The sequence below is a fragment of the Phyllobates terribilis genome, unplaced genomic scaffold, assembly GCF_046119375.1.
Source record: "Phyllobates terribilis strain yellow unplaced genomic scaffold, ASM4611937v1 Scaffold_7__3_contigs__length_470593459, whole genome shotgun sequence".
Classification (NCBI taxonomy): Eukaryota; Metazoa; Chordata; class Amphibia; order Anura; family Dendrobatidae; genus Phyllobates; species Phyllobates terribilis.
The window spans coordinates 412,719,511-412,791,599 of NW_027362767.1; the positions used below are offsets into that span (position 1 = coordinate 412,719,511).

At 46.2% G+C, this 72,089-nt stretch overlaps 3 protein-coding genes across 3 annotated transcripts; all 3 read left to right on the plus strand.

Moving 5' to 3' along the window:
• Positions 1 to 14,671: 14,671 nt before the first annotated feature.
• Positions 14,672 to 15,696, plus strand: LOC141155558 (olfactory receptor 1N1-like). The gene has a single exon (XM_073642427.1). It carries the CDS (start codon positions 14,672 to 14,674, stop codon positions 15,614 to 15,616), a length of 945 nt encoding a protein of 314 aa, XP_073498528.1. The 3' UTR covers positions 15,617 to 15,696.
• A 9,212-nt stretch (positions 15,697 to 24,908) lies between these two features.
• LOC141153290 (olfactory receptor 1N1-like) lies at positions 24,909 to 25,778 on the plus strand. The gene has a single exon (XM_073638004.1). The coding sequence runs from the start codon at positions 24,909 to 24,911 to the stop codon at positions 25,776 to 25,778; it is 870 nt and encodes a 289-aa protein (XP_073494105.1).
• A 26,119-nt stretch (positions 25,779 to 51,897) lies between these two features.
• Positions 51,898 to 52,833, plus strand: LOC141155559 (olfactory receptor 5B12-like). The gene has a single exon (XM_073642428.1). The coding sequence runs from the start codon at positions 51,898 to 51,900 to the stop codon at positions 52,831 to 52,833; it is 936 nt and encodes a 311-aa protein (XP_073498529.1).
• Positions 52,834 to 72,089: the final 19,256 nt, after the last annotated feature.

Here is a 72,089-nt window from a genome sequence, read left to right on the forward strand (position 1 = left end):
AACATTTAGATCCTCCACCGTACGGGCAACTGGCCTCTAGTGACCCTAGTGGACCTACGGAGCTGGCTGACTGGTCCTGAGCTACAGGGTATAGGAGCTGTCAAGGGTAAACTGGGCAGCCGTCTATGGACTCTTTGGCTCACTAGGGGTATGGCAGGCTCACTATAAGCAGAGGGTTGATTCTCCTGGTCTGCTTGTGTGGGGTCTTCTGCCTCCTGGACCGGCTGTTCTTCCAGCTCTACCTGTGTCTCCGTAGGCACTTGGGATGCTGGTTGGAGGAACGTGAGGACGGGTACCACAACAGCACCATTGACTTGAGTCCAAGACCGAGGGAAGTCTCCGAGCACAGTACTAACCATATCTTCCCTTTCCTCTACGGGTCGAGGGTCTTCTTGTTCCTCTTCAGGGTTCCGTAGCTGTTCGGGACACTTCTTCAGGTGATCCCGGGATACAATGGCTGTGGTTTCCCCTCCGTCTTTACTGATTGTACAGATCTTTGGGTTGTCGTGGCTTGAGGGCAGTACGGTGTACCGGTCCTTCTCCCACTGGTCGTCCAACTTGTGGAGCCGTCTTTTCCTCTTCAAGACCTGCTCTCCGGGCACCAGGGGAACAGCGGGAGCATACTGGTTGTAAGTTTTCTCTTGTCTTTCCCTAGCTTGACAGAGACTTCGCTCCACGCTCTCCTGTACTTTCCAGTACTGCTGCTGCCTCTCTGTGTCCCAGTCTGCTTCTGGTGAAGTGTCCTCGGGTGTCAGGACTCCCATCTCCAGATCAACAGGAAGCTTACCAGGTCTTGCCCTCATTGGGTAAGCCGGGGTACAGTTGGTGGAACCTACAGGGATGTGGTTGTATAGGTCCACCAGCTCAGGCAGCTTTTCAGGCCACAGACTACGTTCTTCCAGGGGCAATGTTTTCAGAAGATCTATCACCACCTGGTTCATTTTCTCACAAAGTCCATTAGTCTGCGGGTGATAGGGTGTTGTTCTAATCTTCCGGCAGCCATACAGGGTGCAGAACTCCTGGAAGACTTCCGCTTCAAAGGCAGGCCCATGGTCCGTCAGCACCTGCTCCGGGTATCCGTGCGGACGGCAGAAGTGCTGCTGGAAGGCTCTAGCTGCTGTTTGAGCCGTTAAGTCCTTGACGGGGACGACAACCAAGAACCGGGAGTAGTGATCCACGATGGTTAACGCGTAGACGTAGCCACTTCTGCTTGGGGTCAGTTTTACATGATCCAAGGCTACCAGTTCCAACGGCTGTCTGGTGATGATGGACTGCAGGGGAGTCTTCTGGCTGGCACGGTCCCTCCTTCTTAGGTTGCATGGGCCACAGTCTCTGCACCACCTCTCGATGGTTCCTCTCATGCCTACCCAATGGAACCGCCCGCGCAGCAGGAACTCCAGCTTCTTCCATCCGAAGTGCCCAGCTCCGTCGTGGTATGCCTCCATCACCATAGCTGCGTCTCTTCTTGGCACCACTACTTGCCAGATTAGTTCATGCGTCCGGGAGTTAACCATTCTGCGGCACAACTTCCCCTTGTAAAGGAACAGTCGACTCTTCTCGGCCCACAGTTGCTTGGCTTCCTCCGGAGCGTCTGGGTCAAGGCGTGCATCTGGCCGAGTCAGCATCTCCTTTACCAGTCGGACGGCAGGGTCACTGTCTTGCGTCTCCGCCCAGTTGTAATGAGGTAATGGGTTGAACGTAGCGGATTGCTTACTCCTTACACGGTGGGAATACTGGATAGTCCCATGACGGTGGAACGCGGGGAGTTCAACTTCTTCCAGTTCCTCTGAATCTTCCCCTACGTCCGGTAGGTTCGGCATCCTGGACAGGGCGTCCGCGTTGGTATTGGAGCGTCCTGCCCGGTATTTGATTGTAAACTCATAGTTGGACAAGCGGGCCATCCATCTCTGCTCTAGGGCACCGAGTCTTGCAGTGTCCAGGTGTGTCAACGGGTTGTTATCCGTGTACACGGTGAACCGGGAAGCAGCGAGGTAGTGCTTAAAACGTTCGGTGACTGCCCACACCACTGCCAGGAACTCTAGCTTAAATGAGCTGTAATTCTCAGGGTTTCTTTCGGTGGGTCGCAGTTTTCGGCTGGCGTAAGCAATTACCCGTTCCTTCCCCTGCTGGATCTGGGACAGTACGGCTCCTAGCCCGATGTTACTGGCGTCGGTGTAGAGGATAAAGGGCTGGCTATAATCAGGGTACGCCAGGATTTCATCCCCCGTGAGGGCCATCTTCAGCTGGCGGAAGGACTCTTCTTCCAGCTTCTCCCATCTGAAGGGTGGCTTCTGGTTCTTGGCCTTCCTGGACTGGCCTATCAGGAGGTCCTGCATAGGAGCTGCCTTTTTGGTGAAACCAGGAATGAACCTTCGGTAGTAGCCTACCAACCCGAGGAACTGCCTCACTTCCTTTACGCTGGAGGGGCTTGGCCATTCCTTAATTGCGGTGATCTTATCAGGGTCGGGAGCCACTCCGTCAGCACTCACCACGTGTCCCAGGTACTGCACCTTTGGCTTCAGGAGGTGACACTTGGAGGGTTTCACCTTTAGGCCGTAACTTGCCAGAGCTTCGAACACTTCCGCCAGGTGTTTCAGGTGGTCCTCGTAGGTTTTGGAATAGACGGTGACATCGTCCAGGTATAACAGGACCGTCTCAAAGTTTCGGTGTCCCAGACAGCATTCCATCAATCGCTGGAAGGTTCCTGGTGCGTTGCAGAGTCCGAACGGCATGCAGGTAAACTCGCTAAGTCCCATCGGGGTGGTGAATGCGGTCTTCTCCCGGTCCGCCTCTGCTACAGGAACCTGCCAGTACCCGCTAGTGAGATCCAAGGTGGAGAAGAAGTTAGCAGATTTTAAAGCAGCCAAAGACTCCTCTATTCTTGGTAAGGGTTACGCATCTTTGTGTGTGATACGGTTAATTTTCCGGTAATCTACACACATTCTCATGGTGTTGTCTTTCTTTTTGACCAAGACTAGTGGAGCTGCCCAGGGGCTACAGCTATCCCTGATTACCCCAGCCTCCTTCATGTCTCTAAGCATCCCCTTGGCGTGTTGGTAGTGTGCAGGGGGTACGGGTCGATACCTCTCTTTTATGGGAGGATGGTCTCCCGTGGGGATGTGGTGTTCTACCCCCTTGACTCGCCCGAAGTCTAACGGGTGTTTACTAAACACTCTCTCGTACTCTCGAACCACCCGGTAGACTCCCTGTTTCTGGTGGGAGGGAGTGGAGTCAGTACCCAAGTGTAGTTGCTGACACCAATCCTCCATTATTTTCGTAGAGCCGTTACCTTCCTCCGGGTGAGATGGAGGCAAGGGTTCCACAGACTGTATAGAATTTTGGTTGATAGTATATAATTTGGCTAGCGTAGCATACCGGGGCAGGTATACTTCCCTTTTCCCGATATTTATTATACGAACGGGCACCCTCCCATGGCGTACATCAACTACCCCCCGTGCTGTCAAAATGGTGGGCCTACTGTCTGAGTAGACTGGTTCTACCATGGCCTGGTAATCTCTACCTCTCAGACCAATAGCTGCCCGGCACCAAATCATCATTTCACTTTTCGGGGGCATGGCAATAGGGAAAGGGTCACACATTCTTACGCTACCAATCTCACCACCGGAGAGTTCCACCTGTTGCCGTCGCATCAGTGCCCGGATCTCTTTCTGGAGCACTCGCTGCTGGCCGGAGCTGGCGTTCTTGGCAACCTGCTGTAAAATGAAAATCACCTCTGCAAGACAATTTTCAATCACATTAGTTCCTAGAGTTATCTTTGGGTGACTCTCGCGCTTGTCAATGTCTACAATGATCAGTCCCTGTGCTGCCAGTTCGACTCTACCGAATTTAATGGTCATTTCTTTAAATCCGATCTGTGGCACGGGCTGACCATTACTGGCGATGATACTCAAGTCGTCGTCTGGATAGCGGGTTATATCCGAGTCATTCCAGTACTGCTTGAAGAGCACGTACGGGATGGTGGTGACCTGTGACCCGGTGTCCAGTAGGGCACTCATAGGGATGCCATCCAGTACCACAGGCAAGACTGGACGTCCTCCCACATATTTGTCGCGCCAGTTCGATGGGCCTGGTGATCTTTTTCCTGGGGGTTGGCCCTCTACCCCAGGTTGTGCCAGTTTAAAGGACAGTACCTTGCCATATGTCCGGGTTGATTGCAGCGGCGGCAGATAGGTTGTCCGTCCTCGTTGTACCGGTCGCTGGGTCTTCCTCTGGCCGGTGGGGTCCTCCTTGGTCGACGCCACGGGATGTCCTCCGGTCCGGATGCCAGCTGGATCTTCCCTGGAGTGGAAACCTGTAAAGACTGCACAGTTCGGGTTAGCGCAGCAACGCTTTTAGCTAGCTCTTGGACCTGATGGTGCAGGTCCGGAGCCGAGTCATTGTTCAAAGCCTGCGCGTCAGCTCCCACAGGCCCTACCGACAAGGGCGCCGCCTCCTGGTGGTAAGCGGTAGTAGGGCGCCTGTGGGTCACAACGCCACCCGGTGCCGGTTCTCGGAGCACCCGGATGGCTCTGTCCTTGAACTGTGCAAAGTCCAGATGAGGATCCTGTAAGGCTATGGCCCGCAACTGGGTTCGGTGGACATTGCAATTTAGTCCCTCTATAAATTGCTCGGTCAACAGCCTGTCCTCGTTTCCCACGATGTCAGGGTCGGTCTGCTTAATGGCTCTCAGGGCCTCTTGTAGGTTTAGTGCATAGTCCCTTATACTCTCATGTGCTCGTTGCTTGCACCCATAGAATCTAAGCTTAATCTCGGCTGAGGTGCGGGTATCAAAGGTGTCCCTCAGCCGGGTTAGTATCCCTGCGACAGTCCTCCTCCCAGGTGGCCAGGATTTTACCTCCCATTGGGCTGCCCCGGTTAGTTGGGCCACCAGGATGCTCACTTTTTGCTCTTCTGTGAGGGGGTACACCTGGAAGAGGCTATCCAGCTTTTCTTTAAAGTCATTCAGGGTATGTGACTCCCCTGAGTACTGGGGTAGCCAGGCCGCTCCCGGGATATAGGGCATGGTGAAAGGCATGACTGCAGCAGAGGTGGCGCTGGCGGGGGTTGAGGCAGTGAAGCTCTCCTCCGTATCCGACATCTTCCTCCCCCCTAGTGGACCGTGGCCTACCTTGCGATGATCCTCTTCCGTAGGCCGCGGCTCCGCAGTGGATCGTCAGGGTTGAGGACCTTCCGTCGCGCTCCTGTGACGTCGGCGTCTGCTGGGCTCCTTCCAGGACCTTACGCAACGTCCGGACGTGAGGCGGGGCTTCAGTTCTCGCGCGCTTTCGGAGTCCACGCCCCTCTTCTTCCCGCGCGGCGTCTTCAAGATGGCGTCCAACGGCGAGAAAACTCCACGGATGGCGGGAAGAAGGCAGAAGATGGCGCCGGATGGCGGGAAAACTTCGCGGATGGCGGGAAGAAGACAGAAGATGGCGCCGGATGGCGGGAATCTTCACCACTGGTAAGTTTGAACAGTCTTTTTCAGGCACGCAGTACCCGGTGGTTGCGGGCACGAGATCCTGCCGACTACGCCAAAAGTTGACGCACCCCTGGGCCTTCGTCGCGCGGCATCGCGCGCACGGGAGCTTACTCGGAGCCGGATCTGTTGAGGGTTGTAGTCTCGTGGCGGTGACCCGGTCCGTGCCCAGGGAGTCAAACTGAGCGGCGATGTATTAGCGGTAGATGTTTGACGACTACGCCACCCATTGAATGCAGCGAAGGATCTGCCGCTGCAGGGCAGACCGCTGAGGCCGGTGGTAGGATTGTGCAGCGTGATAGTATCACCCCCAACGGGAGGGGTATGGCCTCAGGGCAGCCGACGTGGATGATGGGGTAGCAGGAATCACTCAGAGACGATGCGGTGTAATTCAGGGTCTTTACTGGTGATAAAGATAGACCCTCCCGGAGTACTGGCTAGCGATCGGGGCCTGGTCAGTCCTTGAGCAGATGGGATCTCCCCTGGCCAGGCGGAGTTGTAGGCCTCCCAAACTGACTGTACTCTTCTGGCTACCTTGCTAGAGGCGGGTAAAGGTAGCCCACGTCCCTGAGTGTACCGTGTGGTGCTCACCCGTATGGCCGGTGACTCGGGGCCTTCTAGTGGCGTCCGCTCCACGACGGCGGTGCTGGTCCCACGCGTGTGACCGTGCCTTCGGGTTTCTTGGCCAGAGGACCTGAAATCCCCTGCCGGGCGGTTTCTGCTGCTGGGTAAAGATTAGTCCCCACAGCCTCGGACTCCGGGTCCGGTGATAGCTTCTCAGTCAGGGCGAGCTCTGCAGCTGCCAGCCCTGACTCCTTATAGCACTGCTCCCACAGAGCTCCTGATGTTCTTTTCCTAGATCTGCTTCTCTTCTCTGTCTTTACTTCTCTACTCTCTGTACTCTTTCTCCCTAACCCTGCCTCAGCCCCAGTTTTATATAGGGGAAGTTCTTCCCCTCCCAGGACTGGGCAGGAGGTGTAGCATGCATAGGATTCCTGACCAAGAGACCTCCCACCTGCTCTCAGACGTAATATCTCTATCACTGTGGCAACCAGACCCCTGGGGTGTCACACACACATACCCTAAATCTCCCTAGGGCACATTAAATGAGAACCCCCTCCATAGAAGGGAAGCCCTCCCTGCACCCAGCCTCTCATACTCCAGCGAGCGCACTTTTGTCAGGTCACCCAGGATGTTCCTAATCACCTCTTCCCGGGGGAGGACTTTCTGCTGGGTGGACACTAAACATTGTGCATTCCACGTGTAAAACCTAGTCACTAAGCTAAGAAAACAGTGCCCCGATCTCGGCCACCAAGGGACCTGAATGCCCCATAGGCCCACTCCGCATAGGAAAGGCCTGCCAGCCTGGGCCATCCAATGGAAGCACCCACCCTCTTGTAGACCTCTGTATTAAAAGGACACCGAAGCACGAAGTGCTCCATGCTTTCAAGCATGCCGACACACTCCTCGCGGGGACAATCCCGGTCATCAGAGTTCCTGTACTTCAGGTTGTCCCTCACATACAGTCTCCCATGGAAGCAGCGCCAAGCCAAGTCCCAAAACTTCAAGGGGATCCGCTTAGAGTTTAATAACCCGAGCCCCACCTCCAGATCCCGGCTTGGGCAATCCTTGAGGGCCAGGGGCTTCTGGAAGTGGGTCAACAGAACCCTATTGTCAAGTAACCTCCTTGACAAGGTCCTGATCTCCCACACTCCCAGACCCCACCGGTGGATCACCTTCACAACCAGGGTAGCATAAGCCGGAAGATGCCCATGAGGCGTGCGAACGTCCTTCACCCGCCCTCCTGTCTCCCATTCCTGGAAGAAAGGCCAAAACCACCCCCTACAGGAGAATACCCACGGAGGAGCCCTCTCTAACCATAGGTAAACTCTACATGGAGTCGAACTCATGAACACCTGTTTACAAGACTGGCGCATTAACCCAGTAAGCCACTGGAACATCACCTTTTGCTGTCTTCCGCAGCCGTGGCACTACTGCTCCCAGCAGCAGCTGCCAACGCTAAGCCTCGCCCCTTTTTGGACGGAGCCACACCCACTTGGGCGGGTTTTGCCTGTGAGGCCACGCCCCCCACACCAGGAAGCACGGTGGGGGCCCCAGAGGCCACTCCCACCGGTGCCGTGGGTGACAGGGAGGCCAAGCCCCCCGCACCAGGCAGCACAGTGGGGGCCTCAGAGGCCACCCCCACCGGTGCCGTGGATGACAGGGATGCCACGCCCCCCGCACCAGGCAGCACGGTGGGGGCCACAGAGGCCACTCCCACTGGTGCCGTGGACGGCTGGGAGGCAACGCCCCCCGAAGCCGGCCGCGCCGGGACCCCCGAAGCCGACCCGGAACCGGGTCTACTCACAGGGGCCCCTGGACCAGCGGCACCAGCTCTCAGAGGCTTAGCACCCCCTACCGTCACACCCTTTGCCACAAAAAGCCTGGCCACCCCAGCTCCGGCGGCCGGCCCCTGGCTAGGCCACTCCCCCTCAGCACCCATCGGCGGTGGAGCCCCCCGCGCTGACCCATTACTGGGCCCCTGAGCAGGGGGCCCCGACCTCGCCGTGGATTTTGCCAGGGGAGCAAGCCCCACCTTTCCCTTATGAGCCGACTCTGCCGGAGCCGCAGGCCCCGCGCCCTTTACCTTACCAGGTTTCTGGGTCCCTAAAAGTGATGCAGATTTTTTAGCGGATCCGTGTGTGAGGGACCCAGACACCCCAGCACACGCCGCCGGAGATGCGGCCCCGGCCGTTGGTGCTCCGCCTGCAGCGCAGGAGGCAGCGGCAGATGTACACGCAGCCCCCCTGCACGCCAGCAGGCGCACCAGGTGCCAGGCCAGACCCCCCTCTTACAGGGGATCCAGCCCGAGCACCACCACTGATAACACCCACCGTCGGGCCGCCCTCCATGCCATGCTCCATATCAGACACCTCTTACCCCCTGCCTCCATTACCACAAACAGAGGCAGCGCTCTACGTGCCATGGCCTATATTCTCCCCGCTTCCAAGCCGGGGTGGGTGGCGGGTGCCGCACAACGGGACAGGGGGGCACCAGAGAGGGGGACATACACGAACTTATGTGCAATGGATGTTTTTCTCCTCTTTTTTTTGCTTTTCTCTTCATCCCCCTCCCAGGTGCCTCATCCTCACAGATCTCATCCCCGAACGTAAGCTGACCAAAACGTACCGGGGACTCGATCTGCTGGATCTGCTGCATGATAAGGCAGCCCCCCTCACTACTACTCCCATCCTTCTCATCCTCCCCCTCGCTCCCGCAGCCCTCTGAAGGGCTAGAATCAGACGGGAGAGCCATCTGCTCAGGGGCTATCCCGCTATGCGATGCCTGGAGATCACTTACCAGGCCACCAGGCAGTGGGTAGGGCGCAACCTCCTCCACGCATACCTCTTCCTCCTCCACCGCCTGGCCGGGGCCCTGCGACCCCTGCAGAGCCCCACCGGTCATGGCTCTGAACCGGTCGTCGTTCATTAGCTTCTCCCGAAAGGGTCCACTGCCCGCCAATATGGTGCCTCTGCGGTCCTCCAGCTCTTGTATGGCCCGCTTGATCTTCCGGACCGCGGCGGATAGCTCAGGCTTCTTGCTGCCAGAGGCCCTTTCGGACCTCTCCTGAGCTACCCTCAACTCCCCCCAGAGGGAACTTAGTTTTTTTGAGGTGTCCTCATACTCGCAGAGGTGCGCATGGACACGGGAGGCATAGGTGACGGTTGCCTCCCTCAACACCTTGGTACCCCAATCCAGGGGCACCGCTGCAGCACCTCTGCTGGCACTCGACCTACCTCCAGAGGGAGGAGCCGCCGCGGTCGTAGCCTCGGGGGTCCTCCGGGTCTTCATGCTGGAACCCTTGCTGCCTCGGCCTGATGTTGCAGCCTTAGCCGGGTTGGTGTTCCTCCCACCCCCGACCGGCTTAGACCGGGAGGTGGGAGCCGGGGGCCCAGCCTCGGAGGCCAGTCCCACTATGAGCCTTCTTTCCTGGGAAGGGGGCAGACAAAAAGTCCCAGATGGAAAAAATTACCTCCCTTCCCAGGAGCTCTCTCCACAAACAGCTCACACAGCACTTGCAGCACACGGCAGGCTCCGCCTCCTCTCCTTCCTGTCTAGAGCTGCAGCAGGCTGAACTGGAATGGACCCTCTTGCTGTTAGAACCCTCCTGTTAGTTTTTTTCCATTTTTGTTGGTCACATGACTTTCTGCCTATATAATCCAGCTCCGCCCTTCTGGCCTTGCTGGACTTCAGTGTTACATTTACTCTTAAGCTAGCCAGGTGCCTTGTACCTTACTCTATAGTTTGCTTGGTCTTTTGACCACTAGTACTTTTTGTTTGTTTGTCTTTGCTCTGCTACAATTTCTGCTAGGAGGTGTCCAACTATATCCCAGTCCTTAGTTCTTGTAGGGACCCCTCCCTTATATCTATAGGTCTGCGTTCAGACTAGCCGAGGACTTAGGCGGGTCTGTTCACAAAGAACAGGTCCCCCGCTGCATCGTAGGGAATCAGCTTAGTCCTATTGTAGGGACAGATTTCCTATCTTTCCTTAGTGCTTGTAGCAGTTCGTAACAGTAAGTCCAGCCCAAAAAAACACTCTAAGGAAAGAAATCCAGATTTCAGCATGGTGTCGGTTCAGGAGTTGGCTCAACGCCTGCAGGGACTGTCTTTGGAGGTGGCCGAACTCCAGCAACACGTTAGTAGCTGTCCTGGAGCTCATTTTGTCGAACCAAAGGTAGGACTACCAGATTTTTTTTATGGTAAACAGCAAGATTTTTTTTCCTTTAAAAACGCTTGTTTATTATATTTTCGTTTAAGACCCAGATCCTCGGGGAATGAATCACAGCGCATTGGGTTTATAATGTCACTTTTGCGCAGAGAACCACAGGGATGGGCCTTTTCTCTACAACCTAATGATCCGTGTTTTAGATCTGTGGAAGTTTTTTTTTCTGCTATGGGGTTGTTGTATGATGATCCTGATCGAGTCTCATCTACTGAAACTGAATTAAGACGTTTGAAGCAGGGATCAGGTGATGTGGAAATTATTGTACATACTTCAGAAGATGGTCGGCTGAAGTGGAATGGAATGACTCGGCATTAAAATGTCTGTTTCTTGCTGGTCTAGGTGAAAGGGTTAAGGATCTGTTGATTGCCTTCCCAAAACCTGGAACCTTGCAGGAGGCAATGCAATTAGCCATACGTGTGGACAGGAGACTGCGTGCTAGGATTAATGAAGAGAAATCTACTGCTATGGCAGCTCCTAGTTTTCAGAGGGTCTGCTCGGAAGGTGGAGAACCGATGGAGATTGGGGCCATGTCACCCCACTCTCAGGAAAAGATTGCAGGTTTGCTAAGGGATTATGTTTTTATTGCGGTAAATCTGACCACTTTATTAAGAACTGTGTGTGCTAGATCTAAGTCTTCACATGCTCCTGCTGCGGGGTTGCTTTGCCCTCTGGAGGTTCCTAGTGCACCTTGGACGCATCTTGCTATGGATTTTATTACTGACCTTCCTGCCTCTGAGGGTTTCACTGTCATCTATGAGGTCGCGGACCGTTTTAGCAAGATGTGTCACTTGGTTCCCTTCATCAAACTGCCCTGCGCTAAGATACTCGCTAAGTCTTTTGTTAAGGAAATTGTCAGGCTCCATGGCATTCCTATTGACATTGTTTCCGATAGGGGACCTCAGTTCGTGGCTCGTTTTTGGCGTGCCTTTTGTGACAGGTTGGGAGTTCATTTGTCATTTTCATCTGGATATCATCCTGAGTCTAATGGACAGACAGAAAGAAAGAACCAAGATGTTGAACAGTTTTTGCGTTGTTTTGTGGCTGACAATCAAGAGGGGTGGTCTGAGTTTCTGCCACTGGCTGAATTTGCTCTTAACAACCATACATCCTCTTCTGCTGGGTGTTCTCCTTTTTTTTGTTGTACTGGGAGACATCCGTCGTTTGGGTCATTCTACAAATTGGTATCGGCTGTGCTGGAGGAGGAGAATTTTTCCGGTGATTTGGAGAGAGTTTGGACTGATGTACGTTGTAACCTTCAAGAGGCTAACAAAAAGTCCAAGAGGTACTTTGACAGGAAACGTCAAGAGGTTTTGTTTACGGTTGGTGACATGGTTTGGTTGTCCTTTAAGAATCTGCTGTTGAGGATTCCTTCTAAGAAATTGGGCCCGAAGTTTGTAGGACTGTTTAAGGTGCTTCAGGTAGTTAACCAATCTGCTGTTAGGTTGGAGGTTCCTACCTCCTGGAAGATTAATCCAGTGTTTCATGTTTCCTGATTGAAAAAAGCTGATGTTTCTGATAGGGACACCACTGTCTCTGTTCCTCTGGTGGTGGAAGACGGTGAATATGAAATTTCTCGCATTCTTAATTCTAGATGGCATAGAGGGAGATTGCAATATTTCGTCGCTTGGAAAGGTTTCGGTCCCGAGGATAACTCCTGGGTAAGGGCGGATGATGTCTCTGCTCCTAGACTTGTCGGAGCGTTTCACAGGAGGTTTCCTGATAGACCTGGGCCTGGAGGATCCTCATAGAAGAGGGGGTACTGTTAGAACCCTCATGTTAGTTTTTTTCTATTTTTGTTGGTCACATGACTTTCTGCCTATGTAATCCAGCTCCGCCCTTCTGGCCTTGCTGGACTTCAGTGTTACATTTACTCTAAGCTAGCCAGGTGCCTTGTACCTTACTCTGTAGTTTGCTTGGTCTTTTGACCACTAGTACTTTTTGCTTGTTTGTCTTTGCTCTGCTACAATTTCTGCAAGGAGGTGTCCAACTATATCCCAGTCCTTAGTTCTTGTAGGGACCCCTCCCTTATATCTATAGGTCTGCGTTCAGACTAGCCGAAGACTTAGGCGGGTCTGTTCACAAGGAACAGGTCCCCCGCTGCATCGTAGGGAATCAGCTTAGTCCTATTGTAGGGACAGATTTCCTATCTTTCCTTAGTGCTTGTAGCAGTTCGTAACACTTGCTATATGCACTGCAGTCTGCTATATACACTGCCTGCCCGCCTAGCACTGATATCTCTGCAGATGGATTAGTCCTCAGAAGGACTGTTAGTTCAGATGGATATGTGTAGAGAATCTTGTGGAATACCTACACTAACTAAAAAACAAGCAAATCTCTCCCTAGCTCAGCAGCACCTCTCCCTACACTGTCTGATTCCAGAGTGACTGTGACGAGCACGGTGGTACCAGGTCTGATATAGACCTGATGACGCTGTGTGGCCAGCCAATCACAGCAATGCCACAAACAACATGGCTGCGGCATTACAGTGTGTGGCTGACAATCCCTGCATGTTGATTGGCTCTCTAAACATGCAGGAAGGGGACCCAAGCTCCCGCCGAGCAACCCCGGAAATACTCGGCGAACGCCGAGCATCTCGAGCAGTGAAATGCTCGGACGAGCACCGATCAGTAGTGAGCATGCTCGCTCATCCCTAGTAAAGACTCATAATGCTCATATTTTGGATTTGTTGTTGTGACGCTCGCAAGCCCTGCCCTGGGAAGATGGGGTACTCGGAGCCGAGTCAGATGTTGAGAACGGGGATGCAGTCGTGGCCTCGACCCGTTCCGTGCCCAGGGCCGTCACATTGAAAATGATGTTAGGGCTTTCCGGGTTGAGTGGTAATTGTCGACTACGCCACCTGTGGTGTCTGGTGATGCGCCACCAGCGCCGCTACAGTCCGCTGAGGCCCGATGTCATGGCGGCTAAAGTTCTCGCTGCTCCCCACAGGCGGAGCGCGGCCTCAGGGCAGGCAAGGCAGGATGAAGGGGGTAGTAGTAGTAGCGCGGGGAGTGCGGGCACCACGTCGCGTGGTATGGCACGTAATGAACAGTCCAGAGGCCATAGGGATGAATTTCCAAGGCTTTACTCACAGTTCTCATAAGCAGCGCAAGGCTTCTCCCTGCTCCTCGCGGAGTCCTGCGGCCACCAGGGGACGGGGGTCCGACTACGTCCGAGGAAGTCCTGTGTTTGGTAGCGTCCCTACACCAGAGTGTTCCTGCACTACAGACTTTACCCCTTCCCATCTGTGCGTGTGTAGATAGGCCGGGTCTCCCTCTGAGCTCCTCTCAGGTGTATGGCTCGGGTGGCAATTCCTCTCCATCCCAAGCCCGGCGGGATCCTCAGGGCCTAACCGGGCTTTCCCGTCCTGGACATAGAGTACGAGGTCGGGTGTCGGGGGCCGGTACCCCTCTTGCAGCCGGAATCCCTCTGAATAGATCAGGTAGGCGAGGACAGGTGGCGTACTCCGCTCCGTCTGCATCCTCCCCGGGACCCATTTGCTAGGGAGCCACACTCTAAAGCTCCCGGGCCTTCTTGATCCTGGTCCTTGGCCGGGTTGAGACATTCCTCGTCTGCAACCTACCTCTCTTCCCATAGATCGGGGTACGAGGGCTGTGTCCCTTGCCGGTGCAGGCCCACACAGGATCTGCGCTCCCGGAGGGAAGTCACATTACACACAGTAGTTTTACAGCAATCAAAAAGACCAAGATCAAAGATGGCATACTATTAAATATCAAATTTGAAGTGTCACTAACTAACTGTTCCTCCACCCACACCCACTAACTGGTTCCTACCACTTTGTGTTCCCCAGTCTCCCTGTAACCAGGGGAGCAGCACCTAGTGCATACTAGCTCCCTCTGGTGGAAATGTGGTGTTGGATGCAAGAGGCTAGGTAACTACCATCACACCGGCCTTACCTCAGAGGAGGAACACCACACTCCATTAAAGAAGTGCAGCATTCCTGTGGCGGTCGAACCCTCAGGGGCGCCACATAGTTACTGAAAAATGCCTATAATTTATCAATCCACTATCTAACTCTATGTATCTCTAATTATTGAAAAACACGGTGTCTTTGATCTGTGATTTCACAGATATATGACTATTATATACAAACAGTTCTTTTAAGATCTAATTATCTAGAGATAATTTAGTCACTATACACATTAAAGGCCACCATACACACTATACTAAAGGCCACCATACACAAAAGACTAAAGACAGCCATACACATTGGACTAAAGGACGCCAAGAGATGAGGATCCAGAATGGAGGATACCCTTATATTAATTTAGATTTATAATATTTAAAATGGAAATTTCCAAATTTACCAGCCTAAACTAAATAAAGACATTGCACTATAAAAGGATCTGAATGAGATTTCACCATATGGTCTTTCTTGCAGGTTGTTGAACATGCCCACACAACTGAACTCAACTCATACGACTGTCAAATATTTCATTGTTAAAGGTATATCAGATCTACCAGAGATGCAGGTGCCGATCTTCTTACTGGTATTTACCATTTATCTTATCACTCTTGGTGGTAACCTGACCATACTACTGTTGATCTGCTTGGACCATCATCTCCAGAATCCCATGTACTTCTTTCTGGGTAACTTATCAATAGTGGACATCTCCTGCTCGACTATCACTCTACACAGAATTCTTCTAAGCTTCCTAACAGGAGATAAAACCATCCCTGTTACAGAGTGTATGATACAGACATATATGTTTGGTTCCTTAGCGGGTAATGAATTACTTATATTAACAGTCATGAGTTATGACCGCTATGTCGCAGTCTGTAAGCCTTTAAACTACCACATGGTCATGAACCGCAGGACTTGTGGTCTCTTGGCTTCTTTTTGTTGGGTGTTGGGTTTTGTTCAAAGTATTTCACATGTTGGGATATTCTCTACTTATGTATGTTATACCTCCATTGAAATTGACCACTTCTTCTGTGACATCGTCCCTATGATGAAAATGACTTGTAGTGACACCTCAGTTTTGGAAACATTGTTCTTCTACCAAGGTCTCTTTTTTATAACCATTGCTCCATTTGTCCTTACCTTCATGCCTTATGTCTTCATTATTGCTGCGATAGTGAAGATACATACAAACTCTGGCAGACGAAAAGCCTTCTACACATGTTCCTCACATCTGACAGTGGTTGTGTTATTGTATACCATGCTAGGAAGTCAGTATCTTACTCCAAAATCTATCAGTAGCTCCAAGAAGCTTTTTGCGTTGTTCAACACAGCTATTGTCCCTATGCTCAATCCATTGATCTACAGTTTAAAGAACAAAGATGTCAAGGAGTCTATGAAAAGGAAGTTTTCCTGCTTCAATCTCACCGCTTAAATCTTAAAGAAACATTTAACCGTCTACACTGTGTTCATTGTCACCATCTATTTTTTTTGTAACTCACTGTATGCATATTAGCATAAAATTTGGAACAGTGGCTCTAGTACAGGGTGCTCCGGTTGTCTCCATGACCAGGGAGTGGTGATCTTCCATTCTTAAGTCACCTAACTACTGATGCCAGTAATTAGCTGCAACAGTCAGATGACTTGAATTAGACATTACCTGATTTTCATTGGATGGTGTCCTGGTTTAATCATCTGACTACTGCAGCTAATCACAGTTCTCAATGGTCAATTGACTGAAGAGCAGGACATCATCACTTCCTCGTCTGTTGAGATGACTGGATGAGCCTGAGCTGGTGCCATGGATGATCGGTATTCATGAATTTGTGTTATTACTCAAAAAAATCCTTAAATCCTTCAAAATGCAAATAAAGAGAACTTAAAAGAAAACTAAAAATTGCTGATGAGCATTTAGCTAATAAAGCTGTCTACTAGCATAGGGCTTATACATTGGTACTTTTGCCAAATGTGTGGTTCACCAAGGAAAAACAAAAATTCTCTCCACGTCTCACTGTGAGTACAATAGCGTTTTTAGCAATTATGGGATTCACTTTCTCTTATCATGGATGTAAGCGAAACTGGCAGGGTAGAAATCAAAATGGTTAAGGCCTCATTCAGACATCTGTACTGTGTTGCTCACGGATAGAACATGTACATATCAGGGACAGACATACCGCCAATGCAGCAGGTGCAGTTGCACTGAGGCCCAGATGTGGAGGGGGGCCCTTGCAAGGCGGCTAATAATGAGGGCAATATGGCCTGTTTCTTGGAGCCTAGGGCTCCGTGGGGTCCATGGCCAGATTTCCCTCATCATGTGCGGTGGGCATGGAGCGATCATGCAGCGGGCAGGGAGCGATCCCTGCAGCTCCGCTGACTAGTGGAGAAAATGGCAGCGGAGCTGCAGGAATCCATCCTCTGCTTCCTGCCCAGTGCCTTCTGTCTGACAGGTGCGAGCGGCTTGATGACGTCAGCATGCAGAATGCACCTCTGTCAGAGAGAAAGTAACCGACGATGACAAGGCTGTGGGGGAACAGACGGAGAGGTGAGTGTTGCTGTGTTTTTTTCCAATACACTGGGGAGAGGACTATGATTGAAGTGGGAGAGATCATTGATGGGGTGGTGGAGAAGACAGTGATGGGAGTGGGGGAGAATAAAGATGGGGGTGGTGGAGAAGACACTGATGGGAGTGGTGGAGAAAAAATTATGGGAGTGGGGGAGAACAATGATGGGGTGGTGGAGAAGACAATGATGGGAGTGAGGGAGAACAATGATGGGGATGGTGGAGAGGAAAATGATGAGGGTGGTGGAGATGACAATAAGGGGGTTGTGGGATTGGGATGGGAGTAAGAAGGATTTATAATGGACTTATGAACAGGGGGGGAGAATGTTAGATGTGGATATAAAATGAATAGGGTGGTGGAGGAGGGTGCTAAGTCCCTGATAACATCCTCCCCATCTTACAATTCACTATGACACTAACAAGGACTTAAAATGTATTGGGGAGTGGGAGAGGAGGGGGTAAGGTGCATAGGACACTTTATAATGAATTGAAAGGTGGGAGAAGACGCTATCAGTGTGTTACGATACTAGCGTAGCACTGCTGGAATCTAGTGGCCAAAGGAACACGTGCAGAAGCAGCAAGTGGTAGTAGATGTTCTTGGAGTAAGCAAAGGAGTTTTTGGAAACAATCTGTAGATAGGTAAGATCAGTCTGCGTAAGACAGTCCAGATCTGGAGACTGGAGCTAGACTAAACAGCTAGACACAATACTCAAGCAATGTATGAAAGATCCATGTGGCTTTAAGTAGGCCTAAACAAGAAACAAGATGGATTCCACAGGTTCAGAATCCGCCATTTTAGTAAAGGGCAATTGCAGAACACAACAGCAGCCTCCAGTGGTATTATTGAAATTGCAGCACAATTATTAAAGTGAACAATAGCGGCCACTTGTAGTCAAACTGTGGAAGAACCACAGAAATCCTGACATTATTCCCCTCTTTCAACAGTGGCCTCCGAACGATTCTTGACATGGTTTATGTGGGTATTTTTGGTGAAACTCTTTAAGCAGTCGAGGAGCATTGACATTTTCCACAGGTTCCCAAGAGTTATCTTCAGGACCATACCCTTGCCACTTTATTAAAGGGGTTGTCCACCACTATTCAAAATATGCCAAAGCGTTTTTATGATGAAAAGCAGCTTCTTTGTAATTATCTCCCTCTGCCTTTTCTACCTGTGAGCGGCGCTATCACTGGCAACTCACAGGCATCACGTGACCCCCGACTTCTGCCGACTCTGACATCCACTGATTTCACGACAAGTCCTGGCTGCAGCCAGGGGTCTCGCTCTTCTTATCCCCGCGAGTCATACCCAGCATCCACCGCGCGCTCTCCCTCTCCTCGTTGATTGGGAAAGCGTGCGGTGGATGCTGGATGTGATGCGGTGGGGTAAACCCACCCACAACCCAGCAGCCACCACGGGGACCCCAGCACTGAGTCACGCCTCAATAGACGGGACGTCAGTGGGGGGTCACGTGCTGCCTGTGAGCGGCCTGTGATAGCGCCGCTCACTGGCAGAAAAGTCAGAGGGAGGTAATTATAAAGAAGTTGCATTTCATCATAAAAATGCTTTGGCATATTTTAAATAGTAGTGGACAACCCCTTTAAATAGTAAAGATAAAAACAAGAAAAAAAACAAACCATAGTATTGCTGATAGCAGCTAACTTTTTAGATAGCAACCAATTTTCACATTGAAGGTTGGAAAAAAGGAACGATCTGACTAATTGCCGTAATCAATGCTACTGTATGTACAACAATGTTCACAAGTTGCATTATTATTATTATTATTATTATTATTAATAAAAATGAGCAAATCGATTTGATGAGAATAGAATTTGAGTCAAAGTTTTAGGAATTCACTGAATCTGGCTCAGTCAAACAATGTGCAATTTGTTAGGCAAGAATTGCCTAAAATGATGATACATTATTAAAGACTGCATCAACCAGAGAAGGCTTACATAAGCTCAAGACTAGCACAGCCAGTATAAAAGTAGTGGCAGGGAATGCAGCAGCCATTTGATTGTGAATCTGGATAATAAGAGAACGTCACAGCTCACAGCATAGCCATAGTGGAGGGAAGTCCATAAATACTGAAGAAACTGTACAGATTGCATGTATCAAGGCAATTGGAGGCTTTAGAGTACATTTGATTCATGAAAAATCCATTTATTGCAAATCAAATTTTCTGCTAAAATTTGCCAAAGATGGCAAATTCAAGTTTCAAAAGATTTGCTCATCTGTTATTACTGCCATGGAATCATCATCTAAAAATGTGCAATCATTTTTTTAAACGGAATCTGTCAGCAGGTGTTTGCTAACCAATCTGAGAACAGCATGATGCAGGGACAGAGACTCTGATTTTAAAAATTTGTCAGTTACTTTTGTGGATCCTGCAGTTGTAATTAAAAACTGTTTTATCTGCTGCAGATCTACCAGTTCCCTGAGGGCTGAGCTGTATATAACTCCACACACACCACTGATTGCTGGCTTTCTGTGTACACTGTGCATAGGCAGAAAGCTGACAATCAGTGCTGGGGTGTGTGGTTGGACTACATGGCAGTAGGTTCATTAGTCCTCTAGTCATAATCGTCAGCTGATAAAACAGTGAATTTCTAAAAACTACAGTAAGCAGCCCAGTAAATGACACATTGCTGGAATCAGGGTCTCAGCCTCTACATTACATTGCTCAAAAATTGGTAGAAAAACCTGGTGACAGATTCCCTTTAAATTATTTTTAAGGGACCTAAAATGATGCAGAGTTTCTGAAAACACAGAAGTTTGATTAAAGGACAGCCAAAGACGTACAACACTTCCTGGCTGTCCTGATACAAAGACGCCATTTTAAACTCCACCGATCTCGAAAGTGGAATTATGGGACTATAGTAACATTACTAAAATTGAATAAGATTTAGGTATTATTCAGGCAAATGCCATCTGTTTATGAAAACAGCTGTACGGTTTAACACCCTAATCATTGCATTATATGAGATTGTTAACTAGTGTCGAGTTGATCTCTCAAGGGACATCATTGCCTTTAATGAGCAAGATGCTGGCATTTATAAAGAAGACAGACATCACAGATCTCATCACAGGACCAATATATAGTCATGGCGTCTTATGGTATCTGAATTTATACTCTGTGAGCCAAACATAATTGTGGGAGAATGAACATGAAGCCACATCAGCAGGTAAAAGATGTCTACATGAAAGGTAATAACAATTTTCCGTGTCACGAATATGAGATATTTTGGGGCAGATTGAGACAATTTAGGTTGGATTGTCCCACCTAGAAGATCCTCTGGTGGTCCCAAACACTGACACAATATCAGCCCTAAAGATCCAGTAGGAGACCAACCCATTTAGAGGCAACTTTTGAGCAAAATCATTTGTCCAAGGGGTCTATTTTTATGCCATTTCACACATCCTCAGACCTACCCCTCCACATGTACTCATATTCTGCACAGATGGAAAGTGGGCTCAAAAAATAGGCTCTTCTGCTGGGCCCATGGAACTCTAGTCCCATGCCGGCAACCGTGGGGTCATTAAATTCGAATGCGAGTGGATGTCCAATGTCTTTGCTCAAGACATTAAGGTTTCCTATTATGAAAATGGTTGACTTGTACAGACTACCGTGGTACTATACTGCCAAACAAGTGCCAAACCCTGGGGGTTCCCACAAGAGCATTTAGCCCATCATAGAAGTCAATTCAATCAAGCTGTTTCTTACCTAATAATGGTCCATCATTCGTCCAAAGAGAACGCTTAGTTAAGCATATCAAGTGACACAGCTCACTTTGAATTGCACCTCTCAAAAAAAGAGCCAGGAGAAATATGAGAAAAAAAGAAAAACAGATCAATTTTCGGTCTTTGCTTTTTCCTTTTTTTGGATTTTGAGCTTCTTCAGACTGGGATGAATTGTCTTCAAGTCCAAACTGGAAGTCAAGAGTGGGGTTTTATAACTATCATTTTTTTATTTCTATTTCTCCTCCACATTGGATGGACCTTCACAGTATTTCTTTTCAGATTTCTTCTAACACCAGCATATTTCGCAGCTCTGCTCAGAGTTTGTCTTCAGTTATTTCAGTCCTTGTTCCTTATTGAGGGTCAAAAATTGTTCCTGTATCAGATACACACATTAGGGGCAGTTCACCAAGGAAGCTCGTTGGTCTTCAAAACGTGGGAGAAGACTCACACAAAGAAAACATACAAAGCATGTCCAGGAACTGTTCTCTGCCCTAACTCTGTCTTCCTTGTGTTGTATAGTTGTGTGAACTTTCTGAGACAGGAAGCTGCCATCATCTGCCGGTGTAAATTCTCCTCTGAAGTAACAGAGGAAGCCCAAAAGTTGGTTCTCATTATAAATTCAATGAACTATTTGCTTTTTCTTATAGCTGATCTCTACTCAAACTCATGACCTGAAATATGGATGGCAGGAACACTAATAGTGAGCCAATAGCTGCTTTGTTGACCTGTAGTGTGGAAGACAGAAACTCTAATAGTGAGCCACAAGCTGCTTTGTTATATACTGCTGAGAGAATATCAGTATATTTGTTATCCCTGTAATTGCAACAACCCGTATAATACATAAACCCTTTATTTATGGTGATTGGAGTAAATGAAAATGGCGCAATTGTTCCTTTTTCAGCATTTAACCCATAATCCGAGTTAACATAAATGCAATGCTTACATAAGTTTGTGGGAAAATGGTGTCTAAAAGAAAAGTATATATAACTCATCTTGCAAAGAGCAAGTAAGTGATGCTTACTTCTGGAAGGCGTAAGTAAAAACAAAATCTTCTAATCATTTCAAGTAAAGAAGCAAAATTTTCATCAGTGAAAGGATTAAAGTGCAAACTTACAACTGGCTCTTAATTTTAGGGTATGTTTACAAAAAGTCTGGAGGTTTTTGATGGGGAAGGAGGAAATTACCCGAAAATTATACTGATGTCATTTTTATAATTATAAAAGTGTCTACTTTCTAATGTATATATGTGTGCATTGTGTGCGTAATATATAAGTTTGTGTGTATTTTATATGTGTGCTTGTATATGAATATGTGCATAGTATATGTACAGTATGTGTATAGGTGTTTGTATTCACAGGTGGGGAACGACAGAATGGGGCCCAGACACACATTCTGCAATGGTGCCACTGTTTGCCTCTGGTACAATATCCATGAAGATGTTACCCTTGATTTGAACCCATTGGTTATATGTATAAATATATGTGTGGTCAGTACAAAGGACTAGCACATGACTTATTCCTTCCATAGACCATACTAAGTACCAGGGGGCCCTCATTATGGGTGGAAGAAAGGCGATTCCGGCACCTAAACAGGAAAGGGTTCTTTACAGTCAGAGCAGTCAGACTGTGTAATGCCCTATCACAAGAGGTAGTGATGGCCGACACTATAACAGCTTTCAAAAAAGGGGGTGGATGATTTCCTCGATACCCATAACATTGTGGGTTACAGTTAAATTAGACAAAATGTTACACCTATAGTAGTACATTTGATCTAGGGTACTAGGACTGATCGCCTTTTCTCGGGGTCAAGAAGGAATTTTTCCCCATGATGCAAATTAGCTGAATGTGTCCTGGGGTTTTTGCCTTCTTCTGGATCAACAGATTTAGGTACAGGGATTTTAGTAATATCATAAGAGTAATACAAAAAATAAAACTAATTAAAAAATTATAAACTGGTTCATTTGTAATTGTAATAGTGCAGCAATAATACAAATGGTAATAAATTTGTAAGGCCTAGTTCCAGTAAGTTAGTAAGTTAGTGTATTGTTAGGGTAGGGAGTACAATTGGGGGAGAAAGGTTGAACTTGATGGACCTAGGACTTTATTCAACCTACATTACTATGTTACTAATACTATGTTGAAAGTCAAGCACTGCGCCATTGTGATGCCCTCCTTAAATGAGTCCTTTTGCAGACCTAAACAAGACTTAGAGTGGTGACAGGAGAGCATGGTGGCTCTACCACCTTGAAGACTAGTAGATACAAAAAGTAGTGTAGACTTAACTTACGGAACAGACATCTACATGCATCTATTTGTTGCAGAGGGAATATAGACCTTCCTTTCTTAGCTCTGGTTTGGTTGTGGTCTTTCATCTTTGTGAAACCACTGTATTTCCCCAATCACAAAACATCTTCTGCTCACCATAAAAGCATGAGGTCATCTAAAATATGTTATTTCTTTCTAGGCGTCTCTCATTGAAGGCCACGAAAGACCTAAAGAAGTACTAGATTAAGTGGTTTTGGCCTTGCAATTATGGATCTGATGTGAGTACTTGGCTTCTAAGGGTATGTGCACTTGGAGTTTTTTTTGACTTGGGTCTGTTCCAAAAAACTCCTGAAAAGTAGATAATAAATGCTTGAAAGACCATTACCATTCATTTATTTTTTTAAAACAAATTTGCTGTTCTTGGTTTGAGGTCTTTTTTAAGCTTTTTCTTGCTTCAGGTTTTGAATCTGCAATAAACTAAAGTGTTGAAAAGATGATAGCCACGTTAGACAATCTATACTTGTTAGAAGAGTTAGTCACTCATGCGCTGTTCATAAAATGTTCACATAGTAGTATTCCTGCAATCAGCTGTGATCTACTGGGAAATCTGATAATATTCAAGTGTATAGCGTCACCACAGGTGAAGCTAAACATTACACAGTGCCCATACTAATCATTTAGATGCCTTTGTAATGCAGGTCTGAACAGGTCCAGAGTGAGAAACGCTCTTTGTAACTGATTTCCACATTGGCCAAGAGATGAGGATCCTGAACAGAGGATACCCTCAATTATATACAGGTGCATCTCACTAAATTAGAATATCATCACAAAGTTAATTTATTTCAGTTCTTCAATACAAAAAGTAAAACTCATCTATATATAGAGTCATTACACACAGAGTGATCTATTTCAAGTGTTTATTTCTGTTAATGTTAATGATTACAGCCAATGAAAACACAAAAGTCATTATCTCAGCAAATTAAAATAATTAACAAAAAACACCTGCAAAGGCTTCCGAAGCGTTTAAAAAGGTCCCTTAGTCTGTTTCAGTAGGCTCCACAATCATGGGGAAGACTACTGACTTGACAGATGTCCAGAAGGCAGTCATTGACACACTCCACAAGGTCCCAGAGTCTGGAGGAAGAGTGGAGAGGCCACAATCCAAGCTACTTGAGGTCTAGTGTGAATTTTCCACAATCAGTGATGGTTTGGGGAGCCATGTCATCTGCTGGTGTAGGTCCACTGTGTTTTATCAAGACCCAAGTCAGCGCAGCCGTCTACCAGGAAATTTTAGACCATTTCATGCTTCCCTCTGCTGACAAGCTTTTTGGAGATGGAAATGTCATTCTCCAGCAGGACTTGGCCCCTGTCCACACGGCCAAAAGTACCAATACCTGGTTTACAAACAACAGTATCACTGTGCTTGATTGGCAGCAAACTCGCCTGACCTTAACCCCATAGAGAATCTATTATAGAGAATCTATGGGGTATTGTCAAGAGGAAGATGAGAGACACCAGACCCAACAATGCAAACGACCTGAAGGCTGCTATCAAAGCAACCTGGGCTTCCATAACACCTTAGCAGGGCCACAGGCTGATCGCCTCCATGCCACATTGCCGCATTGATGCAGTAATTGATGCAAAAGGAGCCCGACCAAGTATTGAGGGCATTTACTGAACATACATTTCAGTAGGACAACATTTCGGATTTTAAAAACATTTTTCAAGCTGTTGTTATAAAGTATTCTAATTTACTGAGATAATGACTTTTGTGTTTTCATTGGCTGTAAGCCATAATCATCAACATTAACAGAAATAAACACTTGAAATAGATCACTCTGTGTGTAATGACTCTATATAATATAGGAGTTTCACTTTTTGTATTGAAGAACTTAAATAAATTTACTTTTTGATGATATTCTAATTTAGTGAGATGTTCCTGTATATTATTATAGTATAGAATTATGATTTAAAAAAATGGGTTTTCCAAACTGGCCAGCCTATACTATTTAAGCAAAATAAAGGCACGGAACTGTAGAAGAATCTGACTGAGAATTCACCATATGGTCTGTCTTGCAGGTTGTTGAACATGCCCACACAACTGAACTCAACTCATACGACTGTCAAATATTTTATTGTTAAAGGTATATCAGATCTACCAGAGATGCAGGTGCCAATCTTCTTACTGGTATTTGCCATTTATCTTATCACTCTTGGTGGTAACCTGACCATACTCCTGTTGATCTGCCTGGACCATCATCTCCACAATCCCATGTACTTCTTTCTGGGTAACTTATCAATAGTGGATATCTCCTGCTCGACTATCACTCTACACAGAATTCTTCTAAGCTTCTTAACAGGGAATAAAACCATCTCTGTTACAGAGTGTTTGATACAGACATATATGTTTGGTTCCTTAGCGGGTCATGAATTATTTATATTAACAGTCATGAGTTATGACCGCTATGTCGCAGTCTGTAAGCCTTTGAACTACCACATGGTCATGAACCGCAGAACGTGTGGTCTCTTGGCTTCTTTTTGTTGGGTGTTGGGTTTTGTTCAGACTATTTCACTTGTTGGGATATTTTCTACTTACGAATGTTATACCTCCATTGAAATTGACCACTTCTTCTGTGACATCGTCCCTATGATGAAAATGACTTGTAGTGACACCTCAGTTTTGGAAACATTGTTCTTTTACCAGGGTCTCTCTCTTATAACAATTGCTCCATTTGTCCTTACCTTCATGCCTTATGTCTTCATCATTGCTGCCATAGTGAAGATACATGCCAACTCTGGCCGACGTAAAGCCTTCTACACATGTTCCTCACATCTGACTGTAGTAGTGTTATTGTACACCACGCTAGGAAGTCAATATCTTACTCCGAAATCTATCAGTAGCTCCAAGAAGCTTTTTGCCTTGTTCAACACAGCTATTGTCCCTATGCTCAATCCACTGATCTACAGTTTAAAGAACAAAGATGTCAAGGAGTCTATGAAAAGGAAGTTTTCCTACTTCAATCTCACCAGATAAATAAAAAAGCAGTAAAGAGTGACTTAGAGACTATTTCCACTTTTGCCACCTTCTTTTTTGTAAACCATTGAATGCACATTAGCATAAAATTAGGAACAGTGGCACCAGTGCAGGCTGTTCTGATGAGCTCCATGAGATTTGTCTCAAGAACCAGCGAATGATGATGTCCCATTCTTCAGTAACCCAACTACTGATGCAAGTAATTGGCTGTAACAGTCAAGTGATTAGAGTGGGACATTATCTGATTTTCATTGGATGATGTCCCAGTTCAATCATCAGACTGCTGCAGTTTATCACAATCCTCCATGGTCATTTGAGTAAAGAGCAGGACATCATCACTTCCTGCCCTGCGGAGGCCATCAGAAAAACCTGAATTGGTACTGCGGAGTAAGAACCAGCAATTATACCTTCTTTTATTATTTTGCACGTTTTCTTGCCTTTCTCCAAAAATGTTTTGGTAAGTTGGACACAACCTTTACATTTACAAACGATCAGCATTTTGGGTACAAATGATTTATGAATTTGTGTAGAAAATATAGAGAGAGTTACTCATAAAAAAAGATTCTTAGATGCGCCTTCAAAGTGCAAATAAAAAAAGTCTTAAAAGAAAACTAAAAATTGCTAATAAAACTGTCTACAAGCACAAGGCTTACACATTGGTACTTTTGGTAAATGTGTGGTTCATCAAGCGAAAACAAAAATCCTCTCTGGTTCACAGTTTCCCATGTGTCACTGTGAGTACAATAGCATTTCGCAACTATGGGATTCGCTTTCTCTTATCATGGATGTAATTGGAACTGGCAGGGTCGAATTCAAACTTTTTTACCTACTATGTTGTTGTTCACAAATAGGACATGTACCCATTATAGTCTATGAAGCTGTCACATGTCCAGATTTTTTTGCAGACTGTGGCTCCGATTCATCAAATCAATTCCACCAGAATTTTTACGTAAATTGTTTTCAAAAGTCGCAAACTTTGCAACATGGAGATGTGCAAAAAACTTGGACTTTTGATGTTTTCATGTCAGTTTCGCCAAGTTCCTCCCATTTTTTCAGAATACAGGTGACAGGGGCGATACGCCACAGCTGGTCTAATTCATGATGTGCTATGACCTATCTTACATTACAAATCTTTCTCCAGTCTCTGACGGGAATAAGATTTGTGGTGCATGTCACTTTTCAGACGCACTTGATTAGAAGCCTTTTAATGAATCAGGAAAGTCTCAGACATCTCTTGAAGACATGTCAAATTTTGATCCAAATCATTAAAAGGGTTTTCCCACGAACAATGTTAATTTTAATCAACATTCAAATCAATAGATCCTTGAATAATAAATTATTCTTTCTTCACCGCCCAATGGTGTAACATTCTGTGAGGCACATGTAGTGTCAACATGCTCACTGCACCCCTAGATGAACTCATTAAGAGGTGTAGTTTGTAAAATAGGGTCTCTTATGGGGGGGTTCTGCTGTTCTGGCACCTTAGGGGCTCTGCCAATGTGACATGGCACCATCAAACCAGCCCAGCAAAATATGAACTCCAATATCGCACTTCTTCCCTTCTAAGCTTTGCACTGTGCCTCAAAAGTAGTTTTCAACCACATATAGGGTATCTGCGTGCTCAGGATAAATTGCACAACAAATGTTGGGGTTTTCTCTTGTTACCCTTGTGAAAATAAATCAATTGGAGCTAAAAGATAATTTTTGTGGAAAAAAGTGATTTTATTTATTTTCACTAGTCATTGTTATAGTTTTCTGTGAAGCACCTGTGGGTTGAAGGTGCTCGCCACTCATCTAGAAAATTCATTGGGGGTCTAGTTTCCAAAAAGGGGACATGTTTTGGGCATTTCCACTGTTTAGGCACATCAGAGGCTCTGCAAACGCAACATGATGCCTGCAGACAATTCCATCAAAGTCTGCATTCCAAAACGTCACTCCTTCCCTTCTGCGCCCTGATGTGCGTCCAAACACTAGTTTTCTCCCATATATGGGGTATCAGTGTACTCAGGAGAAATTGCACAACAACATTTGGGGTCAAATTTCTCCTGTTACCCTTGTGAAAATTAAAAAAATTGAGGCTAAAAGATCATTTTTGTGGAAAAAAAGTGTTTTTTTTTATCTTCACGGCTCTACGTTCTAAACTTTTATGAAATATTTGTGGGTTCAAAGTGCTCACAACACATCTAGATAAGTTTCTCAGGGAACTTAGCTAGATGAGTGGTGAGTAGTGATGAGCGAACGTGCTCGCCACTACTCGGTACTCGCCCGAGCATCATGGTGCTCGACAAGCTCGGCGAGTATTTCCGGGTTGCTCGGGTGGGAACTCGGGTCCCCTCCCTGCATGTTTGGCGCTCTTTAGAGAGCCAATGAACATGCAGAGATTGCCTGCCACTCACTGTAATGCCGTAGCCATGTTGGTTGTGGGCATTACAGTGATTTGCTGGCCGCACAGAGTCATCAGGTCTATATCAGACCTGGCGCCGCCATGTTCATCACAGTGACTCCGGATCAGACAGTGTAGGGAGAGGTGCTGCTGCGTCAGGGAGAGATTTGCTTGTGTATTAGGTAGTGTAGGGAGAAAAAACGTACATTACACATATCCATCTTAACAAACAGTCCTTTTGAGGAATAATCCATCTGCAGAGATATCAGGCAGGCAGTGTATATAGGCAGGCTGGCAGTGTATATAGCAGACTGCAGTGCACATAGCACAAGAGGCTCCAGTCCAGTTCTGCCTTCTGCTGCTGTTAGATATTTCTGGAAATAGGCCCAGGTCTCAGGAGACAGGAATAATTTTTTTTGCATCTTAATCCTCATTATTTGCTTAAAAAGCAATCCAGAGAACACGGTTTTTCTGCGCCATTTTCTTGGCACTGCAGAATACAGCCAGGTCTTTTCCATATTACAGCGCTAAAAATTCATCTATTTAAAACTGTTGTTTTCTCCATCACACGGATCACATATACGTTTTCAGAAAATACTGCCATTTCTGGCCTCCATTAAATTTTTTTTTCAGTGTGTCAGCAAAGTTTTTGACACTGGTTTGCTGTTCAAAATAGTTACCTACAGGCCAGGTATTTAAAACTGTGTTTTCTCCATCACACGGATTACATATACGTTTTCAGAAAATACTGCCATTTCTGGCCTCCATTAAAAAAAATTTTCAGTGTGTCAGTAAAGCAATTGACACCAGTTTGCTGTTCAAAATAGTTACCTACAGGCCAGGTATTTAAAACTCTGTTTTCTCCGTCACACGGAGCACATATAAATTCGCTCCAAACTCAGTCATTTGTAGTGAGCGAGGAAGATACTGTCCTCCATTTAAATGGGCAAGGCACATGGCAAGGGACGTGGAACTGGACATGATGAGCAAGGATGTGGGCAAGCCGAAATTGTGCCACAACAAACACGCACATCTTCTCGTCTGACCTTCCTGTCCCAATTTCTAGGGGACCGCAGCACACCACTATTGAACCCAGAGCAGTGTCAAAAGGTTGTTGGTTGGATAGCGGATAATGCTTCCAGTCACTTAGCCACCACCACCACCCTGTCTTCCACACGGTCAAGTCTCAGTAGCCGTGAGTCTGGACTGCATATTCCTCACCCTGATCCTCCTTCCTCCCACCATGTCGAGTACCCAGAGACAACTGATCCAACACTTGGACATTCTCAAGAGCTGTTCACTTTTCCATTTATAGATTCGGGCCTCTCGCCCGGTCCACTTGAAGCGGGGCAAGAGGAGATCGCGTGTAGCGATGCCCAAATATTTGAGCAGCCACGGTCTCACGAAGGCGACGGTGGGAAAGTGTCACAAGAGGTGGACGATGATGAGACACAATTGCCAGAAAGTCAGGAGGAGGACCAGGGTGCGGAAGTGGAAGACGAGGTGGTGGATGATATAGTAACTGACCCAACCTGGCAGGAGGACATGCAGAGCGAGGACAGCAGCACACAGGGGGAGGGAGGCAGAGCACCCCAACAGACAGGAAGAAGCAGTGTGGAGGCCACAGACAGAAGGCAGGCAACCTTTCCCCGTAACACCAACGCGAAGGAAGTTGCCAGTACAACTGTTAGGTCTTCCCGAGTCTGGTTGCTTTTTAAAGACTATGCCGATAACCCCAAAAGGGCCATTTGCAACACCTGCCAGGCCAGCAACAGCAGGGGTGGCAAAACGATCAGTCTGACCACCACCAGCATGATCAGGCACATGACAGCAAAGCACCCGACTTTGTGGGCCGAACCCCAGGGTCCAGGAACAGTGTCTGCGGGTGGCACTATTGCTTCTTCCGCTGTTGTGCATGCAAGCCAATCCCCTGTCCATGGTGCATGCGAAGATGCCTCCTGCCCTGCACCTGTCATTGCACACTCTCATGTAGCAGCATCAGGAAGCACGTCCATGTCCTTGTCCCAGCGCAGCGTTCAGTTGTCTATACCCCAGTCCTTGGAACGCAAGCGCAAATATGCAGCCAATGCCCCACAGGCCACACTACTAAATTCTCACATTTCACGACTGCTTGCGCTCGAAATGTTGCCTTTCAGGCTCATGGAGACTGAAGCATTCCGCAAACTGATGGCGGCGGCCGTCCCTCGGTACTCGGTCCCCAGCCGCCTCTATTTCCCCACATTACACAAGCACGTGTCACAAAACATTAGCTGTGCCCTCAACAACGCAGTTACCGGTAAAGTCCACCTAACCACGGACACGTGGACAAGTGCTTGTGGGCAGGAATGGTACATCTCTCTGATGGCACACTGGGTTAACAAAGTGGAAGCCGGGACCCAGTCGGACCTTGGGACGGAACATGTCCTCCCGACCCCAAGGATTGCAGGCCTTAGGTCAACCAGGATTGCCCCCACGTTCTACAGCTCCTGCACCTCATCCTCCTCAGCCTCCTCCTCCTCTTCTGCCTCCATCTCCGAAATGACCACATCAGTCACAAGCTGGAAGCACAGCAGCACTGCCTCGGCCAAGCGGCAACAGGCTGTGCTGAAGCTAATATGCTTTGGTTAAAAACCACACAATGCTGAAGAGTTGTGGAAAGCTCTGAAAGAGAAGGCAGATCTGTGGCTCACACCGCTGAACCTACAGCCAGGCATGGTCGTGTGTGACAATGGCCGGAACCTGGTGGCGGCTCTGAGGGGAGGCAAGCTCACACATGTACCATGCCTGGCCCATGTGCTTAACCTCGTGGTTCAGCAGTTTCTCAAATCCTACCCGGAGCTGCCGGATCTGCTTGTTAAAGTACGCCGCCTGTGTGCTCATTTTACTAAGTCAGCTACAGCTTCCGCCGCCCTTGCAGTGTTTCAGCAGCGTTTGCAGCTTCCAGCTCACAGACTGGTGTGTGATGTCCCCAGGCGTTGGAACTCTACACTGCAGATGCTGGGAAGGACTTGTGAGCAGAAGAGGGCAGTTGTTGAGTACCAGCATCAACAAGGCCATTGGTATTCACTTCAGACTCCACACATAAGACCTCAGGAGTGGACATGGATGTCAGACATATGTACCATCCTCCAAAACTTTGAGGACTCCACCAAGATGGTGAGCGGCGATGACGCTATAATTAGCATCACCATCCCACTTCTCTGTGTTCTGAAATGCTCTCTGCTTACAATCAAAGAGGATGCATTGCAGGGGGAGCACGATGAGATGGAGCAAGGAACCATACAGGGTGATAACACACAGCCAAGCCTCATCTCATCCCAACGTGGATTGGGTGACAATGAGGAAGAGGAGGAGGAGGAAGGACAAGATCTAGTTTCATGCACTATAGACGGTACTACCTGCACAGCTGTCATACCGTCTCATCATCGTGGATGGCCAGAGGACAGAGAGGAGGAGAGCATGGTCAGTCATCCTCTTGGTGAGGACACAGAAGTCTTGCCTGTTAGTAGTCTGGCACGCATGGCTGAGTTTATGTTACGCTGCCTTTCCCATGACTCTCGCGTTCTCAAAATTTTGGATGACAGTCATTACTGGTTGGTGACACTTCTAGACCCACGCTACAAGGAGAACTTTATATCTCTTATTCCTGAGGTGGACAGGTCTACTAAAATGGGGCTGTACCAGAAGGCCCTTGTTGCGGAACTATTAAAAAAATTCCCATCTGAGGCGCGGGGTACTCTCACAAGGAGTGCAAAGTTTGGGAAGATGCTGAGGGAGTACCTTGCCGACCGTACCAACATCCTTCGTGATTCCGCTGTGCCTTATAATTATTCGGTATCCAAGCTGGATACGTGGAATGAACTGGCTCTCTATGCCTTGGAGGTCCTGGCCTGCACTGCCGCTAGCGTTTTATCAGAGCGGGTTTTTAGTGCCGCTGGTGGAATTATAACTGATAAGCGCATCCGACTGTCAACTGAAAATGCTGACAGGCTGAGTCTTATAAAAATGAACAAGAGCTGGATTGGGCCAGACTTCTCAACACCACCGAATGATAGCAGCGTAACATAAACTCCAATCCAGTGTCTTTTCTTGGGAGATGCATTCCCATGCAGCTTTTCACACTCACACATGGGTGTACGCTTCCTGATTTTGGCTATTTGCTCTTGTCCTCCTCCTTCTCATCCACCACCACCATATCACCAGGGTGACAGTGGTCCGTGATGCAACACCCACCTAATTTTTGTAAAGGGTGTTTATGATGCCCGTAAAAAAAATTTTTTATACAGTATGTTCATGTATACCCCCCAGGGGTAAATGTTTGTCAGCCCATACATAAGTGCATGGGCATTACAAGTATAGGAGGCAGTCTCCTTTCTAAAGGGAACATTTTTTTATGAGGCCCTCCTCCATGTCTCTTCAAAGGGGCATTGAAGTGCCTCCAAATTTTTGGCAGCCCTTGCATTCACTGCATAGGCCAACACTATGGGAGACTCTCTCCTTTCTAATGGGAATGTGTCGTTACTGTGTCCCTGTACTGTGTGTCTTTAAATTCTTAGTGGGGTTTTTCCTAAAATTGGTCAGCCATTGGACTCACTGCATATCCTATAACTGTATAGCAGACTCTCTCCTTTCTAATGGGAACATGTCGTACCTTGTTATTGTGGCCCTGCTCTGTGTGTCTTTAAATTCTTAGTGGGGTTTTTCCTAAAATTGTCAGCCGTTGGATTCACTGCATACCCTATAACTGTATAGCAGACTCTCTCCTTTCTAATGGGAACATGTCGTACTTACTGTGGCCCTGCTCCATGTGTCTTTAAATTCTTAGTGGGGTTTTTCCTAAAATTGTCAGCCGTTGGACTCGCTGCATACCCTATAACTGTATAGCAGACCCTCTCCTTTCTAATGGGAACATGTCGTACCTTGTTACTGTGGCCCTGCTCTATGTGTCTTTAAATTCTTAGTGGGGTTTTTCCCAAATTTGGCAGCCCTTGTAGTCACAGCATGGGCATTACCACTATAGGAGACCCGCTCCTTTATAATGGGAACATTTTTTTTTACTAAGACCCTCCTCTATGTCTCTTCAAAGGGGTATTGGCTTGCGTCCAAATTTTTGGCAGCCCTTGCAGTCACTGGATACGCAATAACAGAATAGGAGACCCACTGGTTAATAATGGGAACAATAAAGCATAGCCGGCTGATGGCTCTCTAACAATAGCTAGGGACGACTGCTGGCCTTTTAAAAATAGTAAGGGCCGTCTGATGTCCCTATAAAAATAGGCTTTATGACTTTCAGAGTCCCTCCATCATAAATAAAACTGGATGTGTCTGATTATGTGTCATACACCACATTGCCAGATGAGGCAGTAAAATGTTAAAATTACATTTCCCGGTGAATGCATTTGTCTTAAAAAAAATGTAAAAAAAACAAAACAATAGGATCTTTCTTTAGTATAAAAAACAGCGTCACCAATTTAACAACAATATAATCACATTGTTCAGCTCATGCACCTCATCCTCCATCTCCAAAATGACCACATCAGTCACGAGCTGACATCACTGCAGCACTGCGTTGGCCAAGCGGCAACAGGCTGTGCTGAAGATAACATGCTTAATGCTTAATTGACAAACCGCCCAGCACTGCAGAGTTGTTGAAAGCTGTAACACAGCAGCCTGATCTGTGGCTCTCACCTCTGAACATACAGCCAGGCATAGTCGTGTGTGACAATGGGCGGAACCTGGTGACGGAGAAATGACAGCTGGGCTGGATACAGTTTCCCTCTATGCCAGTCTTTTCACCAAGCTAAAGAATATGGCTGTGGTGAAATACAACTCCTACTGAGAAGCTGTTTCAGATTGAAAAACATTGTGCCCACCAGAGGATTTGATTCTGATGGCTAACCTTTCTCCCCCGCTCAAGAGCCCCATAGCAGCTGCAAAGTTAGCGATATCATGAACTTTCCTGAGGAAGAAGCCAAGGCACACCAGAAGATTCTCTGGTGGGACCGTCCAACCCTACCAAGAAGCAGTCCTGGCTAAGAAAAGTGTGTGGAAAGGTTCCCGGACACTCTATGGCTGCTTTTTTTTTACTGAGGAGGAAACACACGCAAACACGGGGAGAACATACAAAGTCCTTGCAGATGTTGTCCTTGCTGGGATTTGAACCCAGGATCCCAGCGCTGCAAGTCTTCAATGCTAACCACTGATCCAATGTGCTGCCGTTCACCCTCTAATATCTAACAGGCTGGAGAAACTTGCACCTACTGCCACTCTATCTTCAGCTCCTTTGTGAGAAAATGTATTTGGGCAGCCACTCAGTCTACCAAATAAAATTCCTGAGAAGGAAATTGGGGATGGCTTTGCTACTGGTACTGGGGGCAGTGCTAATACCATGGAGTCATACCATAGTTTGCTGGAAATATTACAGGCTGGTAGGAGGCAAGCAAATTCCCACAGAAAATTACCAGCAGTAATGTTCAGGGACCCGCGCTTGTAGAAGACGGAGACTACACCGGGAGAAATAGTGACGGCTGGGGACCAAGTATGGACACGAGGCATGAGGCATGTGGTTGTGAAAAGCTTCCGCCTCCATGAGCCTAAAAGTCCACATTTCAAGTGAAAGCAGCTTTACAGGACTTCCTGTGAGAAATGGCACGCAGGGTAGATAGGGTTTCCCTTTGCCAGTCCTTTCACCGAGCTAAATACAACTGTCAGCAAAAAAAGTTGTGGACTGGCTCGGTATCGTCCCTGGCCTCAATCACATGTCCACGTGATTGTGGTTAGGCAGTCGTTCCCAGTAAGTGCACTGGGGAGGGCACGGGTAATGTTGCGGGACCCGTGCTTGTGGAAGGCGGAGGCAATACCGGGAAATATAGTGGCGGCTGGGGACCGAGTATGGACACCCGGCCGCCGCCGGCATGAGGTTGTGAAAAGCTTCCGCCTCCACGAGCTTAAAAGGCCATATTTCAAGTGCAAAAAGCTGCCCAGAAATCTGGCAGTTTAGTGTTGCGGCCTGTGGGTGGGTGGATGGCTGGCTGCATACTTGCACTTGCATTCCAAGTAACAGAAAACTAAGCACATGGTGGCCTCTATCATCATCATGGCCTCACCTTGGCTCTATGAACCCTCCTGAAGGAGAAGCCAGGGCCCGCCGGAGGAGTCTCCGGTTCTCAGGTGGGCCCGTCCAACCCTGCCGAAAAGCAGCCCTGGCTAAGAAAAGTGTGGGGGAAGGTTCCCGGACACTCTATGGGATCGGCCATGCTTATGCATGTTATTTCTCAAACCGCATTACAGATCAGGCCAGTGGCCAACTCTGTATTCAAGAAATTAAATGCGCAAAGAAAGATGTGTGTGTGTGTCAAAGCACCACCGACAAGGGCGAGTTGATGTTGGACGGGCTGCCATTGCTTCTGCAACAAGCTGCATTACAGGACTTCCTGTGAGAAATGCCGTGCAGGGTAGATAGGGTTTCCCTCTATGCCAGTCCTTTCACTGAGCTAAATACAACTGTCAGCAAAAAAAGTTGTGGACTGGCTCCGTACCATCCCTGGCCACATTCACCTGTCCACATGTTTGTGGTTAAGCGGTCCTTCCCAGTAAGTGCACTGGGGAGGGCACAGGTAATGTTGTGGGACCCGTGCTTGTGGAAGGCTTAGGCGATACCGGGAAATACTGTATAGTGGCAGCTGGGGACCGAGTATTGACACCCGGCTGCCGCCGGCATGAGGTTATGAAAAGCTTCCGCCTCCATGAGCCTAAAAGGCTACATTTCAAGTGCAAGCAGCTGTCAAAAATTTGGCAGTATAGTATTGCAGCCTGTGGGTGGGTGGGTGGCTGGCTGCCTGCATACTTGCGCATGCATTCCAAGGAATGGGGTAGGAACAACTGAACGCTGCAGTGGGACAAGGATGTGGACGGTGGTTGTTGCAAGTCTGCAACGACAGGTTCATGGCGGGAGGCATCTTCGCATGCGCCAAGGATCACTTATGATGGGCACACTTTTAGGCAGTGACCTGGGAGTCAGAGATGCTTCCAGAGGTCTTCCCCATGCTGTTCCTATGTCTTTTCAGCACTGTATGCATGTGTCTGATGATGTGTCACACACCACATGGCCAGATAAGGTTGTAAAATGTTAAAATGAAATTTCCTGGTGAATGCATTTGTCTTGGTTGAAAGCAATGCAAAAGTGCAAAAACGCAACGTGTGAACATAGCCCAAGGTGTGGAGGAGTATTTTTGTTTTTGGTTATTTATTTTGCTTTATATACATTGTACATGTCATGGAAAGGATGTCACAGGAAAATCCATCTTGGTTTCGTTTTGGTATGTTTTATTGTGACTCCGTAAAAGTGGCGTAATACCTCTGACAACGTTGTTGACAGAAGTGACCTGGGAGTCAGAAATGCTTCCAGGGGTCTTCTCCATGCTGTCCCCATGTCATTTGAGCACTGTTCCCATCGATTTTGGCAATTTTTAGGCCCTCTGCAGACAGCCGGGGGGAGCCGCCTGAAAAATGCTCGAGTTTCCCATAGACTTACATTGGGCTCGAGCAAATTGGAATACTCGGGTGCTCGACCTGAGCAACGAGTACCCGAGCATTTTAGTGCTCACTCATCACTAGTGGTGAGCACCTTGAACCCCCACGTGCTTCACAGAAGTTTATAACATTGAGCCATAAAAATAAAATTTTCACATTTTTCCCACAAAAATGTTTTTCAGCCCCCAATTTTGCATTTTCATAAGCGTAAAAGGAGAAATTGCACCATACCATTTGTTGTGCAATTTCTCCTGTGTAAGCGAATACCTCATATGTGTGGGAAAACCACTGTTTTGGTGCTTGGCAGGGCTCAGAAAGAAAGGTACGCCATTTGACTTTTTGAATGTAAAATTTTCTTGAGTGATTAGCAGACGCCATATTGCATTTGGGGAGCCCCTGATGTGCCTAAACAGTGGAAAACACACACAGGTGACACCATTTTGGAAACTAGACCCCTCAGTGAACTTATCTAGATGTGTGGTGAGCACCATGAACCCCAAGGTGCTTCCCAAAACTTTATAACATTGAGCCGTAAAAATTAAATTTTCACATTTTTCCCATAAAAATGTTTTTCAGACCCCAATTTAGCATTTTTATAAGGGTAACAGGAGAAATTGCACCATACCATTTGTTGTGCAATTACTCATGACCAAGTTGATACCCCATATGTGGGGGAAAACCACTGTTTGAGTGCTCGGCAGGGCTCAGAAAGAAAGGAGCGCCATTTGACTTTTTGAATGTAAAATTTTCTTGAATAATTAACAGATGCCATATCGTGTTTGTGGAGCCTCTGATGTGTCTAAACTGTGGAAACCCCCCACAAGTGACACCATTTTGGAGATTAGAAATGGTGTCACTTGTGGGGGGGTTTCCACTGTTTAGGCACATATGGGGTATCGGTGTGCTCAGGAGAAATTGCACAACAAATTTTGGGTCCATTTGTTCCTGTTACCCTTGCAAAAAAGCAGAAAATTGGGTCTAAATTAAAATTTTTGAGAAAAAAATTTCTTCCACATTCAAAATTTCCTGAGAAGAACCTGAAGGGTTAATAAACTTCTTGAATGTGGTTTTGAGCACCTTGAGGGGTGCAGTTTTTAGAATGATATCACTTTTGGGTATTTTCTGTCATAAAGGCCCCTCAAAGTCACTTCAAATGTGATACGGTCCCTAAAAAATGGTTTTGTAAATTTTGTTGGAAAAATGAGAAATCGCTAGTCAACTTTTTACCCTTATAACTTCCTAACAAAAAAATGTTGGTTCCAAGATTGTGCTGATGTAAAGAAGACATGTGGAAAATGTTATTTATTAACTAATTTGTGTGACATATCTCTCTGATTTAAAGGGGTATTCCCATCTCCAAGTTCCTATCCCAATATGTAGTAGGTGAAATAATAATAATATTAGCAAATATCTCCAATTAGAAATATAGTATAGTTCTTCAGATTCGCTATGTTGCTTACCTCATGTGCAGGCATTGCAGGACCTTAGATATCCATGGTTGCGACCACTAGCAACTAGCTAACTGTGACTTTATCAGTGGACATAACCATGGATACCTAAGGTCCTGCAATGCCTGCACATGAGAAAAGAGAGATAGCGAATCAAAAAATATTCTACATTTCTAATTGGAGGTATTTGCTAATATTATTATTATTACACCTACTACATATTGGGATAGCATCTTGGAGATGGGAATACCCCTTTAAGAGCATGACAATTCAAAATTTAAAAACTACAAAATTTTCAACATTTTCTCAAATTTCCGATTTTTTCACAAATAAACGCCAGTCATATCAAATAAATTTTAACACTATCATGAAATACAAAATGACATGAAAAAAACAATATTAGAAACAGTGGGATCCGTTAAAGCTTTCCAGAGTTTTTACCACATAAAGTGACAGTGGTCAGAATTGTACAAATTGGCCTGGTCATTAACATGCAAACAGCCTTCAGGGGTTAAGAGGTTAAAGTGCATTTGTCACCAGGCCAAAAGTGACCAGTTTTTGCTCTTATGTTATTCCAACTGAATTTCCTGTTTCTTGCATATTTCTAAATCAACCATAAGGTTCCGGCGATATGAGTCTTGTTATTTAGTCTTTGCCAAGAGGGGATTGCTCACAGAATAATAATGCAAAGTAACCTCAAGACACGCCCCAGAGGATCTTTTGAGCAATTTTGCTATTGTAAAGACCATAAAAATGATCCTTAATAAAAAAGCCTCCATCTCTAGAAAATATTAGCTGATTTTAAAATAATTGTATTCGGTTTATTATTATATTTTAAATAGTTAATGTATAAAACAGATGCCATATGGATGTAAAAGAAAACCTGACATTCAAATGACAATATGAATGAAAAATTGTCTGTTTTTTCCTGGATGAAAAAAAGATAATTTTACATCATTATCTCAGCTCAAGAGGGATAACTGGCAATTTCAAACCCAACTTAGATGCAACCTGATATTCTGGTGTATTTGTGGTGCAGTGCTCAGTCCTTTGTTCCTCATCTAGAGGCTGCTGAGAGCTCTGCAACCTTTCTATCATTCAAGAGCAAGTTTCTTAATTCGTGTGTAAATTAAATTTGTGTAGCACTATAAGTGACAGTAAATGGCAAGATAAATGTGCCTTTCTTTGGGAATAAAAAACATATTGGGAAAGATTCATCAAAGTTTTTTTAATTTGAAAAGTTGCAAAAAAAATTACGCAACGTGGGAGTTGTACAAAAATGTTGTGACTTTTGCTATTTGCACACCAGTTTGAAGCAACTCCACCAAAATGGGTGGAGATGATTAGGATCTGGGATGAGACTGGGCATGGCTACACCCCTCTCATGAAATTCAACCCGGTGGGCATTACTGGTATTTCTTACACCAGAAATGGCACTTCTGGAGAGACGCACTCCACTGAGAAGATGTGCTTATTCCATTAAATTGCATGCATAGCTTAGTGAATTCAACGCATCGAACTCAGAGAGTCCTTCTTTAACATTGCATAATGTCAGTCTTAATGAATCGGCCCCATTACCCATGCCAGTGTCTGCGAAAAGTAGAGCATAGAATAGTCTCTCAAAGACATGCCAAGTGTTCTAATCTTGTCAAGATTCTGAAACATTTTCAGAAACAATCTTGGTACCAGTCAAAAAGGGCAGGGTTTACACAAACCCTTGCCCATAAATAGTTTTTTCTGGTAATGGATTGGGGGATTGTCCTACGTGCGATGTTTAGGACAAAAGCGTCTGTGAATTGCCAACACCAATGTTAATAACAATGCTCTCAGAGGCTCTCATCGGAACTGTAGGACAGTCTAAAATCTGACAGTTACTTTGGCCCAACCTGTCTTGGTGGTACCTTAAGTGTAATATGAGGCCTTTGACCTAGAATAAGGATGGCTCAAAAACGTTTTGCCAGTTGTGACAATGAATGTGTATTGTTTCAACTGCAGAAGGTATTCTGTCCTCCCAGAAGGGTTTTCTGGCTTCGAAGATCCGAGCACTTAGGCACAGTTTGCTTTAAAAAAACAAACAAATTGCTCTTCACTCACCTTCCCTGGGTCTGTACCACTACTCCTGCTTTCTATTATTGTCTTCAGCACAGCCGTCACGAGGACAACACTTCAGCCAATCACTGAGCTCATCAGCTCTACGGAAGTTGACAGCAAGGGCTGCTGAGAGCTGCTGAGCTCACTGATTGGCTGCAGCACTAACAGCAATATGTATTTGAGCTCTGCAGACAATAACAGATTTTTAATCTTTGTATAAAAAGTGTTCAAGAAATACGCCGGTGTTAGGAGGGAAACAAATTTACTGAGGTATTCCACTTCTTAGGGGCCTGAGAAAAAGGCCTCCAAAACAGTAAAAAGACGGGGGGGTAGAAATACATTTAGCTCCACTGCCAGTTGCAGGCATCTGTAGAGTGCTCATTCCCATACCCAAGTGGTGTCCAGCTATAAAAAGAAAAGTATAGTTGTTTGCAGATGAACAGACTTTCCGGTTTCCTGTACTTAATTGAACCACGCTGTACGGCTGTGTCAGAGAATTATTTAATTTCTTCAACCTGATGAATCTGGTATACTTCTTTTGTAAAGCCATGTCAGAATGGCTGTATAATTCTTATGTGAAAGTGTAAACTTGGTGAAAGTGTCGCGCCCAGGGGATGGGGAGGACTCGGCGCCCGGGCCTTGTTGCCTGATCTTGGGGGATGTCGCGGTAGTCGGCTCCCGGGCCCGTACCCTGGGCCTCTCTTTTAAAAGGGTGGATAATTATATATATAAGTTCGTGACGCCACCTGTGGTGTCTGGTGAGGTTCACCAGCGCTGTGGCAGCCCACTGAGGCCGGTGTTAAGGCAGCTTGCGTGGTATAGCTCCCCACAGGTGGAGCTAGGCCTCAGGGCAGCAGGGATGTAAGGATGCAGGACAGATGGGACCCAGCCGGGTCAGAGCAAGAACCGGGACAGACACGATAGTCACTTCAGTACCTTTGACTGATGGAAATTCAGGCACATCCTGGAGCACTGTAGGGTGAAAGGTGCATATCAGGATCCTCCCCAGTGAGCAGGTATAGGGCCTCCGGTTTCTTGTCTTTGTGTAGTAAGTTTCTGACCTGCCTGGAGCTAGGCCTAACTTTGTCTCTGTCCTGCACCGGCTGACTTTGTGGTAGGGCCTTCTCTTGGAGCACGCGCTCCCAGCTTGTGGGGCCTCCGTGACTCCTGGCTCTGTTACGTATCAGCTCTTGGGTGATCCAGGGACCTGAAGTCTTCCAGGGGTCTCCGGTTGTCTCTACAGGGGGATATACGGCCCTGTAGACACGGACCCGGTGTCCGGTATATGTTTTCTGGGGTGAGCTTCTACAGCTCCTCTGCCCCCGATGCTACTCACTCCTCTAGCCTTTGGCCTCAAGGCCCTCACTAGGCTGTACACACTAGCGGCAGCTTGCCGCACTTCACCGCTCTTATGGCGTCGGCACACCTTAAGCTCTAACTGAGCTACAACTGAGTCTGGACTGGGCTCCACTGCAGGCTGACCTCTCTCAGGCTTAACTACTGCAGGAACTCTCTCAACAGACTTGACTCTCTGTCGACTCCAGACTGAACTGCCTAGCTCCACCTTCCCTATTTATATCCCTAACGGGCTCCCTCTGGTTATCTGAGGTGGAAGGTGGAGGTGTGTGTGTGCTGTGGGGGCCTCTTGTGGAGGAATCCGTTCATGCACCCCTCTAGGATCTGTGGCTCCAAGCTCAGCAGGGCGCCACATTCCCCCCTAGCAAAGCTCAGCACTCCCGGGCTGAAGTACATTTTGAATAAACATGAACAATAGCAATCTTCCCTTTATGGGAGGCACATTCTTAAACGTTGCATATAACATTATAAATAACAAATATATACATATTGGCCATAAGCAACCTCAGAATTTAAGTCTCTTTTGGTGAGGTTCCCTGAAAGGATGTCCATCTCACAGGGCAGAGTACTTGGTAGCTTGAGGGACCTGTCCCAAACCCTCAACGTAGGCCCTGGGATGGCAGCAGGGCATGAAGATCCTAAGTTGGACCTCCATTAGAGCCACTCCAGACAGGTTTTGCTTCTGAGGTCACCTAAAGTGGCACTCCAGGGAGTGCAATTATTTACAAGAGATAGTTTTTGGGCTGCACACAGTCCTCAGCCACAAAGTTCTGTATGTAACAAGGGAAGTGTCCGTTTCACTCAAATTGTTCATTATAAGGCAAAACACAAGTTAATCGATACATATACAGGAAAATACACAATACTATGCAATATTATACAATACCCCAGGGGCAACTATCTACACTTGTCAGAAGTTTAACTATTTTACTCAGTATATCTGACAGGGATCTGACCTTTGATACTACGTATGGACCTGCGTGGTACTGGGAAACGTGAGGCATTAGTATTTGCACTACCTCCCATTCTGTCAGTACTAGGTGTGGAGGGGCTGCTAGACTGCCTTGGCCTCTCTGCGGGACTGGCAAGTATACCATTAGCTGGGCCTTCTTGCTCTGCTTCAGTCGGGGATCCTTCTTCCGGGGACTCTTCTTGAGCAGGCTCTTCTGCAGCACTTACCGGTTCTTATTGCTGTGGGTAGAAGGTGATTACAGGTATGATTACTGCTCCTCCTAGTTGGGGCCAATCTGCCGGGAAATCTCCTAAGTCAGTATGGATTACTGCTTCTTTCGGTTCCTCCGAGATAATGAGAGGCACTTCTTCTTGGAGCTTTAGCAGACCTGGACACAACTTCAGATGGTCCCTGGATACTGTTGCAGTCGTTCTCCCTCCATCTCTACTGATTAGGCAGGTCTTTCTGTTTTCGAATCTTGACTGTAACACAGTGTAGGGTTCTCTCTCCCACTGGTAATCAAGTTTGTGGTTTCTTCTCTTCCTTTTTAACACTACTTCACCAGGTGTGAAGGGTTCTGCTGGCGCACTTTTGTTGTAGTGGGCCTCCTGCTTGTCTCTCACCCGAGTGAGACTGTCTTCGACACAGGCCTGTACTCTTCTGTACTGCTCCTGTCTGGTCGTGTCCCAGTCCTCAGTGGTCACATCCGCTTCTGGTTCTACAACACCAAGCTCCAGGTTCATGGGCAGCTTTCCTGGCCTTGCTCGCATGAGATATGCAAGAGTGCAGTTGGTGGAACTTACTGGTATGTGATTGTACAGATTTACCAGGTCAGGTAGTAGGTCTGGCCACTGGTTTCTCTCCTCAAGTGGTAAGGTCTTCAGCAGGTCGATGACGATGTTGTTCATCTTTTCACAGAGACCATTGGTTTGTGGGTGGTACGGTGTAGTTCTTATCTTTTTACACCCGTAGAGATGGCAGAACACCTTGAACAACTCAGCCTCGAAGGCCGGGCCTTGGTCCGTCAGCACCTGCTCAGGGTATCCATGGGGTCTACAGAAATACGCTTGGAACGTCTTTGCTGCTGTCTCTGCCGTCAGGTCTTTGACGGAGGCGACCACCAGGAAACGTGAGTAGTGATCCACCATGGTAAGGGCATAGAAGTACCCTGGCCTGCTGGGGGACAGCTTGACATGGTCCAGGGCTACGATCTCCAGGGGTCGAGTCGTCTTGATGGGTTGCAGGGATGCCTTCTGGCTGCTGTAGTCTTTTCTTCTGAGGCTACAGGGTCCACAGTTTCGGCACCACCGCTCAATAGAGCTGCGCATTCCTACCCAGTAGAATCGACACTTCAGCAGAGTCTCTAGCTTCTTCCAGCCAAAGTGCCCCGCCTGATCATGGTAGGCCTCCAACACCATTTGGATGTCCGTCTTGGGGACCACTATCTGCCATACCATCTCATGGGTTTTTGGATTGACGTACCTCCGGCACAGCTTCTCACGGTAGATAAACAGCCGGCTTCTCTCGTGCCACAGCTGCTTGGCTTGGAGAGACGCTTCCTTCTCCAGGGAGGAACCTTCTTGGGTTATCAGCTCCTTGATATGGCTGACAACCGGGTCACTGTCCTGGGTCTCTTTCCAGCTGTGGTGAGGCAAAGGATTTAACGTCTTCCCACGCTGCCTCCTGGAGGCTCGTTGCTCGTCGATCATCCCATTCCAGTGAAAGGCAGGTAGCTCAATCTCTTCCAGGTCATCAACTTCTTCTTCTGTGTCTGACTGGTGAGGCATCCTGGACAGGGCATTGGCGTTGGCGTTCTTGCGGCCCGCCCGGTATTTAATTGTAAATTGGTAGTTTGACAGCCGAGCCATCCATCGTTGCTCCAAGGCTCCCAACTTGGCTGTCTCAAGAAGGGTCAAGGGGTTATTGTCTGTGTAGGCAGTGAACTTACTGGAGGCTAGGTAGTGCTTGAACCTTTCAGTGATGGCCCAGACCAAGGCCAGGAACTCTAACTTAAAGCTGCTATAGTTCTCTGGGTTCCTCTCAGTCGGGCGGAGTTTCCTGCTTGCGTATGCAATCACTTTCTCTTGGCCTTTCTGCTTTTGACTTAGGACAGCTCCCAGTCCTTCATTGCTGGCATCAGTATACAGCAGGAACGGTTGGCTGTAGTCAGGGTAGGCTAGGATCTCATCGCCTGTCAGGATCTCCTTCATCTCCTGAAATGACTCTGCTTGCTCCTTACCCGAGTGGAATGGGGGATTTCTGCCTTTGGGGGACTGTCCTACCAGGAGGTCTTGCAGAGGGGCTGCTTTCTTAGTGCAGTCTTTTACAAACCTCCGGTAATATCCTACTAGTCCCAGGAACTGACGCTCCTCCTTGAGGTTCTTTGGCTCCGGCCACTTCTGGATGGCAGTTACCTTCTCCGGGTCTGGTGCTACCCCTTCTGGGCTGACAATGTGCCCCAGGTACTGTACCTTTCTCTTGAGCAGGTGGCACTTTGAGGGCTTCAGCTTCATCCCGTATCGGGACAGTGACTCAAATACCTCTGCCAGGTGCTTCAAGTGGTCCTCATACGTCTTGAAGTACAATATCACGTCATCCAGGTATAGTAACACAGTTTCGAAGTTGCGGTGTCCCAGGCTGCACTCCATCAATCTCTGGAATGTTCCAGGGGCATTGCAAAATCCAAACGGCATACTATTGAACTCGCAGAGTTCCATCAGGGTGGTGAAGGCCGTCTTCTCCCGATCCTCCTCAGCCACAGCTACTTGCCAGAACCCACTAGTGAGGTCAAGGGTGGAAAAGTAATTTGCAGACTTTAAGTGTGCTAGGGATTCCTCAATACGTGGTAAAGGGTATGCATCTTTATGTGTAATGCGATTTACTTGTCTGTAATCTACACACATTCTCATGCTTCCATCCTTTTTCCTGACTAGCACTAGGGGAGCTGCCCAGGGACTACAACTATCCCTGCCTTCTTCATGTCGTGCAACATCTACTTGGCTTTCTGGTAGTGTGATGATGGTATAGGCCTGTAACGTTCCTTGATGGATGGATGGTCACCTGTGGGGATATGGTGTTGAACCCCCTTAATCCTCCCAAAGTCAAGTGGGTGCTTACTGAATACCTGCGCGTATTCCTGAACCACCCGGTGTACACCCTGCTTCTGGTGGGCAGGAGTGGTGTCTGTCCCAACATGGAGCTGCTGACACCATTCCTCCACCTGAGTTGCAGGGTCATTATCCTCCACTTCATCTGGTGAGGTTAAGGACTCCGCCGTGTGAATGGAGTTGTTGTTTACAGCATGTAACTTGGCAACAGTGGCATAGCGTGGTAATCTAACCTCGTCTTCCCCATAGTTGAGAAGACGGACGGGCACCCTCCCATTGCGTACATCCACTACCCCTCTGGCAGTTAAGAGTGTAGGTCGGTGTTCTGAGCTAAGGGGTTCTACCACCGCCTGGTAGCTCTGTCCTTTAAGACCTATCACTGCTCTACACCAGATAAGCATTTCACTCATTTTGGGAATCACAATGGGTATGGGGTCTGTTACCCGCACGTTACCAATCTCACCACCGGATAGCTTTACTTGTTGCTGGTACATCAGGGCTCGGATCTCCTTCTGCAGCGCCCTTCTCTGCCCTGGCCTGGCAGTGTCAGCTATCTGTTGGAGCAAGAACAAAACTTCTCCCAAACAGTTATCAACAATATTAGTGCCAAGTACCATATACAAATTGGTATCATCAGGATTAGTCTCTACTACAATTAGTCCCTGGTCCTTCAGTTCCACTCTCCCCACCTTCACTGCCATATCCTTAACCCCGACTAGGTTAAGGGGGAGGCCGTTTGAGGCATAAACGGAAAGATTTGGAGCTGGATGGCGTAGATCGTCCATGGACCAGAACCTTCTGTAGAGGACATCAGGCATGATGGTTACCTGAGATCCTGTGTCTAGCAGAGCCTGTGTCGGGATGCCATCCAGTACAAGGTCTTCTTCCCACGAACCTGCTGTACCAGTCTGAGGGGCCTGGGGAATATACTCCTGTGTGTCGGCCCTCGGCCCCAGGATTTTCTCGTTTAAAGGACAGCTCTGGATGGTGTGGCCGGACTTGTGGCAGCGGTGGCTGACAGGGTCCCTCGGTGGACGGCGTTGGTCGCTGATCCTCCCAGGGGGTTGCGTTGTCCTCTTCCTCCTTCTCATCCAGGGGACATCCTCAGGGCTATCGGCTAGCAGGATCCTTCCTTCTTCCTCGGGCTCCGTCCGCAGCTGCAGGGCACTCAGCACAGTGGTCAGTGTTTTGCTCAACTGACGCACTTCAGAGCGCAGGCTGTCCAGCTCACTAGGGGACGTTGCTTGCACCTTGGCTTCAGCAGCCACTGGGGAAAAGGTGGATGCTGCAGGCACTGGGGTGGCCCTACCCTGGTAACATTGGATAGCAATTGTTTCCAGGGGCTGCAGTCCTTTTATAGCCATGTCCTCAAGGGTGTCAAAGGTGGCATCTGGATGATCCAGGGACCACCAACGCACAGTCCTGCTCTCCTCTTGGGACCTCAGTCCCCTGACAAACTGTTCCTTCAACATTTTATTTTCATCATTGATGCTGGTTGGACTAACCTGTTTTAGAGCCCGCAGGGCCCCTTGTAGATGCCAGGCATAGTCCCGAACACTGTCCTCCAGTTGCTGAGAGCAGTTGTAGAACCTCATCCGGAGGTCTGTCTCAGTACGATTTTCAAAGACAGTCTATAACTTTTTAAAGATTGTGGACACTGACTCCTGGTCTGTGGCCGACCAGGTTTCTACTTCTCGCTCCGCAGCACCAGTCAATTGTCCTAATACAACAGCGGCTCTCTGCTTTCCTGTCATAGAGTACATGTCCAGTATACCACATATTTTCCGTTTAAATCCAGACAGGGTATCTGGTTTGCCGCTATACTGGGGGAGCCACTTCGCTCCAGGGATGTACGGTAGGGCCATGGGTATGACAGGGGTTACAGGCCCTGCTGGTGGAGCGGCTGCTTCGGCCTGCTCGGCGTTGAGCTCGGGTTGAACATCAGGGCTGTCAGCCTGGGCCCTGACGTCGGGTTGCTGCTCCGACATCCTGGCGCCCCCCTAGCGAAGCGTGGCCTACCTTCTTCTCTTTTCTTCCGGTAGGCAGCAGCTCCGCAGGTGACGGTCTTCTTCAGGACCTTGCGCCGCTTGCGTCCTATGTCAGAGCGTTCAGCGATGCTCCTTCCAGGAGCTGGCGCTTCCTGGTTTGGCGTCGAGGCATGGGGTGTGTCCGGGGCTTCATGTGCTTTTACAGGTACACCTCTCAGTTTCCCGCGGTTACGCCCTTCTTCCCACTCGGCGGCCCAACAATGGCGGCAATCTTCGCCACAGTTTAATACACAGTTCTTGATTAAAGGCGCACAGTACCCGGTGGCAACGGGCATAACACTCCGTCGTTGCAGCGGGCACGGGATCCTGTTCGTGACACCAGGAAAGAGAGCACTGTCGCGCCCAGGGGATGGGGAGGACTCGGCGCCCGGGCCTTGTTGCCTGATCTTGGGGGATGTCGCAGTAGTCGGCTCCCGGGCCCGTACCCTGGGCCTCTCTTTTAAAAGGGTGGATAATTATATATATAAGTTTGTGACGCCACCTGTGGTGTCTGGTGAGGTTCACCAGCGCTGCGGCAGCCCACTGAGGCAGATGTTAAGGCAGCTTGCGTGGTATAGCTCCCCACAGGTGGAGCTAGGCCTCAGGGCAGCAGGGATGTAAGGATGCAGGACAGATGGGACCCAGCCGGGCCAGAGCAAGAACCGGGACAGACATGATAGTCACTTCAGTACCTTTTACTGATGGAAATTCAGGCACATCCCGGAGCACTGTAGGGTGAAGGGTGCATATCAGGATCCTCCCCAGTGAGCGGGTACAGGGCCTCCGGTTTCTTGCCTTTGTGTAATAAGTTTCTGACCTGCCTGGAGCTAGGCCTAACTTTGTCTCTGTCCTGCACCGGCTGACTTTGTGGTAGGGCCTTCTCTTGGAGCACGAGCTCCCAGCTTGCGGGGCCTCTGTGACTCCTGGCTCTGTTAAGTATCAGCTCTTGGGTGATCCTGGGACCTGAAATCTTCCAGGGGTCTCCGGTTGTCTCTACAGGGGGATATACGGCCCTGTAGACGCGGACCCGGTGTCCGGTATATGTTTTCTGGGGTGAGCTTGTACAGCTCCTCTGCCCCCTGATGCTACTCACTCCTCTAGCCTTCGGCCTCGCTCGAGGCCCTCACTAGGCTATACACACTAGCGGCAGCTTGCCGCACTTCACCGCTCTTATGGCGTCGGCAAACCTTAAGCTCTAACTCAGCTACAACTGAGTCTGGACTGGGCTCCACTGCAGGCTGACCTCTCTCAGGTTTAACTACTGCAGGAACTCTCTCAACAGACTTGACTCTCTGTCGACTCCAGACTGAACTGCCTAGCTCCACCTTCCCTATTTATATCCCTAATGGGCTCCCTCTGGTGGTCTGAGGTGGAAGGTGGAGGTGTGTGTGTGCTGTGGGGGCCACTTGTGGAGGAATCCGTTCATGCACCCCTTTAGGATCTGTGGCTCCAAGCGCAGCAGGGCGCCACAAAAGCCATTCAGAGTTCCTCCTTCCTGCTGCTGCCATAACATTGCTCAGTACAAACTGCAGATGTCAGTCACGCTGGGTGGGAGAGGACTTGATAGCTGTGAGTCAGTCGGGGAAAGTGGAGATTGAAGGCATTTCAACTCATGATCTTTCTCGCTCTATAGCTGGACTCATAAAAGGTTCATTTTAATATCAAGATTATGCAGCCATTGTAACATGGCTTTTCACAGTAAGCACACTCACCTCATTAGGTCTAAGAAATCTATGTAATATTGTATGCAGTTTCAATTGCGAAATCTGGTCACAGAAACTGATAAACTGTGTTATGCCCAGTACAGGCTCTGTAGGGGTGGAGCACGACATAGATTGTTTTTGTGATCCTTAAACCCCAGTGTGATGTTCCGCCCCCGCAGAGCCAGCACGAGGCATAACGCAGTGTATCAGTTTTGAAATTTATATAGGAAATTCCTGTTTCCAGCTGAAAAAAAAACATAAAATGACCAAATTGATTGATGGAATAAGCTTGAGATATACTGTAGCTATGTAACCAAATGCATTTATGTCCACTGAGCTTATACTATTCATGTAATCAACTTCACATAATTAATATTTACTTTTTTAATTAAACCACAAACAACAACATAACATAAAGTCATTATATGTGGATATCATTAATTGCCTATCCATATGCACATGTAACAACACAAAGTTCAACTAATACACAAAAAAAAATAATTCGTAAAAATGTAGCAAGAATAATGAGTCTCAATGGATCTGAGAAGAGCAAAGGGATTAATTAGTGGGACAGGCAGGAGGTATAAAGCAGAAGTGATCCCAGATCTTGTATGATGTTGCATTATGTTATTGCATGGTAAGTGACTTAATTAATATATTTGGCCCTATTTAGGGAGATAGAGAGTAAACAAAAAATAGCACATGATAATTATAATATAATGGCCCATTAATAGCTCTTCATGGTCCTAAACACCAATCAGAGATAGGAAAGAATGATTCCACTAGTCATTTTTCATTAAAATGGAAAAATAATCATAATAAGGAATTCCAAAAAGGGAACTAGATTGGTGTATTTGTTTGAGAATTGGTTAAAAAAATCTAATAATATGCCCTGATACAGTGATCCTCAACTGGATGGGGCTGTATTTTGCTGGACCTTTAGCGCTTTGTTTTATTTGGGTCTTCTATTGTGTGAGAGCCTGGCTGGAGCCTCCGTGCTGGAGCAAAATGGGTTTTGAACAGGTAAGTAATGTTTATTTTATTTGTATTGGAAAGGGTTAGTTCTGCATTTTAAATGGTTCTACCAGTTCAATTCTGACTCATTGCAGTTTCACAGACAAAAAACCTGCTACAGATGGAAAATAGAATGAATATTTTTTGACTAATTACATAATTTGGAGATAATCAGGTAGAAGGCAGGAAGAAATCTAGCAACTGCAATGGAAAGGACTATAAAATGATTTATTAGTAACAATTAAAACATCAGAAGGGAGAAAAAAAAAAACACACTCGGCCTATGCGTTTCGAGCACTAAGGCTCTTAATATTAGTGCTCGAAACATGTAGGTCTAGTGTGTTAGTTGTTATCTATTTCCCTTTTGATATTTTAATAGTTACTAATAAATAATGTTTTTAGAGTTATTTCCATTGCAGTTGCTGGATATCTTCTTGTCTCCTTTCTGATCATTTTCACCCAGGAACCAACCAGTGGTCTTTGTTCGTGCACCATACCCCTGTTAGATTGAACGATACCTGGACAGGGTGAGCCAATATGATATTTTTTCTTTGCCTTTGTTCACACATAATTTGGAGCCCCAGGTCCATTGGTATTTTTGTGTATTTTTCATCCGCAGGAATATATGAAGCTCCAGGGATAAAAAAGTTACATTTAGACAAAGAACAGTTGAGACGAGAATGTAGGATGAAGTAGGAAGAATATTCCTGTCAATCTGGACCTAATTTATAGCAAGAAACTCTCCCAGATATGGAGGCTGAGTGTGACGACACAGCTTTTCTTCTTAATTATGCCAAATATACTTTCTGATGGACAAGAGCAATATACCTTTATTTTTATGTTGACTTTTTAACCTGTGCTCTTCTTTGGTTGCTCAACACAGAAAATTATTTGTATAAACCTGAATGCTGATCACTTGAGGTGATATTGGTGATTGATAAATGGCTGTTATCTATATCTTATATCAGCTCTTACAATGTATCGTCTGCCATACAAGGACTCTGAACAATGAAAGTCTGCTAAGATATGTTAAATACCATTGTAGGGTGTTTGCCAGCCAACATTGGGGGGATGAGCTGTGGATATTTGAGCATTGTAAATTAATATCAGGATCCCTGACCCTTGACCTGTGAATGAAGGCTTGAAAGGACAAATATGAATTATAAAAAGGGGGTCTCTGCATCTGTTCAGGATGACAGCCTGAGGGACCACAGCCCTGGCTGGAAAGATACAGAACTGCTCCATTGACCATTGCTGAACTCTCAGAGACGAGGTGAAGAATCCAGGTTGGGACATCAGGTCACCAGGACACATATCTCAAGACTCTAATATCTTGAATGCATTTATCATTATAAATGTATGTATATAACGAGTTTCATATGATGGCACATAGAGGTTTCTGACATGTAAGTCTGATAGTAGTAACTGAATATATTTATTTTACTCCATGTAAATAAATTATAGCAAATGCTCATTGTTTTTCAGGTACTATAAACAGATGCAAAAATGAAGCAGAATCAAACAATTATCACCTATTTCATCATAAAGGGAATATCAGATGTTCCTCAACTCCAGACTCCGATATTTGTTCTGGTTTTACTAATTTATCTCACTATTCTTGTCGGGAATATGAGTCTTCTTCTCCTGGTCTGCCTGGACTCCCATCTTCACACTCCCATGTATTTTTTCCTTGCTAACTTGTCCATAGTGGACATGACATCTTCTACTGTCACCCTACATAAGATCCTTCTAACGTTCCTCACTGGAGACAACACAGTGGTCTACCTGGCCTGTCTGGTACAGTTTTATGCATATGCATCTTTATCAGGAAATGGACTCTTTATACTGACGGCCATGAGCTACGACCGATATGTGGCTATTTGTAGGCCTTTAAGTTATAATATTATTATGAACTTTAGGATTTGTCTTCTGTTGGCCTTGTTTTGTTGGATATTTTGTTTCATACAAGTCATTCCGTATCTCTGGATAATATCCATGATCTCTTGTTATTCCTCCAATGTGGTTGACCACTTCTTCTGTGACCTTGTCCCCTTCCTAGAAATAGCATGCAATTACAAGTCCATACTGGAGAGACTTTCCAAAATACAAGGACTGATTATTTATGCACTTTTTCCATTTTTTCTCATTTCAACTTCTTATCTCTTCATCATTAGGACCATAATGAAGATACGTTCCAGTATTGGCAGAAGAAAAGTCTTCTACACGTGCTCCTCACACCTTGCATTAATCATTTTGCTTTACATGACCCTCATGTCTCAATATTTAGTACCTAGTAATAGTCTGGGCTCCAAAAAACTGTTTTCCTTGTTTAATACAGCAATGGTTCCTGTGCTTAATCCACTGATTTATAGTCTGAAGAATAAAGATGTGAAGACCGCATTTAGGCATAGACTGGGGAAGTGTAAAGCTGATATTTTGTGAAATGTAGATTAATATATTTCTTAAATTTGGAACTTGTAGTTAATCTGTTTATTATGTTTATATTTTTAGTAAAACTCCAAAGGTTTTCACTTATTTGCAACAAAATAAACCAAACTGGTAAAGATCTTTATCGCTAATAACATTTGGCGGATCTAAGATCTAAGGGATTTACTAGATCTTGTCTAGTTAATTTCATGAGAAACATAATTTGACCAGGATTAATTCTTTTTTTCTACCCAATTTTCTTATTTTCAGGTAAGTGACACCAAATAAAGTCATGAGAAAAAAACAAGTAAACCTTTTTGAATTTTATGGTTTTGTATATCAGGGAATATTTTTTTTAAAAATCAGGTCTTAAAATGAGGTAAATGAACAGCAATACATGATAAATTACACTGCGTCATTATTTGTTTACATTTTTTTAGAAAAAATAATCCAAAATGCAGAAGCAGTGTGAGACAAATTATATACACCACATGAATAATTGCTTGTGGGACACTTTTAGCAGCAAAACCCTAAAATTATATTTTTCTGTATGACCTCATCAGTCTCTCACATCATTTTGTAGAAATGTTGGCCACTCTTCTTTACAACATTGCTTAAGTTTAATAAGTTTTCTGAGCATTTCTTTGTGCACAGCTCTCCTAAGGTCCCCCACAGTATTGCTATTGGGTTGAAGTCTGGACTTAATGGGCCCTTTCGACACCTTGACTTTTTTCCTTTTTCATCCATTCTGTTGTAGATTTGCTGTTGTACTTGGGATCATTGTCTTGTTGCATGACCCAGTTTCAGTTAACGTTTAGTATTTGGACTGATGGCTCCATATTTTACTCTAGAATACTTTGGTATAGAAAAGAGCTCATGGTTGACTCAATAACTGCAAGGTGCCCAGGTCCTGCGACTGCAAAACAAACCCAAATCATCACTCCTTCACTTTGACCTTAACTGTCCAAAGGACATTGTTCCAGAAATAATATGGTTTGTTCAGTTGCAACTTTGCAAGCTATAGCTGTGCTGCCATGTTTAATTTTTAGAAAGAAGAAAATGTATTCGGCCAACTCTACTAAACACGCCATACAAGTTCAGTCTTTTTTATAATTGTAATGTCATGAACAGTACACCTTGTCACTAAAATGCTGAGGCCTTTTGAGACTGAGCTGTAGCTCTTGCTCTTTAGTTTTGGGCAATCTCTCTGAGCATTGCATGGTGCGACCTTGGGATGAATTTGCTGGTAAGGTTGTCAGCCGCCTCAAATGTTTTCCAATGTTTTTAATGGACAGTTTCTCTAAAGTCTTTTCATTTTGACCATGTATTAACACACACCTGAATGCTCCGGACCAGCAAATTGCCCAAACTTTTGCTTTTATGGAATTGGTGACACTAACTGATGAACAATTAATCAAGGATGTTTTATTAGCAGAACCTGGCTGATCCTCCCCCTCTTAATTTCTAAAAAAGCAGTAAGGGTGTGCTTAATTTTTCACAAACATTTGCATTTTGGCCTAGTTTTTGGTAAATATATAATAACACAACACAGTGTTATTTGTTGAGTTGTTGTTCATCTAAGGTTTCATTTACATAATTTTAAGACCTTCTAAGGACTTTATTTTTTTTTTATTTTGTTTTGATACGTAAAACGGTAGAGTTCAAAGAGGTGTACTTAACCCCTTTACCCCGAGGGTGGTTTGTACGTTAATGACCAGGAAAATTTTTACAATTCTGACCACTGTCACTTTATGAGGTAATTACGCTGGAACGGATCCCGCTGATTCTTAGATTGTTTTTTCATGACATATTGTACTTCATGATAGTGGTAAAATTTCTTCGATATCACTTGCGTTTATTTGTGAAAAAATCGGAAATTTGACGAAAATTTAGAAAATTTTGCAATTTTCAAAATTTCAATTTTTATTCCCTTAAATCAGAGAGATATGTTACACAAAATAGTAGATAAATAACATTTCCCACATGTCTACTTTTCATCAGAACAATTTTGGAACCAAAAATTTTTTTAGTAGGGAGCTATAAAGGTTAAAAGTTGACCAGCGATTTCTCATTTTTACAGCAAAATTTACAAAACCATTTTTTTAGAGACCACATCACATTTGACGTGACTTTGAGGGGCCTTTATGACAGAAAATACCCAAAAGTGACACCATTCTAAAAACTGCACCCCTCAAGGTGCTCAAAACCACATTCAAAAACTTTATTAACCCTTCGGGTGCTTCACAGGAATTTTTGGAATGTGGAAGAAAAAAAGAAACATTTAACTTCTTTCACAAAAATGTTACTTTACTTTAATTTTTTTATTTTCGCAGGGGTAACAGGAAAAAATGGACTCCAAGATTTGTTGTGCAATTTCCCCTGAGCATGCAGATACCCAATATGTGAGGAAAAAACATTGTTTGGGATGCACAGCAGGGCTCAGAAGGGAAGGAGCGCCATTTGACATTTTGAATGTAAAATTTGCTTGAATAATTAGCGGACACCATGTTGCGTTTGGGGAGCCCCTGATGTGCCTAAACCATGGAAACCCCCCACAAGTGACCCCTTAGGGAACTTTTCTAGATGTGTGGTGAGCACCCTAAACCCCCTGGTGCTTCACTGAAGTTTATAACATTCAACCATAAAAATACAATTTTCACATTTTTTCAACAAAAATGTTTTTCAGCCCCAAATTTTGCATTTTCATAAGGGTAACAGGAGAAATTGCACCATTCAATTTGTTGTGCAATTTCTTCTGAGTAAGCTGATACCCCATATGTGGGGGAAAATCACTGCTTGGGTGCACGGCAGGGTTCGGAAGGGAAGGAGCGCCATTTGACTTTTTGAATGTAAAATTTGCTTGAATAATTAGCGGACGCCATGTTGCGTTTGGGGAGTCCCTAATGTGCCTAAACAGTGGAAACCCCCCACAAGTGACCCCATTTTGGAAACTAGACCCCTTAGGGAACTTATCTAGATGTGTGGTGAGCACCCTTAACCCCCTGGTGCTTCAATGAAGTTTATAACATTCAACCCTAAAAATACAATTTTCACATTTTTGTCAACAAAAATGTTTTTCAGCCCCCAATTTTTCATTTTTATAAGGGTAACAGGAGAAATTGCACCATGCAATTTGTTGTGCAATTTCTCCTGAGTAAGCCGATACCCCATATGTGGGGGAAAACCACTGTTTGGGCGCACGGCAGGGTTCGGAAGGGAAGGAGCGCCATTTGACTTTTTGAATGTAAAATTTGCTTGAATAATTAGCGGATGCCATGTTGCGTTTGGGGAGTCCCTGATGTGCCTAAACAGTGGAAACCCCCCACAAGTAACCTCATTTTGGAAACTAGACCCCTTAGGGAACTTATCTAGATGTGTGGTGAGCACCCTTAACCCCCTGGTGCTTCACTGAAGTTTATAACATTGAACCATAAAAATACAATTTTCAAATTTTTTCAACAAAAATGTTTTTCAGCCCCCAATTTTGCATTTTCATAAGGGTAACAGGAGAAATTGCATTTGGGGAGTCCCTGATGTACCTAAACAGTGGAAAACATTCCCCCCTCCGCTCAGTGACTCCATTTTGGAAACTACACCCCTCCAGGATCTTATCAAGGGGTATAGTGAACATTTTGAACCCAGAGGTACGACACAGAATTTGATAACATTAGGTCATCATATTGAGTAAGTTGTCATTAGTCTTGAGTGCAAGTCCTCGATATTTGAGTTTGCGTTGGGTACTCGGGTATGCACCATGCATCGCAGGTGCTCAAGTGACATGCTCGAGTCCCTGCCCCGCATGTTTCACAGTTATTAGACACCCAAAAAAAAACATGCGGGGATCGCTCGTGCATGGGCAGGCAATCCCTGCGAGGTTTTTTTGGCTGTATAACAGCTGCAAAACATTTGGGGCGGAGACTCGAGCAAGTCACTTGAGCACCCGCTATACTCGGTGCATACCTGAGCACCCTGTGTAAACTCAAGTAGCGAGCACTTGCGCTCAACATTAGTCACCATATCGTCGTAATTTTTTTTTTATTTACTTCTGAAAAAATCTCAACCCCATGATTGACAGCTGTCACACACTAAAAGATGCATTTTTTTGCAAAGACTAGTTTTTGCATCGCCATATTTTGAGAGCTATAATTTTTCCATATTTCGGCCGACAGAGTCATTTGATGGCTTGTTTTTTGTGGGACAAGTTCACGTTTTTATTGGTACCATTTTTGGGCACGTGACTTTTTTTGATCGCTTTCTATTCAGATTTTTAGAAGTCAGAATAAGCAAAAACCAACAATTCAGGAATTTATTTTTTTTAATGCCGTTCTGCGTGTGGTAAAATTGATAAGGCAGCTTTATTCTTCGGGTCAGTATGTTTACAGCGGTACCGCATTTATATATTTTTTTATATTTTGGCGCTTTTACACAATAAAAACTATTTTATAGAAAAAATAATTGTTTTTGCATCGCTTTATTCTGAGAGCTATTACTTTTTTATTGAAGCTGTATGGCGGCTTGTTTTTTGCGGGACAAGATGACGTTTTCAGCGGTACCATTTTTATTTACATTCGTCTTTTTTATTGCGTGTTATTCCATTTTTTGTTTGGCGGTATGATGATAAAACATTGGTTATGTTTAGTTTTTTTTCTTGTTTTTTTTTACCGTGTTCACTAAATGGGTTAACTAGCAGGACAGTTTTATAGGTCAGGTCGTTCCGGACGCGGCGATACCAAATATGTGTACTTTTATTGGTTTATTTTTTTTTTTCAGAAGATTATTTATTTATGGGTACAATATATATATATTTTTTTTTATTATTTTTTTTCAGTTTTTTTTTATATTTTTACAATTTTTTTTACATTTTTTTTCGCTTTCTGACATTTTTATTACTTTTACACTTTGTCTCACTATGGGACTTTCATTTGCAGAACCATCCCTGTGCTATGCAGCCTGTCAGCGCTGCACAGGGAGAAGTTACTTTGGTCACGCACTGCACATGACCAAAGCAACCTCCTGCTTTCTGGTGACCCGGATGTTGTCATGATGACAAAGGGTCACCATGGCAACATCCAAGACCAGACTCAAACGCCGCTGGACGCCGGCAGAGAAGGTAAGTATAGTGCTTGCCTCCTCTTGCCACCGGAATGCTGCGATCGATGTCGATCACAGCATTTCGGGGGTTAATGTGCAGGGAGCAGTGCAGGACCGCTCCCTGCACATAGCACCGGGTGTCAGCTGTAACAATCAGCTGACACCCGACGGCGATCTCGCCCGCACCTCTTGTGTGCGGGTGAAATCGCCAGGGCATATTAATACGTATCAGGCCCATAAGCCCAGGGCACAGATACTTATTAATACGGCCTGGGCCAGAAAGGGGTTAAATTTTCTCATGAGTGTAGGTCTAGTTCCCACTTCTCTCTTTAGTATTACATAAAATGCATGCCCATTTGGCTTAGCAGAATAAGGATTTTGATTAAATCACATCTATAGCCAAAAATATATACAAGTTGAGTTATAAGGTCACGGGGTTCTCTTTTTTGAGACTCTACCTTACTGGAATCCTCTCTTGATTATATTTTTGATGGTCACCATTAGGGATGAGCAAACCCGGACTGTAAAATTTGAGGTTCGTACAGTACTGAACTCCAATCATGGACTTTTTCCTGGAAGTACGTTTTACTGTTCAAGTTCAGTGCCGAATAAAGTTTGTTGAAAGGCTGCAGCGCAGCCAATCAACAAGCTTTTAGGCTGTGGGCACTTCCGGAGCCATCATAGCCATGCCAAGTATTGACAAAATCTAAAAGAAACAAAATGAGAATAAACCCTGCTGTAACTAAATAAGTAAAAAGCAAAATTTCATTTAAGTAACATAGGGTTCTTATCAACACTGTTTTCGATCAAAAATATGACTATATAGGATATATGTATACATATTGCTTAAGCAGATGGTACACATGGCTGCTGTAGGCCTTTGGCTTCTCTACCAACCCACTGGCATCACAAGAACAAATTGCGGACAAGGCTGACTGAGGGAGCTCCTTTCTTCTGTCTAATCTTAGGGATTAAATGGCGAAGAACTTAGTTGTCTCCAATCCCGTCTGCTGTTCCTTTCCTTTTACTAACCACTTAGGAGTGAAGGTTGCGCCTTATTATAGCATCTTAGCAGTTAAATGGCAATAGACAAGGTTAATTCTATAAATTATACCCTGATGACTTAGCCTTAAGATTAGAGATGAGCGTTGTTCGACTCGAACTGTTCGCCAACCTCAAATTCGAGCTGTTTTGGGCGGTGTTCGAGCCGTTCAGCGAACACGAACGATTTGAGAAAAATTCGGCTGTTCGAGGTTATGTTCGATAACTGTTCGTGCACCATAATCATAACTGGATTTTTTCTCAGTAATGATGAAAATTAATGTTAATACGCAGTTTGAGTGTACAGCGGGGTGGGGGGAGGGGCAGGGGATGGATCTCTGCAGGAATAATGAAGATCTCCATTTTTTTTTCTCTTTCCCGCATTTACAGTGGGGAGGTGCAATCTGTCAGCCTATCAGCAGCGCACACACGGAGCGAAGTGCTTTTTTTCACACAAGCAAGGGCATGTGTCATTGGCAGTGTATGTCACATGTCCTTGCCCTATTAGACCCAGCCATTTTCCCCGTCGCCACCATTTTCTCACTGCTGCAGCTGTGTGTTAGACGGCACCGCTGTTGCTGTGTGCGCTATACCTTGTTAATTTCAAGCCAATTTTCGCACAAATCTACAGATAGCTTGGGAGTAGGGAATAGTTGTGATTGCAGTCCTTTTAAGGACTAGGTTACAGCATTTCCTGCGACTTTTATCAGGCAGGTCTGTGCTCTTAAATAGATAGATTGTGGGAGTAAAGACTAATTGTAATTGCAGTCCTTTTCAGGACTAGGTTACATCAGTTCCTATCAGTTTTTGCCAGGCAGGTCTGTGCCAGTGCTGTGCAAGTTTTTTTCACAGCATTTGGCTGAATCTAGCAAAGCTAATCCTTTTTGGCCTATTGCAGAGTGTTTTAGTCAGTGGAGTAGCCTATCTGTGTTGCAAGATATACCACCTGTGTATAGAATACCAATATTTTTACTGCACCTAGTGAAGTAAAATCTTTTGGGCATAGCATCATTCTATTAGTCCATCTATACTGACCTCCATCAGGTTGCAAACTGAATATATTTTTTTTCTGCATCTACCTCTGAAAAAATATTGGGCTTCTAGCTGTGTGTGGGACTTGTTCTATTAATCCATCTATACAGACCTCCATCAGGTTGCAAACTGAATATAATTTTTTTCTGCATCTACCTCTGAAAAAATATTTGGGCTTCTAGCTGTGTGTGGGACTTGTTCTATTAGTCCATCTATACTGACCTCCATCAGGTTGCAAACTGAATATAATTTTTTTCTGCATCTAGCTCTGAAAAAATATTTGGCCTTCTAGCAGTGTGTGGGACTTTCTCTATTCGTCCATCTATACTGACCTCCATGAGGTTGCAAATTAAAAATAATTTTTATCTGCATCTAGCTCTGAAAAAATATTTGGCCTTCTAGCAGTGTGTGGGACTTTCTCTATTAGTCCATCTATACTGACCTCCATCAGGTTGCAAATTAAAAATAATTTTTTGTCTGCATTAGAGATGAGCGTTGTTCGACTCGAACTGTTCGCCAATCTCAAATTCGAGCTGTTTTGGGCGGTGTTCGAGCCGTTCGGCGAACACGAACGATTTGAGAAAAATTCGGCTGTTCGAGGTTATGTTCGATAACTGTTCGTGCACCAAAATCATAACTGGATTATTTCTCAGTAATGATGAAAATTAATGTTAATACGCAGTTTGAGTGTACAGCGGGGCGGGGGTAGGGGCAGGGGATGGATCTCTGCAGGAATAATGAAGATCTCCATTTTTTTTTCTCTTTCCCGCATTTACAGTGGGGAGGTGCAATCTGTCAGTCTATCAGCAGCGCGCACACGGAGCGAAGTGCTTTCTTTCACACAAGCAAGGGCATGTGTCATTGGCAGTATATGTCACATGTCCTTGCCCTATTAGACCAAGCCATTTTCCCCGTCGCCACCATTTTCTCACTGCTGCAGCTGCGTGTTAGACGGCACCGCTATTGCTATGTGCGCTATACCTTGTTAATTTCAAGCCAATTTTCGCACAAATCTACAGATAGCTTGGGAGTAGGGAATAGTTGTGATTGCAGTCCTTTTAAGGACTAGGTTAAAGCATTTCCTACGACTTTTATCAGGCAGGTCTGTGCTCTTAAATAGATAGATTGTGGGAGTAAAGACTAATTGTAATTGCAGTCCTTTTCAGGACTAGGTTACATCAGTTCCTATCAGTTTTTGCCAGGCAGATCTGTGCCAGTGCTGTGCAAGTTTTTTTCACAGCATTTGGCTGAATCTAGCAAAGCTAATCCTTTTTGGCCTATTGCAGAGTGTGTTAGTCAGTGGAGTAGCCTATCTGTGTTGCAAGATATACCACCTGTGTATAGAATACCAATTTTTTTACTGCACCTAGTGAAGTAAAATCTTTTGGGCATAGCATCATTCTATTAGTCCTTCTATACTGACCTCCATCAGGTTGCAAATTGAATATAATTTTTTTCTGCATCTAGCTCTGAAAAAATATTTGGGCTTCTAGCAGTGTGTGGGACTTGTTCTATTAGTCCATCTATACTGACCTCCATCAGGTTGCAAACTGAATATAATTTTTTTCTGCATCTAGCTCTGAAAAAATATTTGGCCTTCTAGCAGTGTGTGGGACTTGTTCTATTAGTCCATCTATACTGACCTCCATCAGGTTGCAAACTGAATATAATTTTTTTCTGCATCTAGCTCTGAAAAAATATTTGGCCTTCTAGCAGTGTGTGGGACTTGTTCTATTAGTCCATCTATACGGACCTCCATCACGCTGCAAATTCAAAATAATTTTTTGTCTGCATCTAGCTCTGAAAAAATATTTGGCCTTCTAGCAGTGTGTGGGACTTTCTCTATTAGTCCATCTATAATGACCTCCATCAGGCTGCAAATTAAAAATAATTTTTATCTGCATCTACCTCTGAAAAAATATTTGGCCGTCTAGCTGTGTGTGGGACTTGTTCTATTAGTCCATCTATACAGACCTCCATCAGGTTGCAAAGTGAATATAATTTTTTTCTGCATCTACCTCTGAAAAAATATTTGGCCTTCTAGCAGTGTGTGGGACTTTCTCTATTAGTCCATCTATACTGACCTCCATCAGGTTGCAAACTGAATATATTTTTTTTCTGCATCTACCTCTGAAAAAATATTGGGCCTTCTAGCTGTGTGTGGGACTTGTTCTATTAATCCATCTATACAGACCTCCATCAGGTTGCAAACTGAATATAATTTTTTTCTGCATCTACCTCTGAAAAAATATTTGGGCTTCTAGCTGTGTGTGGGACTTGTTCTATTAGTCCATCTATACTGACCTCCATCAGGTTGCAAATTGAATATAATTTTTTTCTGCATCTACCTCTGAAAAAATATTTGGGCTTCTAGCTGTGTGTGGAACTTGTTCTATTAGTCCATCTATACTGACCTTCATCAGGTTGCAAATTGAATATAATTTTTTTCTGCATCTAACCCAGCCAATAGTTTTGGCCTAATACCACAGTTTGGCCACTCAGCTCTGCTCGGTTCCCATCCATTGTTTTTTTGTGCAAACAACTCCAGAGTTGTGAATTAGTTAACCACCAAAATGAGTGGAGAAAGGCCTGCTGCTGGTGGAAAGGGGAATAGGCGTGTTGGGAAGGGGAAAAAAGGTTGTGTCCGTGGGGTAGGTGTTAAAGCAACAGTAACATCTGCAGAAGAAAGACCATCTTCCATCCAAACTAAAATGTCTACTTCTTTTAGCGGACAATGTGATAAGATTCCTTTCTTACGGCCACGCCAATCGCTACAAATTCCAGATGAGGCACAAAAACAGCAGGTGCTTCAACGAATATCAAGTGCTCCTTTAAGTGGGCTCTCCTCCACATCAACTTCAACATCACAAATACTCCAGTCCTCAAAGGTGTCACCCCAATAGCACTTGCTTCCTCACAGCTCCCAAATCTCCAGCTGCCCGTCTGAGTATGAGGTAGAACAGATGGTTGAGTCTGCAGAGCTGTTTACTCATACTATAGCCTGGGAATCAGAGGTCGACTCCAGCGCTTCTGTGAATCCAGACGAGGAAATGATCTGCACTGATGCCCAGAATCTTTATGAGTCGGATCCAGGACCAGACGCAGAAGGTTCTGACCATAATGTAGACCCTCATTCCCAAACTGTAACTCCTGTTGGTGTAGACAATGAGGAAGATGATGATGAGACTCAAATACCTGATTGGATCGACAACTTTAGTTTTTTGTCAGGGCAGGAACAGGTTGGCTCTGAGGACGACGGGTGTGATAACGCACAGGGTGATGATGATGAGGTTGGAGATCCCACTTACTGTCAACCCACAGTCAGCCAAGAGATGAGGTCAGCAGAGGAGGTGGAGGAAGATGCTAGTGACGACGAGGTCAGGTTGCGCCTTCCTGGACAGAGATGTAGTACTGGAAGCACGTCAACAACATTTGTAGAGGCCAAAAAATACATAGTTTGAGTACTTCATGCAAGAAGCATCACATGGACATGAAGCATAAGTTGCAGTGGGAAGCTCACTGTGCTACAATGCGGCCTAGCCGGCCGGGCCAACCACCGTCTGCCATATCTTGTGCATCCGCGGCCTCTTCATCCTCTGTGACTGGGGGGACAGCAGTCACACCTGTTTTGGGGCGCAGACCTGCCACCTCTTTACCCGCAACAGCCAGTGTGATTGGCAGGTCATCATTTTCTTTGGAGGTGGTAACACCAGCTGGTGTTGAGCGCTGTCCGACATCGATAGCACCACCTTTGGATCAAGGCAACCTAACATGTCCGCCTGCATCTTCCTCACAGACCGGCAGTTTGCCGGGGACACCCTTATCAACCCCGTCTAAGCACAATAGCCAGCCCTCGGTCCCTCAGATGTGGACAAGTAAAAGACCATTTCCTCCTAGCCATGAGAAAGCTAAGAGGTTGAATTTCACCATCTGCAAGCTCTTGGCTACAGAAATGCTGCCTTTCCGCCTGGTGGACACAGAGGATTTTCGAGACCTTATGTCCGTCGCAGTGCCCCAGTACCAGATGCCCAGTCGGCACTACTTCTCAAAGAAAGGTGTGCCTGCGCTCCACTAGCATGTCGCACACAACATCACCGCTTCTTTGAGAAACTGTGTGTGTGACAGGGTGCATTTCACCACAGACACTTGGACGAGTAGGCATGGACAGGGGCGTTACATGTCGCTGACTGGGCACTGGGTAACTATGGTGACAGCAGGACAAGGGGCTGCTGTCCAAGTCTTGCCGTCCCCACGAGTTGTGCGTAAATCCCCTTTATGTCAAAGTTCCTCCACTGCTTCTGCCTCCTCAACCTCCTCTCGGTCTTCCACCTGCACCCAAAGCCTGTCTGGTCATGCCACAAGCTTTCTAACTGCGCAGAAGGGATCCTGCACACCTCCTTACTATGCTGGCAGTAGGGCTCAACGTCATCAGACGGTTTTTACTTTGAAATGTCTGGGAAATGTGAGTCACACAGCTGAGGAGTTGTGGTCAGCTCTGGAGAACCAATTTCATGAATGGTTGCCTCCACTGGACCTGAAACCAGGGAAGGCCGTGTGCGACAATGCTGCAAACCTGGGTGCGGCCCTTCGCCGGGGCAATGTCACACACGTGCCTTGTATGGCTCACGTGTTGAACCTGGTTGTCCAGCAATTTTTAGCCCACTATCCCAGACTAGATGGCCTTCTGCAGAGGGCACGTTCGCTGTGTGCTCACTTCCGCCGTTCGCATCCCGCAGCTCAGCGACTTACATCTCTACAGAAGTTGTTGGGCCTGCCACTTCACCGGCTAAAATGCGATGTGCTTACCCGGTGGAATTCAACTTTGCACATGTTGCAGCGACTGTGGCAGCACCGACAAGCCCTGGTGCAATACGTTCTGACGTATAGCCTGGGCCAACGAGATCCAGAGGTGGGGCAAATCACGCTGGAGGAGTGGTCTCAGATCAGGGACCTATGCACCCTTCTGCACAGTTTTGAAATGGCGACGAAGATGTTTAGTGCTGACGATGCCATTATCAGCATGACTATTCCGGTGATTTACATGCTGGAGCACATGTTAAACAGAATTCGAAGTCAGGTGGTGGCACAAGAGGAGGTGGAGGAAGTAGAGGAGGAGGAGTTGTATGCGGAAGGGCTAACATCTGCAAGGTCCAGACGGTCGGCAGCACCAAGGCGGCAGGCATGTGAGGGTGGGGGAGATGGTTTTACCAGGGCGCATGGTAGCAGCCAAACTAGTGAGGAAGGTGCAGGAGCCCAGGAAGGAGTGGAGGACGAACTGATGGAAGACTCATCAAATGAGGGAGACCTTGATCACATTTCTGTTGTGCGAGGTTGGGGGGAGAGGACAAAGGAAGGAAGCATGATTGTTACCTCGCCACCAACACAACAGAGACTTGGTGCTCCTGGATGCGCAACACACATGAGTGCCTTCTTGCTGCACTACCTGCATCATGACCCTCGAATTGTGAGAATTAGAAATAATCCTGACTACTGGGTTGCCACACTGTTAGATCCCCGGTACAAAAGTAAATTTGCAGAAATTATTCCTGCCATAGAAAGAGATGCACGCATGCAGGAGTATCAGCAGAGACTGTTGCAGAATCTTACATGTGCTTTTCCACAAAACACCAGTGGTGCACGTAGTGAATCTCACAGTTCCAACTTGCCAACCGTGGGACCGTCAAGTGTTCAGCACTCAAACCGTAACAGAACCACAGTATCTGCTGGTAACATCAATTTTGCGGAATCATTTCACCACTTTTTTAGCCCATCCTTTGCAAGGCCACAGGAGACAAGAAGTCTGACACATAGTCAACGCCTAGAGACGATGGTACAGGAGTATTTCCAAGTAAACATTGAAGCCATGACTGTGTCACTGGACCCTTGCTCTTTTTGGGCTTCCAATCTGGATAAATGGCCGGAGCTAGCCACTTACGCCTTGGAGATCTTGTCATGCCCCGCAGCCAGCGTTCTGTCTGAACGTGTGTTCAGCGCTGCTGGTGGTGTGCTGACAGATAAGCGCACGCGGCTCTCCACTGATAATGTAGACAGACTCACGTTCATGAAGATGAACAAATCATGGATCCGAAACGGCTTTTCTACCCCTGTGTCATCCTGGGGAGAGTAAAAGCTTGATGATTGGTTAAAATCACCCTACCAACCGTTTTAAGCTTTCAAATTACTAATCATGTTTATCTGTATCTTGGCTGGAAAATAATTTGGGCTTTGTAGCAATGTGCAGCACTGATTCTATTAGGCCATCTATAATAAGCTCCACCAGATTTAAAATTACTAATCATGTTTATCTGTATCTTGACTGGAAAATAATTTGGGCTTTGTAGCAGTGTGCAGCACTGATCCTATTAGGCCATCTATACTAAGCTCCACCAGATTTAAAATTAATAATAATTTTTAGCTGCATCTAGCCCGGAAAATAATTTTGGGGCTCCGAGATGCGCAAGACACATAAGTGCCTTCTTGCTGCACTACCTGCAACATGACACTCATATTGTCAGAATTCGAAGTAATCATGACTACTGGGTTGCCACACTCTTAGATCCCCCAAACTTTTCGATCAACCTTTTCATTTTAATAAAGACCAAAAAAATGGTCATTTTTGAAATTATAAGCATTAGCAGGTTATTAGAAACTGAAATCAAACAGTTTTCAACTCAAAACTTTATTCTAGGTGATATTACATTTTCACATAGGACTAGTGTTGAGCGATACCTTCCGATATCGGGAAATATCGGATCGGATTGGATCGGACCGATACCGAAAAAGTATCGGATATCGCCGATTCCGATACCGGAAACCAATGCAAGTCAATGGGACATAAATATCGGAATTAAAATAAACCCTTTCTTTCCTTGTAGGTTATTTCTACATGAAGGAAAACAACTAAGAATAATGTAGAATGTATTGGGGGAGGTGGGGGAGACAATAAAGGCATAGAGGTTTAGCCCAGTCAAATGGAATAGCAGGAATTAATATTTTTTTATTATGTTCTGAGTTACGGAAATATTAACTATGTTAAGTATTTTTATATTTTGTCAGATATTTATGTTTCACTACTTCCATGCTCTTCACCTTCTTTTTTACTTCTCCCACACTTTCTCCTTCATCATCCTCAGCATCTTTTTCATCCACTTCTTCTTCACCTTCTTCTTCTTCACCTTCTTCGTATTATTCTTTTTTTTACATTCTTCATATTCTACTTCTTCATCTTCTTCATATTCTTCTTCTTCATCATATTCTTATTTGTGACAGGCATTCCTGTAGTTGTTATCTATAAAAGGTTGGACATTACACCTTTCGTTCTGCCCGTCACAAAAGATTTACAACAGGATTTGTCCGCGTTCAGTTTGGCCTGCAGCAGCAGGTCTTTTCCAGGGGCACCACGAGGAGGAACGGACTCACCCCCATACACTGCTTAGTCATCTTCTGCTTATAATTTAGATATTATCTTTTGCTCTGATTTTTAGTCTTATGCTTAATGTTCTTCCGCTTTTTGTTCTGCAGTTTCTTGTATTTCTGCTTCTTGGTTTTCTGTCTCTTGTTTTTCTGTATCTTGGTGCTTGTCTTCTCTTCTTTGTCTTCTTGGTCAACTTCTTCAGGGTCATCTTCTTGGTCTTCTTCGGGGTGGTCTTCAGGGTCGTCGTCTTCGGGGGTCCTCGTCTTCGGGGTCCTCGTCTTCTTCGGGTTGGTCTTCTGGGTCCTCGTCTTCGGGGTCCTCGTCTTCTTCGGGGTGGTCTTCAGGGTCCTCGTCTTCTTCGGGGTGGTCTTCAGGGTCCTCGTCTTCTTCGGGGTGGTCTTCAGGGTCCTCGTCTTCAGGGTCATTGTCTTCGGGGTCCTCGTCTTCTTAGGGTTGGTCTTCAGGGTCCTTGTCTTCAGGGTCCTCGTCAGGGAGATCCAGAGTGATTACCAAGAACCATTTCAAAAAGCTTGAACTTGGAAATGTAGCAGAAGGTACAAGAAAGCTGAGGAACTACCGAGGACCAGCTGACGGTACTGGAACCCGGATGGATAGCAGAAGGTACAAGAGCCAATGGAACTACCGAGGACCAGCTGATGTTACTGGAACTCGGTTACTAAGCAGGAGGTACCTGTGCCAGAAAGCACTACCAAGGACCAGCAGACGTTGGTGGAACTTGGATACCGAGAAGGAGGCACCTAATCCAAAGGCACTGCCGAGAACCAGCTGACGGTACTGGAACCCGGATGGGTAGCAGAAGGTACCCATGTAAAAAAAAAGTTCAAGGCCGCGAGCCGGCCGCAGTTACCAAAACCCACAGTCCTACAGAGGGTGCTTGTCCTATTGGCACTATGGAACCAGCCTTCATTGCCAGATCCCGCAGCCCACATAGGAGTCACCTAAACTGCAGGCACCATAGAGTCGGCTAACCCGACCGCAACACGACAGGACAACGCATTGGAGGCAAAGTGACGTTGACACTACCCGGAAACAGCTGGCGTGCTGGAACCAGGCTGGGCAGGAGGGAGTACCCGTGCCAAAGACACTGCCGAGAACCAGCTGACGGTACTGGAACCCGGATGGGTAGCAGAAGATACAAGAGCAAATGGAACTACCGAGGACCAGCTGACGGTACTGGAACCCGGATGGGTAGCAGAAGGTACAAGAGCCAATGGAACTACCGAGGACCAGCTGATGTTACTGGAACTCGGTTACTAAGCAGGAGGTACCTGTGCCAGAAAGCACTACCAAGGACCAGCAGACGTTGGTGGAACTTGGATACCGAGAAGGAGGCACCTAATCCAAAGGCACTGCCGAGAACCAGCTGACGGTACTGGAACCCGGATGGGTAGCAGAAGGTACAAGAGCCAATGGAACTGCCGAGAACCAGCTGGCGGTGCTGGAGCCCAGGGTAAATACTAAAAACAGAAGAGCCAGAGGTGTATTTGGAGGAGGTTTTAAATCCGTACTACAGTGGATGTGGACAAAGCAGGAGAATTTGCCGGACACACAGCTGGGGATCAGCTGACGTTACTGAATCCCAATAACACTGGAGCAAGCGTTGACTGTGCAGACGGCACTTCTGAGCAGCAACTAGCGGTATTGGAGCCGGGGGTAAATACTAAAAACGGAGGAGCCAGAGGTGTAATTGGAGCAAGTTTTAAATAAGTAGCACAGTGAATATGGACAGAGCAGGAGAAATTGCCGTGAACACAGCAGGGGAACAGCTGACGTTACCGAACCCCAATAACACCGCAGCAAGTGTTGACTGTGCAGACGGCACTTCCGAGCGCCAACTGGCGGTGCTGGAGCCCAGGGATAAGAATGAAAACAGAGGAGCCAGAGGTGTAATTGGAGCAACTTTAAAATCTGTAGTAGTGAGAATGTGGACAGAGCAGGAGAAATTGCCGTCCGCACAGCAGGGGAACAGCTGACGTTACTGAACCCCAATAACATGGTAGCAAGTGTTGACTGTGCAGACAGCACTTCCGAGCGCCAACTGGCGGTGCTGGAGCCCAGGGATAAGAATGAAAACAGAGGAGCCAGAGGTGTAATTCGAGCAACTTTAAAATCTGTAGTAGTGAGAATGTGGACAGAGCAGGAGAAATTGCCGTCCGCACAGCAGGGGAACAGCTGACGTTACTGAACCCCAATAACACGGCAGCAAGTGTTGACTGTGCAGACAGCACTTCCGAGCGCCAACTGGCGGTGTTGGAGCCCAGGGTAAATACTAAAAACGGAGGAGCCAGAGGTGTAATTGGAGCAAGTTTTAAATAAGTAGCACAGTGAATATGGACAGAGCAGGAGAAATTGCCGTGAACACAGCAGGGGAACAGCTGACGTTACTGAACCCCAATAACATGGTAGCAAGTGTTGACTGTGCAGACGGCACTTCCGAGCGCCAACTGGCGGTGCTGGAGCCCAGGGATAAGAATGAAAACAGAGGAGCCAGAGGTGTAATTCGAGCAACTTTAAAATGTGTAGTACAGTGGATTTGGACAAAGCAGGAGAAATTGCCGTCCGCACAGCAGGAGAACAGCTGACGTTACTGAACCCCAATAACACGGCAGCAAGTGTTGACTGTGCAGACGGCACTTCCGTGCGCCAACTGGCGGTGTTGGAGCTCAGGGATAATACTGAAAACAGAGGAGCCAGAGGTGTAATTGGAGCAACTTTAAAATCTGTAGTAGTGAGAATGTGGACAGAGCAGGAGAAATTGCCGTCCGCACAGCAGGGGAACAGCTGACGTTACTGAACCCCAATAACATGGTAGCAAGTGTTGACTGTGCAGACAGCACTTCCGAGCGCCAACTGGCGGTGCTGGAGCCCAGGGATAAGAATGAAAACAGAGGAGCCAGAGGAGTAATTGGAGCAACTTTAAAATGTGTAGTACAGTGGATGTGGACAAATCAGGAGAAATTGCCGTCCGCACAGCAGGAGAACAGCTGACGTTACTGAACCCCAATAACACGGCAGCAAGTGTTGACTGTGCAGACGGCACTTCCGAGCGCCAACTGGCGGTGCTGGAGCCCAGGGATAAGAATGAAAACAGAGGAGCCAGAGGTGTAATTGGAGCAACTTTAAAATCTGTAGTAGTGAGAATGTGGACAGAGCAGGAGAAATTGCCGTCCGCACAGCAGGGGAACAGCTGACGTTACTGAACCCCAATAACATGGTAGCAAGTGTTGACTGTGCAGACAGCACTTCCGAGCGCCAACTGGCGGTGCTGGAGCCCAGGGATAAGAATGAAAACAGAGGAGCCAGAGGTGTAATTGGAGCAACTTTAAAATCTGTAGTAGTGAGAATGTGGACAGAGCAGGAGAAATTGCCGTCCGCACAGCAGGGGAACAGCTGACGTTACTGAACCCCAATAACACGGCAGCAAGTGTTGACTGTGCAGACAGCACTTCCGAGCGCCAACTGGCGGTGTTGGAGCCCAGGGTAAATACTAAAAACGGAGGAGCCAGAGGTGTAATTGGAGCAAGTTTTAAATAAGTAGCACAGTGAATATGGACAGAGCAGGAGAAATTGCCGTGAACACAGCAGGGGAACAGCTGACGTTACTGAACCCCAATAACATGGTAGCAAGTGTTGACTGTGCAGACGGCACTTCCGAGCGCCAACTGGCGGTGCTGGAGCCCAGGGATAAGAATGAAAACAGAGGAGCCAGAGGTGTAATTCGAGCAACTTTAAAATGTGTAGTACAGTGGATGTGGACAAAGCAGGAGAAATTGCCGTCCGCACAGCAGGAGAACAGCTGACGTTACTGAACCCCAATAACACGGCAGCAAGTGTTGACTGTGCAGACGGCACTTCCGAGCGCCAACTGGCGGTGCTGGAGCCCAGGGATAAGAATGAAAACAGAGGAGCCAGAGGTGTAATTCGAGCAACTTTAAAATGTGTAGTACAGTGGATTTGGACAAAGCAGGAGAAATTGCCGTCCGCACAGCAGGAGAACAGCTGACGTTACTGAACCCCAATAACACGGCAGCAAGTGTTGACTGTGCCGACGGCACTTCCGTGCGCCAACTGGCGGTGTTGGAGCTCAGGGATAATACTGAAAACAGAGGAGCCAGAGGTGTAATTGGAGCAACTTTAAAATCTGTAGTAGTGAGAATGTGGACAGAGCAGGAGAAATTGCCGTCCGCACAGCAGGGGAACAGCTGACGTTACTGAACCCCAATAACATGGTAGCAAGTGTTGACTGTGCAGACAGCACTTCCGAGCGCCAACTGGCGGTGCTGGAGCCCAGGGATAAGAATGAAAACAGAGGAGCCAGAGGAGTAATTGGAGCAACTTTAAAATGTGTAGTACAGTGGATGTGGACAAATCAGGAGAAATTGCCGTCCGCACAGCAGGAGAACAGCTGACGTTACTGAACCCCAATAACACGGCAGCAAGTGTTGACTGTGCAGACGGCACTTCCGAGCGCCAACTGGCGGTGTTGGAGCTCAGGGATTACAGTTCAGGTGGTAGAAACATGAACAGAACAGGAGACCTGGATACTGTTGCCAACCAATTATTTATTCTGGAAGAGGACTGGCAAATTCATGAGAGATCCAGGCCTTGTTCATTTTGAGAAAAGTAAGCCGGTCAACGTTATCGGAGGATAGTCGCATGCGACGGTCTGTTA

Excerpts from the sequence above, each read along its gene's own strand:
- LOC141155558 (XM_073642427.1), top strand. The coding sequence starts at position 14,672 with ATGCCCACACAACTGAACTCAACTCATACGACTGTCAAATATTTCATT.
- LOC141153290 (XM_073638004.1), top strand. The coding sequence starts at position 24,909 with ATGCAGGTGCCAATCTTCTTACTGGTATTTGCCATTTATCTTATCACT.
- LOC141155559 (XM_073642428.1), top strand. The coding sequence starts at position 51,898 with ATGAAGCAGAATCAAACAATTATCACCTATTTCATCATAAAGGGAATA.